This window comes from Callorhinchus milii, unplaced genomic scaffold, assembly GCF_018977255.1.
Source record: "Callorhinchus milii isolate IMCB2004 unplaced genomic scaffold, IMCB_Cmil_1.0 Scaffold2, whole genome shotgun sequence".
In the NCBI taxonomy this organism is placed as follows: domain Eukaryota; kingdom Metazoa; phylum Chordata; class Chondrichthyes; order Chimaeriformes; family Callorhinchidae; genus Callorhinchus; species Callorhinchus milii.
Genome location: NW_024704743.1, coordinates 27,348,144 through 27,420,232, shown reverse-complemented (window position 1 = coordinate 27,420,232; position 72,089 = coordinate 27,348,144). Strand labels below are relative to the sequence as shown.

General features: G+C 39.6%; 2 long non-coding RNA genes across 2 annotated transcripts; one reads left to right on the top strand and one right to left on the bottom strand.

Moving 5' to 3' along the window:
* The first annotated feature begins 40,547 nt into the window (after positions 1–40,547).
* On the top strand, positions 40,548–57,705 carry LOC103176222. The gene is made up of 3 exons (XR_487575.2): positions 40,548–40,594; positions 57,476–57,519; positions 57,619–57,705. It is a non-coding gene; the product is annotated as an uncharacterized LOC103176222 (long non-coding RNA).
* Positions 48,119–54,956, bottom strand: LOC103176221. Its single transcript, XR_487574.2, has 3 exons — positions 54,829–54,956; positions 51,948–52,128; positions 48,119–48,371 (listed from the first exon to the last, which is right to left on the bottom strand). It is a non-coding gene; the product is annotated as an uncharacterized LOC103176221 (long non-coding RNA).
* Positions 57,706–72,089: the final 14,384 nt, after the last annotated feature.

The window sequence follows — 72,089 nt, the reverse complement described above, 5'->3', positions numbered from 1 at the left end:
AACATCCTCACCTAAAATGCCAAATGCAAGGCGATGCTGGATGTCCTCGAATCCAAAGTCGAGGGGATCTACTCAGCTACCTCTGCCCCTGCATCTGCTACACCCTCCCCATCTCCACCTCCCACCTCGGCTTCTACCCATCCCTCCCTCCACACCTTTGAACCAGTCTCTCTCGTCTCCCATCACCACCATAACCCACCTGAAACTGATCACCTGTTCACTTGACCTACCCCTCTCCTTTACTCCCAGCTCCACTTCCTTGTCCCCCTACTCACGGAGATCATAAACCTTTCCATGTCCTCTGGTACTGTTCCCACTCCATTAAAAACTGCTGTCATCATTCCTATCCTTAAAAAAAAACCTCCCTGGACCTTCTCTACTCCCAAACTACCACCCCATCTCCAACCTCCCTTTCCTCTCCAATGTCCTGGAAAGAGTTGTTGCTTCTCAGCTTCGCTCCTTCCTCTCTCGCCATTCCCTTCTCAAACCCCTCCAATCGGGTTTCTCTACCACCCACAGCACAGAAACAGCCCTGGTCAAAGTGACAAATGACATTCTGTCCATCTGCGACCAAGGCTCCCTCTGCCTCCTCGTCCTCCTTGACACTTTTGACACTGTCGACAACTCTATCCTCATCCACCGCCTCTCCTCTCACCTCAACCTATATGGCTTTGTCCTACTCTGCTTTAGATTGTACCTCTCTCACCGCCTCCACTTCATCTCCACAAACGGCTTCTCCTCTAGCCCCAGAACATCTCATGTGGTGTTCCGCAGGGCTCTGTCCTTGGTTCCCTCCTCTTCAATATCTATATGAACCCTCTTGGTGACATCATCTGAAGACATGGGGTCAACTTCCAAATGTATGCGGATGACACCCAACTCTACCTCATTGCCTCCACCCTTGACTCCAAGACCACTGAGTCCTGACAGAATGTCTGTCGGACACCAAGTCCTGGAATGAAAGTTAACTTTCTTCAGTTGAACATCAACAAGACCAAGACTCTCCTGATTGGCTCCTGTCAGCGACTCCTCACCTCAGGCGCTGACAGCATCACCATCCATGGTTGAACACTCCACTTTGCTAAGCCAGTCCGGAACATTGGGATCTTGTTTGACCCTCAACTATCTTTTCTACCCCACAACTGCACCATGACCCGTTCTGCTTTTCCCCACTTCCACAGCATTGCCCGGCTCTGCCACTGTCTCACATCGCAGGTCCACCGAAACTCATTGCTCGTTGGGCTCCGAAACTCCTCCCCCCATAGGTTGCAGATCATCCAGAACTCTGCAGCCTGTGTCCTCTCCCGCACTAAACTCCGCGACCTTATCATCCCCATCCTCACCCAACTCCACTGGCTTCCCATCACACAGAGGATACAGTTCAAGATCCTGGTCGTCACCTTCAAAGCCCTCCATGGTCTTGCTCCCCCCTACCTCTGTGACCTCCTAACTCCCTACCATCCTGCTCGCTCTGTCCGCTCAGTGGGCTCCGGCTGCTTCACATACCCCGTTTTGCTTGCCCCACTATTGGCAGGCGGGCCTTCTGCCACTCTTCCCCCACCCTCTGAAACTCCATCCCGCAGTCCCTCTGCCTCAGCACCTCCCTTGCGTCCTTCAAGATCCATCTCAAGACCCTCCTTTTTGACTGTGCTTTCTATCTCTCTGCTTCCCCCCCGCCCTCCATTCTCCCAGCTCGGGTCCATAACTCTGCCTGTTCAATGCCTTGGGATGTCCTCCAGACGTGAAAACCCCTATACAAGTGTAATTTTGTTGTTTCTGTTTATTGTTAACCAATTCCATTGCTAACCCGAGCTTTCAACATTATGCTCCGAACCTATGGAATTTTCTGCCTCTATCCCTTCATCCCGTCTCCTCTGTTTCTATCTTAAAATTCTAGCTAAAAACCTACCTCTTCGACCACACTTTTAGTCACCTCCCTCTCCCCCTTCTTTTTGTTGAGTATCCAACCCCACCACTATGAAGTGCTCCAAGACCCTATCATAAGTGAAGCCTACAATATAAATTCAAGATGTCGTTGATATGTCTTTGGACTGCATTAACCACTTGAGCAAAATATATCCTAAGAATAGCAATATTGTATCTGAAAATTGATCTATTTCCTCTAAGTGATTTGCTTTTGGATGGGCTGCCTACTTTGTATTTAGAAGGTACTGATTTCTGCATGGCCTTTGAAAGCAATCTCAGCCCTAAATAGTTCAGTCCTATTTGAGTTAAACCTTTCCAATCTTTTTATCTGGATTTGATAGGATTTGATAGGTAGAATAACTGGTGCAAGGGGATTGTTTGAAAATGTGTTACTGACTTCCATTCTGTGCAATTTCTTAACAAGGAATCTGAGTGGGGAACTCCTTTTGGGAACTAAAAGTACATTACACAAATTTAGTGTCAACAGGAATTCTGCTCCAAAAGTAGATTGTATCATAGTGGATTTCCTCGGAGTCAGCCTGACATACTTCATCTTCCTTATTAAGGAATCTTAATTTAAATATTCGCATATTAAACCCTAATATCAGCAAAACAACACAGCTGGAAACCAAACATTCGATTTCCAAATCATCATGGCAGCTTTCAGTTATACTTGGGGGTTTCAGCACTTTAATTCCTTGTTACAGAAGGCGAGCAGCAATAAGATGGTAACCAGAAAATAAGCAAGCAATTTAACATTGAAACTCCTGAACTCCAGCAATTGCTTGAATATTTAATTTAAAACCATTCTCCAAGACTTGCCACATGAATTTCGGTTACGTGCTTCACTGTTGCGTGGCGTAATATTAATTAATGCTTGCATTTGCTATAGTGCCTTATCACGTCTTCAAGACGTCTCAATTGGCAATTAACAAGAGGAACTTTTCCAAACATGCAAAATATATAGTGTTTAAGAAAAAACGATAAATAATTTCAACTTCATGTAAATGGCTTCTTTATTATTCAAACGAATAATGAAACATTTATGGGGGAAGGCCTGTTATAGGGCTTTTGTTAAATTTAGCTCATGTTTAAAATTCCATTAACAGGAGCGAATAAGAGTTCATTAAGGTTTGGAAATGATTTGTCCGTTATCACTATTGAACACTTTGTTGAAAACATTACTTATTTAAACATTTATGACTGCTTCTTCCGCAAAGCCAGTTGACCTTTTTTAATTGCTTGTTCAAGCTCCTTTTTGAGGGAAATCCAGAAAAGGAGTTGCTTGAAAATTGAATCTGGACTGATGACTCTATTTGAGATGTGTAGTTAAATAAATGACAAACTGCGGATTAAATAAATCTTACCACTGACTTATTACAGGCACTGTACTGTACGTGAGTATGGATCGCAAATGTACTTCAAACTGAATTTACATAGACATTCTTCACTATTGGATTACATTGCCTTGGGACTGATGTGAAAGGCGCTATACAAATTGTAATTTGTTGTTCTTATTGTCAGCAAGTAATGCTATTAGGGGGAAAATACAATTTGTGCTTTTGCTCCTCAGTTCTTAATATTCTGTAACTTACAAACCGTTTCTGTTGTTGTCTGCTCACAGCGAGAACAGAAATGCAGACACAGTGCTAATATTCCACATTGTAACATAATTTTTTGGTTAAATAGTCCAGGCATGACTTCCATGTGCAATTAGAAGACAGTACAAGGAATTTTACATTATGAACTGCATGTAACTATAACCCCAGTAAACAGCCTTTGGTTACAAGGTACCCTGCTGTTTGTGGGGCAGCAGATTACCTGGTGAAGCAGGTGACTTTTTGCCACTTTTTGTAGGAATCTGTGTGATAAAGTCTTGATACAGACAATGTTGTAAGGTGCGTCATTGTGGAGAAGGAAAAGCACATTTCTAGTAGATGTGGTAACTTGTAGACATAGTCCCCAGTGCAATAGATTGTCTTACCTTGGTAAGTCACATTCAACTACATAATCTAATTACTAAATAATAATAATATTCATTGAATTCGATACGTTAAGAGAATGCTTCAAATGCTTTACAGGAATTACTGTAAAGTGCACTCACTGTACATTTTGTAGGTGAACATGGCAGCCAATTTTGCACAATTTCCCACAAACAGCCATGAAGTGAATAACCAATATTTTATCCAACAACAAACAACAACAAATAGGCCAGGATATGAGGAAAAACTCCCTTCTCTTTTTGAGTTGTGCGATCTTTAATATCTCCCTAAACAGGCAGATGGGACCTCGGTTTAACGTCTCATCTGAATGGTAGCACCTCCAACAATGCAACAAACCCCCAATATTGCCCTGGGATGTCAGCCTAGCTTATGGGCTCAAAGACCCGATGTGGTGTTTGAACCAACAACCCTCTGAATCAGAGGCAAGGTGGCTACCAACTGAAACAGGCAGACAACCAAATGTTAGTCGATTGTCGGTTCACTAGGGATAATAAACCCTTAAAAAAAATGTGGTCAATCATCCACGACTGTTTGTGAGTTTGTGAGACACTGCTGTGCGCAAGTGACTGCCGTGTTTCTCCCACAGAATAATCAATCAATTCACTTCACATATATTCTGTGTTGAAGATGTGGTAAGGTGCTTTATCAAATGCAAGGATTATTATTATTATTATTTTAAATATTGCCAGCACGCAAAAAAAATTCAAAGATACTATAAAATTAATGTTCAGTCAACACAGTTAACCTCAGATATCTTGAGTAATATTCTTTGTTTTAAGCGGTAGCTTGTTTTTTTCAGTTCAAGTTTGGAGTAGCTGGTCCTTTGATGAAAGCACTCTCGCCTCTGAATCAGAAGATTGCGAGTTCAAGTCCCACGTTGAGACTTTGAATCACATAGTCTAAGAATGACACTTTAAATCAATGCTGGGGGTGTGTTGTATTGTTGGAGGTGCCGTCCTTTGGTTGAGACATTAAACCGAGGTCCCACCTGCCTGTTCAAGTGGATGTTAAAAATCCCATGGCACTATTTGAAAGGAGAAGGCAATTTCTCCCTGTGGTCATTCACTTCATGGCTGTTCATGGGACATTGCTGTGCGCAAACTGGTTGCTATGTTTCTCCCACATAGTACACAGTCAATCCATTTTACAGCATATGAAATGTTTGGAGACGTTTTGATGAAGGGATAAGCCGTTATATCAAATGCAAAGATTATTATTATAACATACAATTACAGAGATTGTGCAGCAATGAAACAGGACCTTTGATCCAACTAATCTGCACCAGTGATTATACTCCACATGAGGCTCCACTGCTAATCCCCTCTCTCATACTTCTCTATTCCTTTTTCCTCATATATGCATCATCTTAAATGCATTGCTGCTTGGAGCTTCAACCACAGCTTCTGGCAGTGAATTTCATATTCCCACCACTTACTGTGTAAAGATATTCCTTCTAAACTCCCTTTTTGATCTTTTATAAGATTGTGGAACCTCTAAGCTCCTTCAACTTTCTCTTCCACCAACAATATACAGCAGTTTAACCCAAACTCGACTTAAATAACTATGTATTGATATATCTGATATTCTCTTCACACTCCACCGCAGTCCCGACAAAACAATGACCTGTGGGATGGTTCCAGCCCAAGGGGCCATCAGGGAGCGGCCCCACAAACATTCACACAAGTCGAGGTAAGTCCGTGTTCAATAGGTCGTGTGTTTTCAGGTTTTTCTTGATTGAATCTTTCTTGATCTATGGCAAAAATCAAGAAAGATTCAATAAAGAAAATGTATTTTGTTGGCTGACCAAAAAGATTGACCACTACTGCTAAATGGTGTTGACGTGATAGACGATGGGCTGTATTTTAAACTCATGTTGACTCTTATGTACTTATGTTTCTTAATAAAAAAAATTACTTCTATTGGGTCCACAGAAATAGAAGGGTCCCTGGACTGAACAGTGTTCCTTTCGAACGTGTGAGCTCAACATGTTAAAAAAGTACATGTTGCCTGAATATCAATAGATTATTTGGAGTTAATTATTGATGAACTAATTCTCTTTGATCTCATTTCATGGATTGTTTTTAACATTCAAATTCTGAGTCCATTTTTATGCAGACAGCAGCTGTCAGTGCAATGCGCACACAGCCTACCAGCACATTTTGTGCTCTTGATGAATATTGACATTCACAGTGAGAAATTGAAAACTGTAACATCATTACCTTAAATTCATTGAGATATTGTGCACAGCTGATTGCTGTGAAATTCAATGGCTGGTGTACATTATGTAAAACTTATTCGGCAACTGAATGTCATTTTGTTTTACTTTATTTGCCGTTGCAACAGTATGGAAAGAGTGGAAGTAAAGTCACATTCAGTGCACAAATATTCTTTCCATCACTTGGATTCTCCTGTAAAGGATCTTCAACTTCTTTATTATGGTGCTCAATAATTCATTGTTTAATGCGCCAAATACAGCAATGTCAGTTCCACAAAATATACATTCAATTCTGTGAAGCATTTTGAGACATCTTGAAGACGTGATAAGGTACTTTATTAAATGCAAGGATTGATAATTTGAAAGTCAACCATGAAATATAAACCTGATACTTTTTTCCTTACTTGTAATTTTAATTACTCATATTTGCTTTAGAATCTAACTCACTGCATACACAGGCACCTAATGTGTGCAAGGTACATATAAAATACCTTACAGCAGTAAAACCTTTTGTCCCTCAATCATGAGTTATTGTTTAATGTGACGTGGAACAAAACATAATTGGATAGTTTATGTTTTAATATAAAACATTTTTAATTACTATAGTTTTCTGAAGCAACTTTTTGCACAATATTTGACAAAACTACTTATTATTTACATTGTGAAATCACTACAGTTGTGCATCCCAATATGATAGATGAGATGTTTATAATAATAATGAACCTTTTGCATTTGATATAGGTCCGTATCAAGTCTTCGAGATGTCTCAGAGGGATTCACAGAATATAATGTAAAGTCAATTGACTGTATATTTTGTGGGTAAAACATGGCAGTTAATCATGTCTCACATCAGTCATCGATGAAGTGACCAAATTGTTTTTTTTGAGATATTATTACTGCCAGAAAGCGATCTGCTAATCGACTAATAACCGGGTTTCTATGTATTGCTAAGTAAACAGTGTCGTGTGGAGTAAGGAAACTTGCCCAACATTTCACCCTGGCCGGGAATCAAATCCAGACAAGTGCTCTAACCACTAAGCTACAGTATATGTATAGTATCCTCAATAATCCTTGCATTTGATATAGTGCTTTATCACTTCACAAAATATACTGTGAAGTGAATTGACTGTATATTTTGTGGGTGAAACACAGCAGCCAATTGCGCACAGCAGTGTCCCACAAACAGGCATTGAAGTGACCAATTTATTATTTTTTTTACCCACGGTAAAGCGATCCGCCAATCGACTAACAACTGGATTTCTACTTACTGCTTGGTAAAGAAAGGCATGTGGAGTACAGAAACTTGTCCAACATTTCGCCCTGCCAGGAATCGAACCCAGTTCTCTCGCTTGTAGGTGAATGCTCTAACCACTGAGCTACAGGGCTCTATGTATATATGTATATATAATTTCTTGTTAAGTGATCTATTGAACTACATTAACTACTAATACAAAGGCTAGAAATTTCACAAGGGACCAGATTTATTCCATTTATGTTGCATTTCAGAGAGTCCAGAATTTGGCAAATACTTAAATGCAGCCACGATTTTGAAGCTGGTATTCTGACGATTTAAGAACTACAGAAATTTAAAGTTAAGGCTGAATTTCACAGTTTGCCAAATTCTGGATACTCTGAAATGTTGCACAATTTAAATAAATTCAGCAGCAACAAAAATTACATTTGTAATTTTCACGTCAGTAGGATTCACTCTACAGTATATTCTGCGAAGTGCTTTGAGGCACCTCAACAACATAACATAATAATAATATATAATAATATAATAATTGTAATAACATAATAATAATAATAATCCTTGCATTTGATATAGCGCTTTTCCCGTTGGGAGGACGTCCCAAAGCGCTTCACAGAACATACTGTAAAGTGAATTGACTGTATATTTGTGGGTGAACGCGGCAGCCAATTGCGCACAGCAATGTCCCACAAACAGTCGTAGATTGAAAATGACCAATTTATTATTGTTTTTTTTTTTGTAGGGATTATTATTAGGCGTGTGGAGTAAGGAAACTTGCCCAAGGTTTCGCCCTCTGCCTGGAATTGAACTCAGGTCTCTCACTTGCAAAGCGAATGCTCTAACCACTGAGCTACAGGACTCCATAATAAGCCACTATATCAAATGCAAGTATTATCATTATTATTAAATCTAGAGCCAGGTGAAATTTCTCCACAACAGTCTATTCTTAATTTACCTATGTTGATATGCTACATGACCGATCCAATTGCTTCATTGCATTGTTTTATCTGCCTTTTTGGTCATTTCTTTGCTTAAAAGGGTGGACAGGTTTTAGAAGTAATAGTGCTGCAATCAATTACTATGGGTATTTGCAAGCAGTCAAAGTTTTATTTAGACTATAAATATTTATTTATTTCCCCTGGTAATATATCCAGGTCATTGATAAAATTTGCCCCAAATAGGACAGATGAGACTGGCAAGTTGCCATTCATGGCTATCATGACTTTGATCCAGTGTCCTACTGCTCTGGTCCAGAGTGTTGGCACTTCATTCAAAGGCACTTTGTTCTAATGCTACGACCCTTTACTATGCTGTCTGTAAATTCTTCTCTGGTGACCTCTTCACTCCATAATGGTCATGCATGATCTCAGAAGTTCTGCATTACCTTGACTTTGCCTTTGCTGCTGCACCTAACAGACATTCACCTCCTCTGCAGAAAGTCTCAAATTACAACTCCTGCAAACTTCTTTACTCTATTTTTTCTGCACTTTCACCTCAAGGTGCTTTGCCTTCTTTTTCTTCATACTCTAAAGTTGGTTGCAAGGTTTGTCATAACCTTTCAATAACCTGCCGAAATAACTGTTTTTCTGGCTCTGTTGGTACATCTCATCTCTGAGTCAGAAGGTTGTGGGTGAATACCCCATGCCATGACTTGGAAATTGTATTGTCTAAGATGACACTCCAACGCCTAGAAACACACGATCACTACACTTTACAGTGAATCCTGTGAAGCGCTTTGGGACATCCTCCTGACATAACAGGTACTGTGCAAAATGCAAGAATTATTATTGTTATTATTATCCGTTTGGGTGCCTTGACCATGAGAAGTTGTGGACCATTCAACCACAAGGTGATTTACCCAAAAGACCAAGCTGATTCTCTCATTGCTAAAGCAGAGTCCTCAAATTATTTTAAAAGGAGGAGAGTAGGATTATGTAGTTCATGTGGAGATAAAACACTAGCACTGACTATCACAATCAGAGATGTTTTGCTGTGAGATCTGCCACTGTTATCTACCTTGAGAGGATCAATATCTAGAATTTATTTTGTTGCCCAGTGACCTATGAAATAAGAATCTCTTGTGCAATCTAAAACTATTTAATTATTATCCAGTATGCATCCTTTCCAGAGGTGATGGTGACTTTTTCAGTAATGGATCAGCAGAAAAATCCCACTATCATATTACTACGAGCTCCTGTATCAGTGGATGCAACGTAGAACAAACAAGTTACCATCAGTGCAGTACACAGCTCTTATGTGTAACCCTTCTCCACATGCTGCTAATCAATTATCCAGCACATTGAACTTCTGGTACATTAAGTCAATAATCCGGTGTTCAGCTAGCTAAATATTTAAGAACTTTACTTTGTTCCTTGTGAGTTATTATTTTAATCACCGTAAATTATGGAGGTAAAAAAATCACACCAAGAACCATCGTGTCCCCTCTATTTCTCTTTCTCAAAGTTCTCTACTGCAGATTCTCAGGCATTTTATACATGGGTCCTGACAACCTAAGCAACAACTCACCAAAGTGCTCATTTTTTAGTTGTGATCCAGGCCAGTATCAATAAGTTATGGGTGTTATGATTATGTTTTTGACAGAAATCCATACAAGGTTACTTTCCAGTAGGCGTCAATTGATAGTGATCTAAATCAAGAACCTATCTCACTAGTGCATGGCTGTTGTAGAGGTAGTGGCTCCTTCTTTCCTTCAACAACAACAACAACAAGATTACATTTGTATAGCGCCTTTCACGTCAGGAGAACGTCCCAAGGTGCTGTACAGAGTTCAGTATTTCTGACCCAGCAGAGTGGCCCCGCCAATGGTGTGGCGGGTGGGTCGGGGGACTTGGAGCAGGCTGGAGCCGGCTGAGCGGAGGGAACGGGCAGGTTGGTAGGGGGTTAGGATTTTAAACATTCAAACATAATTATGTCTAATGTCCCAAACCCCTTTCAGGCTAGCCTTCTCTCTCTCTGAATCTCAATCTGTTTCTCTCTCTAACTTTCGCCCTCTCTATATTCTATATCTTCTTCTGTCCTTAATCCTACACTGTACAAAATTATCAACATTTACTGTTGTGCTAGCAGCATGTATGCAAGGTTACTAAGAACGTAATTTAGTTGCACAGTGTGAATAAACCAGTAACCTAATAATTTTGCATATGTGCACAACTGGATGCCTGATTCTTTTGGCTATCATGATGAAGGGGTATGGGATTACAAACATGATAGCCAATAAACCAGAGTGGGGAGGTTTACCTCCTGTACGGCAGATATTATAATGTATTAATGCTACCTGGTTCTGTTCTGAAATCTCCCTTTGCAAATCTTAACCTGTGTTCCCTTGTTCTACTGTCTTGGTACATCCAAAAGTATATTCTTAAAATCTAAAGACCACAATAAGATCCCCTCTGAGTCATCTCCTTTCAAGACTGAAGCTTGTCTAATCATTGCTCAAAGTTATTGCTCCAAAATTGAGTATCATTCTCGTTGCTCTTTCTCTGCACTGCTTCCAGTTCCTCCCCTGATTTCAAAGAGTAAGATTCACACATTTGAAATGCATTGCATTAATATTTAACGTACTTGTATTCCGTTGTCATGCATTGTGAAAATGCTTGGTATATGTTATAATATTCGATCCACTCCATCAATTACATTGATATTTATTACACTTATATGTATACCTAGTGTGTTAATGTGCCAATTAGAGTGGAATTGACTTGCTATTTATCCATTTTTGTGGATAATTGTATTTGTTTACCAGTATTTACCTAAGTAAATGTGATCTCTGGAACTCTAGATAGTTAAAGTAATGGTAATTGCAATTGAATTTGCTATTCCTGAACTAACTTAATTGAGACTTGACCTAGATTACTGTTTTTGTTTGCAGTAAACTTTTCCATGCCTTTCTCCAAGACAAGTCGCTTTCATCAGGTTATCAACAAATCCTAGGCAAATTGACACAAATGCATCTATGTAGTGATACAAGTAGATTCTAAAATATTAAAGTCCATTTGCAGCTGCACAAACTATGTGGGTCATATTTGTTGCTGCATTTTATTTGGGGCTCATGGTTTGCTTTCCAAATAACAATCACTCCAAGTAAATTTTTTTTTAAGGATTAAGCCAAATTAGCTCAAAGTTTTTTTTAAATAAAAGCTAACATTTTGGACCACTGGCATGGGTTTGATACTGTGGTGACCAACTATGACATCGCCTTGAAGGACATTGCACATTGTGGTGCAAAAGCTTTAAATAAACTTGTTCTGAGTCTCTTCTGAGACTGGATCAAAGGTGGGTCTTAAAGGTTCTGTTTACTGGGCTAGATTGTCTAAGGCTATGCTATCACATGGACAGGTTGGGGATGTTGCAGAGTGGTGATGTGGTATTATATTCATTAAAAACTGTGTTTTGCAATTTTTTAGGCTAGTAGTAATATTACGGTAATAAAGTTATCCTAGCATTTGAATGGCCTTATCACTGTAACATTGTGCCGTCACAGTGGGCAAGCTAAAAATGGAGAGAAGCAGATAGTCCACAAAGAGACCGATCTACATCAATGTGTCATCACTCTAAGAGATAAATGCATGAGTAGAACCCTCAGTCTGGTTTGGATGCTCTTAAGCATGGTGATGTGTCCGCATGTGTCACCCACCTGGCTGACCCAAAAAAGGTTGATGGTTAAAATACAGAAATGACTAGAGAGACAGGAAATTCGGTGATGGATTTGGAAGAGAGGTGTTAATGAATAAAAAAAATTGACTCGGATTCTGAGAAGAATAAACTTGGTCGAGTGACAATATGAACACGCAATCAAATGTGCAATTCCAAAAGAATAATAAGTAAAAGCAAATTAGATCAGAGGAAAGCAATATTCATACTTGAAAGAAATCTTACGGAAATTGGGCCAGATGGATCAATGCTCTACTCCTGCCTGAAATGTAGAGAATGAGTAAGAGTGGAATTGGAAAACCGAAAGGAATTTTGGAAAGAAAAGTGTGTTTGTATCCCCTTTACGCCCACAACAAGCAGAACAGTAGGTGAACATCAAATACAAATTAACCTTCAAATACACAGTCACTACACTTTACAGTAAAATCCTATGATGTACTTTGAGACATTTTGACTGCATGAAAAGATTATACCAAAGGCAAGGTTTATTATTATTATTTGTAGTAGAATCAGGTTACATGAAATAAAGTAACAAATAATAAGGATGGAAAAATAAATGTGTGGAAGTAACAATAATGATAATCCTGGCATTTGATATAGCACCTCATTATGTTGTTGAGACTTCTGAAAGCGTTTCACAAGATATACTGTAAAGTGAATTTGATTGTGTATTTTGTGGTAAATATTTCACTCTTGCATTCAATGAAGTAAAATAAATACAAATTGAACTGAGTGGCAATATTTGATTAATATACATATGCAGAGATCGCGTTCATGCAAAATCGTGCATATACTACAAAAAAAATCTGCCTGTACACGAATATCAGCACACCGTGCGTACCGACAAATTGTCGTACCGTCATCAGATAAGTGAGAAAACTGACTGGTGAGGCAGTCGGGTAAATGTAGCAAGATAAATTGATCAACAGATCTTGGGGACTGGACCAAAATAAGACGTGCCAGTTGATTGGTCCATGTTGAATCACTGTGTGCACATGATAATTTAGAATGTACCTGTTTCTTAGGTATTCATTCATACACGATGCACATTTTTAAAAACCTCAACGCGATTGCTGATATGCTGAAATGCTCAAAACAATTACCATGGTTTTCCAAATTTGTCCCAAGGTATCCATAGATGAGCAAGCTTTGGTTGTAACATACAGTCACCACACTATATCTTGCAAACCACTTTGCGATGTCCTCTGGACATGAAAGGCACTATATCAAATGCAAGGGTTATTACTCGTATTGTACAGGAGTTTGAAATGTAGCATTACGATAGAATTGGAAGAAGATGGTGGTTATAAAGTGGAGCAAAGTGCTGCAAATAAAAAATGATTTGTTATCCTCTCAAATGAAGCGAAACAAAGCACAGTTTTCCATGATAAGGTGCTATATCAACAAGGTGATATCGTACCAACACTGACTATTTGGGCCGAATGCCTGTTTCCGTGCTGTACAATCTATGTGAATCCACGAAAGTGTCTGATTCCACTCAAATGAGTCTGTGGGCTGTGTGTAGCATTCTCCATCTGTATCATCACTGAAACAGAACTTCTGGTGTCACTTTGGGGGAGTCCTGCTCAAAGTAATTGGTTGTCCTGATTTATATTTCCTCCAAAATCAAAGTAATTGGTTGCTTATCTGGGAACATGGAAAGAGCAAGCAGATCATTGAACTTCAAAGTCTGGTGAGGTATAGTGTGTGTAGGAGGACATTGAATTTCTAGATAACAGAAATCTGTTAAATTCTAGATAACGGAAACCATGCAGAGGATCCAGCTGATCCGAAACTTCATCGCCCGCATACTCATCTGCACTAAAGTGCTCAACCCCATCGTACTAATTCTAGCCAGGCTACACTGGATCCCTATCACCGAAAAGATCTATCTCAAGATCCTCACACCCGCTTTCAAATCCCTTCATACCCTGACACCTCCCTATCTCTCCAACCTGCTTGCCTCCCCACCAACCCGCAACCCGCTGCCTCCACTGAACTGGCTCTGGCCTTCTGCGTGTCCCTCAAGCATTCCGTTCCACCATTGGATGCCACGCTTTCAGCCACTACATGCCAAAACTCTGGTACACTCTTCCTCTACCCCTCTATACTAACATTTGGTATAGCATCTTTCATATCAGGAGGATGTGTCAGGATATATTGTAATATAATATAACAGTGTATTTTGTAGATGAAACACAGCAGTAAGTTTGCACATAATAAAGTCCCACAAACAGTCACAAAGTAAACGACCAATTTTATTTGGGGGTTTGCTGGTCAGTGTACTGAGAGAAACTCCGATCTCTTTTTGAATTGGCAGGAAGGATCTCAGTTTATCATCTCATACAAAGGATAGCACCTACAACAGTGCAGCAGTACCCCAGCATTGCACTGGAGTCTCAGCCAAGACTATCAGTTCAAAGTCCTAACTTAAGGCTTGAACCTACAACCTTCTGACTCTGAGGCAAGAATTCTATCAGTTGAGTCAGGTTGACATACATACTTAACTAAATGGGGAGTTATGCTGTCAGTACAAAATATTAAAAACAGCCATTGTGATTAAATTGAACAATATTTGAAGGTGAGCAAGAATGCCTTGGCAGATAATAATCTCAGGATTGTTACCGATGAGGAGGAGATAATAAAGGTTGGAACTAACGGTAATGGTGAAAACAGGACTAAACAAAAAAGCAGAAATTAATTCCATGAATTGTCAAAAATATCAAAGAAAGCCTCAGGCAACGAAAGCCAACAAGCCAGATGAAGAAGTAAATGAAACTGATGATTAAAAGTAGACTTAAATACGTAGATGGCATAAGATTTCAAAACAAAATAAAGGAATTAGAAGCACTGGTGGCAACCATTAATTATATTGTAGGAATCCTAGAGACCGATGCTGAAAGGGAATATACTGTACATGGGTATAAGGAATCACTGTAAGTGAAATAAACCTATATAAGAACTCAAAACATAGAATGAAACACAGCTACTTGGCCAATTAAGTCAGTCTCTTCTTTCATCAGACTATACACATTCACCCTCATTAGCTACTGCTCTATCCATTGATTCACCCGATTCATCAATACTTACTGCTCCTTGGGGATAAGGTCCAAAGTATTTGTCCATCCAAATTTTCGGATCTTGTTTTGTGAAACTACTGTGCATCCAGAGAGCTGCCACCAGGGTCATGAAAGTTGTAAGTGAAGCATACCTTGTAGGACTGCCTGAGTGTATGAATCCATGTGCTGCTTTCGTCAACCATGTCATAATCTTCCCAACAGACAACCAGAGTGTCATATCACCAGGGGAATCCATTCCATTCTCCGATGCATCTTATCTTCTTTATGCTAGGAATAAATGATTGTTGGATTTTTCCGTGGGGAAATCACACAGTACCTGAACATATGGTTATATTTAACCCATGAGATTGCTGCAACATTAGAAATGGAATGAATGATCCATTTTCATTTGAATATGTATTTATGCTACAAGTAGGAGAAAAGTGTTAACAATAGATATGTTTCATACTTCATTTGTGTTTGATCTTGAAGTTTGGAAAATTGCAAGCCATTTATATTTTGTTTTGATAGCATAATATACGTGGTGTACGCTCTGTAAAAAATATTATAAGAGTATTTTTATTCTTTGTTTAGTGCATTGGTAAAATGTTCTTGGAAAAATGTTTTTCTTGTCTGCCTTTTTTTTCCTTTTGCTGTTGAAGTACACAGGGAAACAAGCAAGTGCATAAGCAAACTAGAACTCTATAATTCCTGCTTGTTCCTGCAGAATATTCAGGGCCTTTTGACAGATTGCATGGTACAGGCTTAGTAAGACAATACCTCAGAATACATCCAAATGCATCATGTGAGGTGTAACATTCACAATGCTATGCAGAGTTAATCAGTTATCTGTGGCTCCAGTGCAGAGATAAAGGAATTCTCTTCAGGGCAAATCACATTGCAAGAAGAAATACATCTGACAGATTCTGCAAACATGAGTGCCCATTCTACCAGGAGCCCATAAACAACCGATGGTGGATCATTTCATAGCTCAGCAAGGATGCAAACCTACAATGCTTCTGTTTCAATTCCAACAAGAACAGCACGTAAGTCAGCTTGGTGGGGGGGTGGGGGGTTAAGCCAGGTGTCTAACACGCTTCAAAGTAACAGAGTTCCATACATGCATACCACCGACACATAGACATTTTCCTGTAGCAGGAATGAAATGTGCAGGGACAGGGACAAACCATGCTTACCTAACTGGTCCCGTCTGCTTCTTTAGGTGGATGTTAAAGATCCTATGGTACGAGTTGACAACTAAAATGAGAAGGTGCTATACAAATGTAATTTTTGTGGTACTACTCAAAAAGTGAATTTTGTTGCAAACTGCTGCTGTTTTGACACCAATAATGCAGGTGCATCAGCATTGTCTGCTACATATTCATAAAACCGGATAAAAGTACTCACCGATAACATTTAGCGATGACGAATGCTGATGCAATTTGATATGAGTTTTTTTCTTTTTAAATCAAACATTTTGGTATAGTCCTGATTTCACTGAAAAGAAGAGGGACAGGTCTCTGTAAAAGGTTATGGCTTCTAAATTTAAAAAAATCAGCTGAATTTAGCTGAAAATTGATTTAGAATGGAAAATGGATTCTAATATTCCTCTCATTTTTTTTGCAGGGATCGTTACGGAAAGCACTCTGCGTGGAGGACACTGTATAAGTGCAAGTTGTTGTTGTTGTTGTTGTTGTTGAAAGGCTTTGTCTGATGAACAGGCACCCTTCATCACCCCCTGTTTTCTTGAAATTCCTGCCTCAATCCCTCTGCTTTACCCCTATTTATCTCTGAATCCCACCGAGATTTAAAGATGGATAAAGAAGAACAAGATAGAGATATTAAAACCTACCTTTTCAACTGTGCCTATGCATCTTCCCCCTCCCACTTCTCCGTTCCTCACGTCAAATCCCGCTACTGTACAGTGATGCAAGACAATACCAAAATAAAGAGTACTATATAAATGCAAGTTGCTGTTATTGTCCTCTGCGTTATGTGCCGTTTAACATGAGTCATAATAACTTAGAGGAAAGTACCTTCATCAACATTACAAAATGCGCTGATAACATCACACTGGTAGTGAGCAGTGTAAGAGAAATTGATGGTATGCAAAGGATTTCAGACAAATGGAACAGATGAGCTGAGGAATGATTGATGGCTTTTAATGTGGTTGATTGTGAAGCAATGCACGCTGGAAAAGAACACATGGCACATGATGAATGAATGTCCTTCTCAAAGTTGGAGAAAGAAAAGGAATTGGGTTTAATTACTGACCAGTCACTGCAGTCGTGTAAATCTGTTATCAAACGTGCAAATCAAGCATGAGGATGGATCTCGGGACCATTATAAAGCAAAATGAAGAGTGTTCTTTTCTTCTACATATCACTTATTGGGAACCCTGTGATGAAAAATACAACATATCAGAACAGATCGATGTGATTATTCACAGAATAGAGAGGGCAGAGAGAAATTAACTTTTGTTTTTTAAGGATACTTTTTTAGCTTCAATTCCTCAGATTGTCTGCATCAAATCTGTTCAAAAAGTATTTTAGTGTTTTGGGATGTGCCCCTGTTGTTGTATTGAATTTTTCACCCCAATGGGTGTATGTTTCGGCCCTTTCCCTCAAGAGGATCTATTGATTTGGGGAGAGTTCAGAGAAGAGCAACAAGGATGATTGCTGGATGGAGATTCTATGATGTGAGCAGGCTCGCAGAATTGGCTGAGTTCTCGAAAGGAAGACTGAGTGAAGACATGACTCAGGTATTTAACATGATGAGAGGCGTTGCTAGAATAACACATGCCTGATGATGATTCCCCTTTCAATACCAAGTACCACTTCAACCAGAAGCAGACATACACATATTCGAGCAGTGCTGTGATTTTGAAGGAACCAGAAGCAGACTGTCTGATTATTTGAGTGGCTTTATCTCTGCCTCTGACAGACAACGTCTACGCTGAAGAGTAAAACTGCTGGAGCTTTGCTTATTTCTCTTAAGGCTACATATTACAGCAGGTCGAATTCCATACGTTGCATTTTCACTTGACTTATTTTGCTTAAGAGACAATTCTATAATTGTGATATCAGCAAATAAGTTGTAATTAGGCACATTTAGCACAACTCAATAGAAGCTTTTAAAGATCAGCTTCTCTGTGCCAGAATAAAGGCTGCTGTGAAGCCGGAACTGAACTCTGACATTTTCTTTATCTTTTTGCTAAATTAGAGAAAATGAAGAGCAAAGAAATAGATGCTATTTTTCTGCCACAAACACTTTCTTCAGCCCCTGGGTCAAGCAAATGATATTTACACTCCTATTCAGGACTGGCAAACAATTGTAAATTCAAATCCATTTATGAAACAAGTTCATTAATATTGCTTTAATCATAGATATTTTGTTCATTGTAGTGACTGATCACTGCTATTGTAAACAACAATACAAAGCCTTAAATCCCACCCAATTGTAGTCTGTAAGACCAATTCTGTTTTAAAATAGGAGATCATTCCGGATTTTGGAAAAATTCTTAATTTTACATTGAATTTAGAAGCTGTTTTTCCTGCAATTTTTGGAACGAAACTGGTTTTCAATTTAAGACTATGTGTAAGAACTCTCCACAGTTCTGGATGATCTTAAATTTTAAGGCAAGCAATTTTACAGACAAAGATTAAATGGAATTTTGAGCTAGCAACATCTAATGAAAGTACAAGAGGATGGATAGAATCATAAAAAAATTACTACAGAGAAGAAAGTATTTTGCTGCATCTTGTTCGGGTGTTAACTCCCTCACTGCAACTAACATCAAAAACATTTTGGTATTTATATAGCGTTTGTCACAGAGGATAATGTCTTGGAGCACAATACCGTTGTTAGACGCTGACCAATGAGGATGGGAGAGGGGAAGGTGATCATAGGTCCAGTTGAAGGATTAGGTCTTAAAGTGGGTTTTAAAGACAGATCGTGGAGTCCTGTAGCTCAATGGTTAGAGCACTCGCTTTGCAAGTGAGAGACCTGAGTTCAATTCCAGGCAGAGCGAAACCTTGGGCAAGTTTCCTTACTCCACACGCCTAATAATAATCCCTCCAAAAACCCAAAACAATAATTAAATTGGTCATTTTCAATCTACGACTGTTTGTGGGACATTGCTGTGCGCAATTGGCTGCCGTGTTCGCCCACAAATATACAGTCAATTCACTTTACAGTGTGTTCTGTGAAGCGCTTTGGGACGTCCTCCCGACGTGAAAAGCGCTATATCAAATGCAAGGATTATTATTATTATTATTATTATAAGGAAGGGGCAATGTGGAGGGATTGAGGCAGGGAGTTCTAGAGGTTAGAGGTATAATGGCTAAAGGCACAACCACCAATGGTTTTACCAAGGGGTCCAGGGAGCAATTACTTCACGTTCCTCGTCATATTCATCCCACCATGGATAGAACTCCATCGGAGTACCTCCAACTGATGCCTTCCATGTCCTCTTTCAAGGCAAACCTCTAAATGCACCCGTTTGATTGTGCTTTCAATCATCTTTCCCGTCTCCACTCTCCTCAACTCCCACCCCTAGCTCAGATAAATTGTCAAGCGCTTTGAAATATTTCCCAATGTGAAAGGTGCTATATTAATGTAATTTGTATTGTACTGCATTTAAGAATTTTATGGAATTCTGCAAGACCTTATATTTTAAGACAATTGTCTTAAAGCATGAGAAATATTGGGACACTGAAGGCTTATAAAGAGATTCTGAGAGTAATTTTATCCTCGAATAATCGTTCATTGTGTTTTCTATAAATATTTATAGTGAAATTCTGATAACTCGTCACTCCGAGGGGAATAACTCACATAACTTTTTATCACAATTGACTAGTTATCAAAAGTACAGTATTTCGAAAGTTCAAATAGGCGCAGGACAGAAGTATTTAAAGTTAAGGGGAGTTTCATTCAAAATGCTCACATAAGTCTTTAAATATTTACAGTAACTCATACACAAATGCAAGGAACTGAATGGTATACCTTAACAGCATGGATACATATGATAACATGATAATAAGATAATAACACAAGCAAAAATAACCGCAGCCACCAAACTGAGGTAACAGGAAAGGAAACAATTTTAATAATAATCCTTGCATTTTGATATTGTTTGATATTATTTTGATATCACGTTGTTGAGATGACTCAAAGCACTTCACAGAATATACTGTAAAGTGAATTGACTGTATTTTGTGAATGAAAGGCAGCAGCCTCTTGCGCATAGCAGTGTCTCACAGTCATGGATTGAGTGACCAAATTGTTTTTTTCTTGAAGGGTTTATTACCCTGGAAAAGCGATCCGCCAATCGACTGACAGCCAGGTTCCTACTTACCACTAGGTAAACAGAGGCATGTAGAGTAAGGAAACTTGCCTAAGATTTTTCCATGTCCAGGAATTGAACTTGGGTCTCCATTATATACATGGGGAGGGGATACATGGGGATTATATACTAGCTGAAAATGGGACATCATGCTTGAAGAATTGATCATTCTCTTCATGGTTGTTTATGGAACAAATTGACTATCACGTTTGATCACATATACTGAGTCACTGAACTCTACAGTGAATCCTATGAAGAGCTTTGAGACGTTTCAACAAGGTTATAAAGTCCTATATCAAATACAATGATGATTTTTATTATCTACTTTGATATTCTGTTTGAGAAGAATCATATTTCGCCCACAAATATATGGTCAATTCACTTTGCAGCATATGAAGTGCTTTGAGATGTCGAGAAGACGTGAAAAGCGCGATACCAAATGCAAGGATAAGGGTTTATTATTGTTGGTTCAATTGTAACAAACCGCATTCTAGGTTTTTGATCCCTAAAATGCTTCAGAAGTTTTTGTTCATAGAGAGCTGATCAGAGTTGTTTTTTTTAATTACAGCGTATATAAATTTTAACTGATTTAGGAAATTAAAGGTAACAGTTTAAGCAAGATTAAGATAATAATTTAGTGACAGTAATTGCAGTGCACAAGAGTTATTTAAAATGTTGTTATTTTTGAGATCTGTTTGAGCATCAAGGGGAAAATTTGACCAGGGTCCAGATTCATTCTATTCATGTAACATTTTTATGTAGCCATAATACTTGAATAAATTAATAATAATACTTTCATTTTTATTGACATAGTACCCTATCACATCTTCGAGACATCTCAAAACACTTCACAGGATATACTGTAAAGCAAATTCAGTGTATATTTTGTGGGTGAAATGCGACAGCCAAATGCTCACAACAGTTTCTCATAAACAGTCGTGGCTTGAGTGACCAATTTATTATTATTATTATTATTATTATTATTTTTAAGGAATTATTACCCCCAGAAAAGCAATTGGCCAATCGACTATCAATCGGTTCCTAATTACTGCTAGGTAAACAGAGGCATGTGGAGTAAGGAAATTTGCCTAAGGTTTCGCCCTGCCAGGAATTGAACCCAGGTCTCTTGCTTGTGAGGCAAGTTCTCTAACCGCTTAAGCTACAGGACTCTACATAAGGCTGAATTCAAGAATTTGCCAAATTCTGGATGTTCATAAATGTTAGCTAAATAGAGTAAATCTAGACCCAGATAGAATTTCTACCCACAGAGTTAGTAAAATGGTTTAATATTAAAGGCACCTCATGTAGAAATGAACAAAATTGATTTGCCAAAATTCCTGCCTTGGGATACAAAACAACAGTTTTTGCCAATACCAACCATATTACTAGCATACTGTCACTTGGGTCAGGCACTGCTTCTATGTCTCGGTAACAGTTTAATGAAAAATAAAGTACTGACTCCAGGTCCAACTTGGCGCAACTAATACTGAGATTACAGCAAGACACAAATGAAATTACAATTTGCCCATTATGATGAAATAAAATGAAACAGTAGCATATTACAAAAGAAGATATAAGGCAGAACTGGAGCATGTTATTGTAAATGTTACACTCTAACTTCAAAGGGATTTTTAAATTGTTGCCATGAAATGATGCTGCAATATGTTTACAGCTCTTTTTTTTGTAACGTACATTAAATAAGCTTGCTTTGATTTTTAATGGATGAAGACACTTGTACAGTGTGAACTAAATATCATTGCCTCCTGGGTAGGAAGTCATTCCTGATTCGTGTTCATGATGAGTAGCCAGGAACCATTGCTAGAAAGTGAGCATGTGCGGACTTCAGATGAGGACAGAATTGGATTTAACAGTGATATTTAATGATGATTGAATAATCTGCCAACATTCACTGCCTTGGCTCAGATGTGAAAAACAGCCTTTGGTGAGATTCTGTAGTGTAGTCTGGCTCTTGGAACTGAAGACAAGCACATATAGGGGTAAACGTGTGGTATTTCTTAATCCATTCGTTGTGCTAATGTACACATGGAATAGGTTAAGAAATGTCACAAATTGTCCTGAATTCTGATTTCAATCGTCATCTACGAGCAATCTTCTAAAATGTCAATGAATAAAATAAAAGTCCATGGCAATTATGTCAAACTAATATAACTGCACAATTGCTCATGAGAATTGATGGAAACTCTCTCTAGCCATTTAAGAGAATGTTTGGTGATAATTTAGGTCAATTTGTGTTGATAGGGTTAATTTGTCAGTTGCTATAGAACTGATATAGTAAGCAGAAAATCTGCAAGCACATGCATTAATTTGTAATTGATTCTGGACTCAAAACCCATTTAGATGGTTAATAGAGTAAATCATGTGTCTTAAAAAGAAAAGGAAAAAGCATTAATACCTGTAGGAATCGTGTAAGCATTCTTTTAAATTGCTATTCACCCATTGTTTTGCTGTCACTGATAATGCTTATTTCATTTTCTTCCACTTCATTCATTGCATGAAAGTCATTCCATCAATAACCGGGTCCACTCTGCCATTTCACCTATTTAATAGGGATTTCAAACTGCTAGAAACTTACTGGATACCTTTTGGTGAAAAAGGTATCCAGTAAGTTACTAGCAGTTTGAAACTCCTAAACTTATTTTCTTCAGTGAATTCAATGTGATGGATGAAGCAGAGAGATCCAGACGTTATTTCAGTAACAATGAAGCTCTTCAACAAAACCCAGTAACAGCACGTGTTAAAAGATGACTTAAAATGATCTGTGCACTTACCCAAGCTTCTAAAATGGCTCAGTTTTGTGCATGACCACACTGTCTAATGTTAATGTTTCTATTTACATTAATTGATCATCTACCATATAGTAGAGTATAATTTTCATCTATATCATTTCATGTTGGGAGGATGTCTCAAAGTGCTTAACAATGCTGAATGGGCACATGAGTTTGATGTGGGATTCGAGCTGGGTGTGGACATGAAAGATGATCAAGGTGCAGTCAGATTGAGGTTTCGAGATGAGCCTTGAATGAGGGGAGGGTGGGAGTGAGTCAGAGGGATTCTGGGATGGATTTCCAGAGAGTGAGGGCAGAATGATTAAAAGCCCACCTTCCGATGGTGGGGCAAATAGTCTGGGGGACATGAAACAGACAGCCAGCTGAGGGAGGATCATGCTTTCCTGCTACAATGTATAGATTTGCCAGAAGGACTGACATAGACAGTGGAGCGATATTGGCTGTGGAAACTACAAATAAGAAAATGATATCACAAGAAAATATTACCTTCAGACTATTACTAACAAACTATTGCTATTATTGTTATTCCTAACTATTATGACTGTTTAAAAAAAAGTTTGCAACTGGAATCATCTCCAGCGATTGCCAAGAATAACTTGTAGAGGCTTTAAACAATATGTTAAGAGTCACTGTTGACTTATTTTGAGAACTTCTTGTTGATAAAATGGTTGCCAAATGCACTGACAGCACCAAGCTAAGTAACCAGATGATGAACATTAAGGAAATGTATAGCATTCAAAGGGATGTGGAGTAATTAGGTGAGCAAGACGAGGAAAAGCAGATGGAGTTTAGTCTAGAGATATGTAAAGTTATGCACATTGAACAAAAAAACAGAATGTGTACATGATAAAGGGATGTGCACTGAGAAGATGGAGAAGAAAATGATAGTGAAATTTTTAATGCGTCTCTGAAAATATCTTTGTCAATGTAAAGTAGTATCAACTCGGCTAAACATGCTGCAGGAATCATCCAATTGTGATTCAAAACCATTTGAAACAGTGCACATCGATAGAACAGTTTTCACATAAAATAAATCTCAAAGTCCTTTGCAAAAAGGTAAGAGTTAAAATTTCAGCGAATATTGTTATATGGCGAACCTAGCGAAGCTAGTTTGGATCAGAAACATCCACAAACAACGTTGAAGTGAGTAGCCAATTAATTTGATTTTTTTAAAGTGAATTTTCGATTCGATAACACGGTTGATCTTAAATCATCATTTGCCTCTTTATGAATGTAAGGTCCAAAATTCCAACTAGTGTTAGACTGAAAGACAATTTTGGCTTTAAAGTGAGGATTGCACAGAATTGTGGAAAATTCTTAAACCCGGGCTAAATTTGGAAGCCAGTTTTCCTGAGGTCTTAAAAATAATTTGTCTTTCAATTAATAATAACAACAACAACCCTTTCATATGGTATAGCACCTTTCACATCAGTGGGTGTCTCAAAGCACAGCACAAGATCTTCTGTGAAGTGGAGTGACTGTGTATTGGTAGGCAAACACGCCAGCCCAATTGTGCACAGCAATATCCCACAAACAGCCAGTAAATGAATTGTTATTTTTTATTTGGGAGATCGGAGAAACTCAATTCTTTTTTCGAGTAGTGCCAAGGTATCTTTAACGTCCACTTAACATGCAGACGGGACCTCGATTTAGCATGTCATCCAAAGGACAGCACCTCCGACAATGTACTGCACTGGAATCTCAGTTTAGTTAATGTGAGTTCAATTTCTGATGTGGGACTTGAATCTACAAACTTTTGACTGAGACCTGAGAATACTTCAATTTGAGCCAAACTAACAGAAATGAAAATTGAATTAAAGAATTTTCCAAGATTCTGTATATTCTTAAATTTTAAGATAAATAGTCTTGAAGTTCCGTGAAAGGGAAATTTCAGATCTGGAGTCTGTACCTCAGCATTATTTTCTTCAAAAATATTGTAGGAAATAAAGAATCCAAGCAGGTTATCTGATTCAGATTATGAGAACAAAAATAAAAGATAAAGTGTGCAATTAAATAAATCTCAAGCAAGAACTGAGATTGGAAGAATGTTTCCTTTCAGAGTGATGGGCTGGAAACACACAACTAGTACTAGTAATATAACTACTATAACTACTTAGCAATAGTAATAATCCTTGCATTTGATTTAGCGCCTTATCACGTCATTGAGATGTCTCCAAGCACTTCACAGGATACACTGTAAAGTGAATTGACCGTGTGTTTGTGGGCAAAATGTGCCAGCCAATTGCGCACAGCAGTGTCCCACAAATAGTTGTCATGGTGAGTTAATGAATTCTTTAAAACAACAAGGCTTCAGATATCCTCCTTAATTGAAAACACTAATGCAAGGATTATTATTACTATTTATATAGTGCCCTTCATATAGGCTAGCTTCAGAAAGTGCTGTAGTGTCCAGAGGAGACAGTGTTCGACCAGATCAGTAAGGGAGAAGTATGCTGGATACTAATTAATAAATAAGGACCAATTGACGAGAACCAATAAAACAGGATCAGGAGATAGAAAACCAGGAAGTACTGAGTGGAGGGTTTTTGGTGAGACTGATTTTGTAACTATAATAACTAATAATAATCGTTGCATTTGATATAGCGCTTCTCACGTCTTCCAGATATCTCAAAGCGCTTCACAGAATATGCTGTAAAGTGAATTGACTGTATATTTGTGGGCGAAACACGGCAGCCAATTGCGCACAGCAGTGTCCCACAAACAGTCGTGGATTGAAAATGACCGATTTATTATCGTTTTGCTTTTTGGAAGGATTATTATTAGGCGTGTGGAGTAAGGAAACTTGCCCAAGGTTTCGCCCTGCCTGGTGAGCTGAAATAAAAGAGTGTTCTACACATTATTAGTTGAAATATAACAAAGTAGGAGAGGAGAGAGAAGGAGACAAGACCACAGTCCAAGAGGTATGTTTTAGGTAGGATTGAAAGACAGATAAATAATAATAAATACATTATTTATTAAATAATTAAATAATTAAATAAATAAATTTATTAAAGTAAATAAATGGATGAGGTGTAGAGGGAGAGTGTTCTGGAAACAGATAGTTGGTGTGTATTTGGCCAGGGATGGTATTGAGGATAAACCCACTAGAGGGTTTAAGTCTACAGCAAGTTGTGATATGTTCCTGTTGTTCACTAATCACACATATCTGACAGTTTCTTAATTAAGGACAGGTTTTAATTAGTTACTTAGCTGTTGCAGCTCGACCCCTCTGCTTAGTCCTGACCAGCACCTTTCCATTATGCTCAAATCTATTTTTGAGACAGATTTTCTTTCCTGTGTAAGTAGAGGAAGCTGTCTTCCTCTTTTGCATTGACAAAGACTAATTTTGTCTTTAAAATGTACTTGGGAAAAAAAGGACTATACCATTGTCCTGGGATTTTGCCGGGCAGCACGGTGTGGAGGAGGTGTCAGGTCCAAGCACAATGGTAAAGTCCCATTTAACACCAGGAAAACGTTATGAAGTGCTGCAAACTTTATCCCAGAGATGATTGAACTTTGTGCAGAAAATAATCACCCATGAATTTGTGGGACCATGGCATTGTCATGGATGAATAATGTGGGACGTGCAGGGTGTAGAGAAATTCTGGAGGTTGTTCTGCTCAACTTCGTTTTAAGGGGGTAGGAAGAAAATTACATGACACTTCCTTTGTAGGTGATATGGATTGGTTCTGTGACAGAACAAATTGTATGTGTCCTGTGAAATAAATGGGATTAATGGGCCAAATAGCGCTTTTTGTTCCATACTCACTCATGTTCTTATGCTTTAAAACAAGTTCTTTCTTCTTTAAAAATTGCTACTCATGGGCATTCATAAGCTAGCAGACTGATATGAGGATGGCATTCTACTGTTCGTTCAACAGCTGCAACACATATATACCCCCAACATTGCCTGTGTTATTGTTATTTACAGGTATGCAATACATATGACAGCAAAGTTAAAAGTAGGCTTGCATTGTAGAATTTTGCGATGATGAAAAATTAACAAACCAAATTTTGAGGGTAGAGGATGCAGTATGTGATGCGAAAAGTGTTACAAGGACAGAAAAAGGGACCTTATTGAGACCTTTCAAAACCTATGGGATTAAATGTCTCCTCACTTCAGGAGAATGGTTTCTGCTTCCAGGCCATTAAGGCAGCAACTTTATGTTTAATGTGACCAATGAATCTTTTGTTCGGCTCCAAGCCACTAGCATTGATTTCTATTTGAGTCCTGTAGGTCAGTAATTAGAGCACTTGCTTCGGAAATGAGAAACCTGGGTTCTATTCTTGGCAGAGCAAAATGTTGGGCAAGTTTCCTTACTCTATACGCCTCTGTTTATCTAGCAGTAAGTAGGAACCTCGTTGTCAGTTTATTGGTGGATTTTCCAAGGGTAATAATTCCTTCAAAAAACTAATGATAATAAATTGGTCACTTCAATCCATGACTGTTTGTGGGACATTGCTGTGTGCAATTGCCTGCCACGTTTTGCCCACAAAATATACAGTCAATTCATTTTACTGTGTATTCTGTGAAGCGCTTTGAGACGTCTCAAAGACGTGATAAGGCCCTGTATCAAATGTAAGTATTATTATTTTAACTTAATCTTTTGTTAGGCTACTAGGTGAAGCAAGATTGTGATTTTGTTTATGTTTCAATTTTGAATTTAAAACGAATAGAAAGGCAGGGATTCAAATCTTTATCCAATAAACAAATATATACAAATCTTGATTTCTAATGATAAACCCTTCTCTTGGGTGATGCATTTTGTTATTTCTCTTTGCTTCACATAGAGAGATCTCACATGCATCTGTGCCTTCTTTATCAATCTGTCATGAAGCAATGGAATTGATTCTGTAGACTCTTCACTGCCGTTTCTAGCTTTGAGAGCACAATATAACAATGATTTCAGTCAAATTAAATTGAGGTAAAAATAGTTTGGGATAAATGCTGCATGTTGAGAATGAGGAAGATCCTTAGAAAAAGGCATTTTGTGTTGTGGTAATTACCGCTAGTGGTATTTATCACATCACAAGTTGCTTTCCCCCACCTTTCTATGAGTCAAAGAACGTTGAGATTTATTTAGCTCTTTAACTTAGAGGATAATTTCTCACTACAATCATTGTCCTTTACCATGCTAACATGCTGATTTATTTGAGCTCACTCCATCATGTAAAGTGAAACTGTTAAAACTATCAGAAGATGCAAATTTAAATACCACTGCGAGAAGTATGAAAAAGGAAATAAATGTTTGATGTAACTCAGCGCATACAGATTACCAAAACTGAAACATGACTCTGCCCACGTAGGGCTATGGTCTTCATTGAAGGAAGTTAACATACAATGTGATGCTATTGTCTGGAAATAGCCCAACTGCCCTAAGTCATTACAAGATCTCATTTCAGCCGAAGACATTTAGCACTGAAAAAATCAATGAGTTAGCCCAAATGTCTGCAATACTCTGATTGAGTTATTTTGCTGGAAAACACCCTGAGTAAAGCTGGCAGATCTTTAATGATTCAGGCTGCAGGGAACCAAATCAGTCTCACTACACTAGTATTTGTCATTCCCATGGAGATTGTATTATATTCTGTGGACATGCCCCCACTGTGAAGGACTGTTTGGAATTCAGCTTGTATATGAAGTGGAACACTGAGCAATTCAGAGTGCAGAATGCCTGCTGATTTTAAGCATCCTATAGTAATCGGAGGCATAAGTAACTAAAACCTCCCTGAACTTGTCTAAAGGCTTCCAGTTGTTCATAATGAAAAGACCTAAAGACTAATGTCACTTTTCAAGACAAATGACTTGATAATATAATAATTCTTGCATTTGGTGTAGAACTTATCACATCAGGAGGATGTTTAAATAATTTCACAATAGTTTACTGTGAATTGTAGTGACTGTGTATTTGTACGTGAAAGTGGCAGCCAATTTTCATACAATAATTCACAAACCACTATGAAGTGACTGATCAATCTTATGTGCAGGATTGTTGAGCAGGACATCAGGAGAAACTCCTTTCTTTTTTTGAATAATGGGTTGAGATCTTATAATAATAATAATAATCCTTACATTTGATATAGCGCTTTTCACGTCTTCTCGACATCTCAAAGGGTTTCACCGAATAGACTGTAAAGTGAATTGACTGTATATTTGTGGACGAAACAATTTCGATTTCCCCCTGAACAAGCAGACAGGACCTCAGTTTGACATCTCATCCAACAATGTAACACACTCCCAGCACTGCAATGGAGTGTAAGCCTGGACTGTGAGTTCAAAGTCCCAATATTAGGCTTGAACCCACAAGCTTCTGATCAGAGGCATATGATAAGTATCACAAACAGCATCAACATCAACTTACATTTACATCATACCCTTCAAATAGGATAACATCTCAGAGTTCTTCACAATGATGGGTTGGATGCTTAACAAGCGATAAAGTGGAGGAGGGCAGAAAGCAAAGATGTCTATAGGTGTGGTTGAAACTTTGTAATTTGGATTCAAAGACAGAACCGGATGCGAGATGGAAGGATAAAGAGAGGTAGTTCTGGAGATGAAGGACGTCATAAATGAAGGCTCAGAATGACAAAATAATCTAGAGGATTGTTAGCCAAGACAGTTAGTTAACATATTCAGTAAGGTTTACATTACCACATGTCAGTGATTCGCAACAAATTTGTGAATAGCAGTTACATAAAGTTAATTTATGTTCAATCACACCACCGTTAATAATTGGATGAACTGATTAGCTAAATAAAAAGTGCTTCAATACTTGCAAGTTTTGCCCAGATACATTTGTCCACTCTAATGCTAAATCAGGAAACTAGAAGGCAAATTTGTTATTAAAATTTTCTGATTGCAAATAGCTGACTTTATTTGTATTACTGCTGACTTTTTTGTTTTCCTGGAGGAAAACAGAGCAATATGCTCTTTTCAGTTATCTAACTAAACAGCAATATATGTCAGAGATGCAATGACTTTGTTTTAATTTGTGTCCATTTCTTTCCTCCTCTGAAACCAGTCGGGCATGATCACTGCCTTTGATGTCTTGGGACCAAACAGTCACCTAAAAAAGCATGGATTTAGTGTACCTCGTACACATCTTCACCTCATAATATTCATCTGAGCTTAATAAATCCTGCCCAAATATACATAAAGTGCATCTGAAAGAAAATAATCTTTTCAAATATCTTCGCATTTTAAACAGTCTTTAGATTCGTCTTAATTTTTGTTTAACTGAGAGTAAATACATTGGCCCATCTCTTTTTAAAGATAACCACAGAATGAAAATGATAAATTATTGGAACCCACAGAAAGAACTCAGTGTTGACTCTTGAAAATCCATCTTGTTTTTAAGGTTATTCTGAGATTGATCATTGTTTTGAGGTTGGATAAATTAAACCTCTGTAAGCAGTAAAGAATAGTATGGAGAATGGACAAGCGTCATTGTCATTAAAGATCCCATAGCACTGCTCAAAAAAGAGAAGGGTGTTTTTGCTGATATCCTGGGCAATAATCCCCCAAATACAATTGTTTGTTCACTTTGTGGTCGAGGCCCTCCTTCTTCACTCCCGTCAATGCCTCCGTACCTCGGGTGCTGACAGTATCATTCATCTTGGATGCACTCGGTGTCCTGTTCGACCCTCAACTGTGCTTCATCCTCCACATCCATGCCATATCTATCGGGCGCAAATGTAGAATAAAAATGCAACTTATTGTTGTCAGGGATTTACAGATAAAGAGGGAGTGAGATAGAAGGATTCAGGCAGCGGGTTCCAGAGGTTACAAGTGTCTGAAGGCATGGCCATCTATAGAGGGGTGGAGGGGTTGGGATGTGCAGCAGCCCTGTGCAAACTGAGAGAAGTGAGCAGGCAGAGGAGTGGGGTGTGAGTAGGTCATACCCCAAAACTACGCTCCAAAACTCTGGAACACTCTTCCTCTATATCTCTGCCTTCCTTCCCCATCTTCAGATTGCACCTGAAGACCATCCTCTTCAACCATGCCTACAGTCGCTTCTCCCTTACCCCAGGATCTGTGTACTGCTCTGCTACTGTCAAGAGCTCCGGGACGCTACTCTGCATGAGGAGTGCTATATAAATTCAAGTTATTATTGTCACAAAGATAAGGAAATACTAAGACTTGAAGGAATTTATATGCGAGGATGAGGAACTTGAAAATTGTTCTTTGAGACAGTGGAGTCTGCTGAGGTTTGGAGTGATGGCTGTGTAGAGTTTACTAGAAGTGAAGATGCAGTTGATGGAGTTTAGGATGAGCTGGACCTTTTGGATGGTGGAACTAGGGAGAAAATTGAGAAGTGTATCTGAGAAATCACTGCAAATAACAGCATGGACTCATTGGGCTGAATGGCCCCTCTCCAAGTTGTAATGTTATAATAATAATAATAATCCTTGCATTTGATATAGCGCTTTTCAGGTCGGGAGGACGTCCCAAAGCGCTTCACAGAACACACTGTAAAGTGAATTGACTGCATATTTGTGGGCGAACGCGGCAGCCAATTGCGCACAGCAATGTCCCACAAACTGTCGTAGATTGAAAATGACCAATTTATTATTGTTTTTGGTTTTTTTGGAGGGATTATTATTAGGCGTGTGGAGTAAGGAAACTTGCACAAGGTTTCGCCCTGCCTGGAATTGAACTCAGGTCTCTCACTTGCAAAGCGAATGCTCTAACCACTGAGCTACAGGACTCCACATATGTTTTATGTATTTCTAGGTAATTATATCATCTGGATTCACATATGCAATGTAAAGTAATTACATTTGCAGATCACATCATATTGAAGGAACTGTGGAATCGGAAGAGGTGGTAAAGGTCTAATAATAATACTATTAATAATACTACAACTAATAAAAAATATAAATAATAATAAATAATCCTTGCATTTGATATAATAATACTAATCCTTGCATTTGATATTATAATAATAATCCTTACATTTGAAATAATAATAATAGTCCTTGCATTTGATGAAGCACTTTGTCACGTCTTCGCGATGTCTCAAATCGCTTCACAGAATATACTTACAAAGAAAGCCTATAGGGTACGCATATGGACTGATGAGTGACAAATGAAGTTCAATACAGATAAAAGCAAGTTACTGTTTGAAAGGAGGTAAAGATAGAAAACACATACTGCATGGAAGGGATAGAACTTGCCAAGGGGGAAGCTGAAAGAAATATAGGGGTATTATTTGACTCATCACTCACCATATCAAAACATTGAGAGGCAGCAATAAACAAGGCAAACAGGGTGTTGGGCGATTTAGGTGTCAGCGTGGCAGAGTTGGTAGCTTTCTTTGCTCTGAGTCCCTGTTCGTCCGCCTTCCTATTCTTCCCTCCCCAAGCTGCAGATCATTGAGAAGTCTGCAGCGTGTGTCCTCTCCCGCACCAATCTCCATGACCCTATTAGCACCCCCCACCATCATTGTTACCCTATTCCGTTGGCTTCCCATCCGCCAGAGATTAGAGTTCAAAATCTTCGTGCTCACTTTTAAAGCCCTCCATAGCCTTGCTCCTCCCTACCTCTGTGACCTTTTAATTCCATATCGACCTGTCCTCTCCCTCTGCTCAGCAAGCCTGCTCCATCATCAGTGGTTGGGCTTTCTGCCTCTCTTTCTCCATCCTTTGCATCTCCATCCCACAATCTCTCCCTGCCCTCCACTCCTGCTGATCCCAAAACCCAGCTCGGGTCCAAATCTCTAACTCTCCAAGGCCTTGGGGCGTCCTTCCGACATGAAAGGCACCATACAAATGTAATTTGAACTCTTTGACTTTGAAATGGGAGAGGCCTGGATTACTGGAGATACAGATACCTTTGGATTTAATTGTGATTATTATACCTACAAACACACATACATATAACACATCCACTCAGTTAGTCCATTGCTGATGAATGGTCCTGAATACCATATTTTTTCATGACAATACCCTCTAGATGTTGTTACAGAAGTGCTCAGTTCAGAAGTGATGTATGGGTGAGTTCTCATATGTGTGCAGAACATTTGCAAAGATAACTATGCTTGACTAAATCCATTTGTTTTCAAAATTATTTTAACTTCAGAAGTAATAAGCTGTCAAAATTATCCCAGGGCATCATTTATTATTAATACTGTCGCACAATCTCTCTTTACTTAGAAAAATGCACAATTAACATTATCATCTATAATACCACAAATAAACAATGACATGCTTTTGAACTGCTTCTGATATTTTTTCTGATGTTAAATATTTGCATAGTTAAACAGATATATAAAGTGGAGACCCATTGGAATTCATAGTTTACTTTGACACTCCAATGCATTGCTGGGAGGGTGCTGCAATGTTGGAGGTGCTATCTTTCAGAAGGATGAGACGTTAAACCGAGACCCTGTCTGCCTGTTCAGGTGAATGTCAAAAAGATCCCATGGTACTATTTGGAAAGAGAAGGCAGCTTCTTGTGGTGACCTGGCCAACAATCCCCCAAATAAAATTGTTAACTCACTTCAGGGCTATTTGAGGGACATTGCTATGTGCAACTTGCTTGCCACATTCACCCACAAGACACACTGCACTTTACAGTATATTCTATGAAATGCTTTGGGACATGCTTCCTGCAGGAAAAGCACTATATCAAGTGTAAGTATTATTATTATAATTGTAATGTTGTACTACAATGCAGGTTCATTGAATCCCACCACTAATTTATTAAAAATATCAAACAACATTACATTTATAGAGCGCCTTTCACGTCAGGAGGATGTCCCAAGGCGCTGGACGGTCAGTGGTCAGGACCCGAGCATGAGGGAGGGGTGGGATAGGAATGAGGGAAGGCAGAAAGGTGGGAGGGCGACCAAAGGCAAGATTGAAGCGGAGAGTCTTGAGACCGGCCTTGAAGGAGGCAAGGGAGGAAGCGAGGCGAAGGAAATGTGGGATGGAGTTCCAGAGTGTGGGGGCAGAGAAGCTGAAAGCCCGGCCACCGATGGTAAAGCAGGTCGGGCGGGAGACATGGAGCAGACCAGAGCCCGCTGAGCGGAGGGAGCGGGCAGCCTCGTAGGGAGTCAGCAGATCATAGAGGTAGGAGGTGGCAAGGCCATGGAGGGTCTTGAAAGTGAGGACGAGGATCCTGAATTCAATCCTCTGAGGGATGGGGAGCCAGTGGAGTTGGGCGAGGGTGGGAGTGATGGGGTCACAGAGCCTGGTGCGCGACAATACACGACCTGCAGAGTTTTGGATGATCTGCAGCTTGTGAGGGAAGAGTTGGGAAGGCCGATGAAGCGCAAGTTTCCATAATTGAGTCTTGAGGTGACGAATGCGTGTTTGTGGGTTTCGGCAGCCTGAGGGGTGGGGGCAGTGGCGGAGTCTGGCAATCTTACGGAGGTGGTGGTAGGCAGTGCAAGTCATGACGTGGATGTGGCGGCGAAAGGACAGTTCAGGGTCAAATAAGACACCCAGATTCCTGACCGGCTTAGTGAGGTTGAGTGTGCAGCCATGGAGGCTGATGCTGCCAGCGCCTGAGGTGCGGAGGCGCTGGCGCGAGCCAATCAGGAAGGCCTCGGTCTTACTGACGTTGAGTTGGAGAAAGTTGTCCCTCGTCCAGGATTTGATGTCAGACAGGCAGTCTGTCAGGAAAGACAGTAGTCCTGGAGTTCAGGGTGGAGGCAGAGAGGTAGAGTTGGGTGTCTTCCGTAAAATGTGGAAATTAACCCCATGTCTGCGGATGATGTCACCAAGGGGGAGCATGTAGAGGGTGAAGAGGAATGGTCCAACGACAGAGCCCTGAGGAACACCACACGAGACAGTGCGAGGGCTGGAGAAGCTGTTTGCTGCGACAAAGTGGAGACAGTGTGAAAGGTAGGACCTGAACCAGTCAAGGACAGAGCCTTGAAGGTTGAGGTTGGACGAGAGGCGGTGGAGGAGGATTGAGTGGTCCACAGTGTCAAAAGCAGCGGAGAGGTCGAGGAGGACGAGGAGGCAGAGGGAGCCGTGGTTACACATGGTCAGGATGTCATTTGTGACCTTGACCAAAGCAGTTTCCGTGCAGTGGGCAGCACGGAAACCCGATTGGAGGGAGTGGAAAGAGCGAATCTAGGAGGCAACGGCTCTCTCAAGGACCTTGGACAGAAATGGGAGATCGGAGATGGGCCGGGAGCTAGATCATAAACTCTCTGGCCCACTCCGTTACCCCTTCATCCCGTGCTAGCAAAATGTTGAAACGCTTGTCAGCATAGAGAAAGCCAAAATGGTTGTCTAGCATTCAACAGGTCACTGCAGATGTCAGTTCCTGCAACCTGCACGGGACTGATTGATACTTCCTTTGCATTGATACATCATTACCTGTGCGGTTTGCATGAGAGGTGTCAATACACATCTTGTGCAAAGCACACTTGCACAGTATGCAGCAAATGGTATTAGCGGCTGTGCGTGTGTGGCTGTGCGTGTATGTGGCTGTGTGCGCGTGTGGGTGTGTGTGCGCGTATGGGTGTGTGTGTGTATATGGCTGTGTATGTATGTGTGTGGTTGTGTGCATGTGTGTGGCTGTGTGTGTGTGTGGCTGCGTGTGTGTGGTGCTGTGTGTGTGTGGTGCTGTGTGTGTGTGTGGCTGTGTGTGGATGTGTACGTATGTGGCCATGTGTGTGTGTGTGGGGGGGTGTTGTGTGTCTGTGGCTATGTGTATGTGTGGCTGTCTGTGTGTGTGTGGCTGTGGCTCTGTCTGTGTCTGTGTGGCTGTTTGTGTGTGTGTGTGGCTGTGGCTCTGTGTATGGTTGTGGCTCTGTGTGTTTGTTTGTGTGGCTTTGTGTTTGTGTGTGTGGCTGTTTGCATGTGGCAGTGGCTCTGTGTTTGTGTGGCTGTGTGTGTGGCTGTGTGTGTGTGTGTGCCACAGTGGCTGTGTGTGGCTGTGTGTATGTGTGGCTGTATGTGTGGGGCTGTGTGTGTGTGGCTGTATGTGTGTGTGTATGTGTGTGTGTGGCAGTGGCTCTGTGTGGCAGTGGCTCTGTGTGTGTGTGTGGCAGTGGCTCAATGTGTGTGTGGCTCTGTGTGTGTGTGTGTGTGGCTCTGTGTGTGTGTGTGTGTGTGGCTGTGTGTGTGTGTGTGACTGTGTGTGTGTATGTGTGGCTGTGTGTGTGGGTGGCTGTGTGTGGCAGTGCTTCTGTATGTGTGTGGCTGTGGCTGTGTGTGTGTGTGTAGCTGTGGTGTGTGTGGCTTGTGTGGCTGTGGCTCTCTCTGTGTGTGTGTGGCTGTGTGTGTCTGGCTGTGTGTGTGTGTGTAGCTGTGGTTTGTGTGGCTGTGGCTCTCTGTGTGTGTGTGTGGCTGTGTGTGTGTGTGTGTGTGTGTGTGTGTGGCTGTAGCTGTGTTTTTTTTGTCTGTCGCCATGTGTGTGTGTGTGGCTGTGGCTCTGTGTGTGTGTTTGTGTGTGGCTTTGTGTGTGTGTGTGTGTGGCAGTGGCTCTATGTGGCTGTGTGTGTGTGGCTGTCTGTGTGTGTGGCTGTGTTTGTGTGTGTGTTGCAGTGGCTCTATGTGGCTGTGTGTGTGTGGCTGTCTGTGTGTGTGGCTGTGTTCGTGTGTATGTGGCAGTGGCTCTGTGTGTGTGGCTGTGTGCGTGTGTGTGGCTCTGTGTGTGTGTGTGTGTGTGTGGCTCTGTGTGCGTGAGGCTGTGTGTGCGTGGCTTTGCGTGTGTGTGGCTCTGTGTGTATGTGTAGGGCTGTGTGTGTCTGGCTGTGTGTTTGGCTGTGTGTGCATGTGATTGTGTGTGTGTGTGTGTGGCTGTGTATGTGTGTGTGCAGCTGTGGCTACGTGTGGCTCTGTGTGTGTGGCTCTGTGTGTGTGTGTGTGTGGCTGTGGCTCTGTGTATGGTTGTGGCTCTGTGTGTTTGTGTGGCTTTGTGTTTGTGTGTGTGGCTGTTTGCATGTGGCAGTGGCTCTGTGTTTGTGTGGCTGTGTGTGGCTGTGTGTGTGGGGCTGTGTGTGTGTGGCTGTATGTGTGTGTGTATGTGTGTGTGTGGCAGTGGCTCTGTTTGTGTGTGTGTGTGGCAGTGGCTCAATGTGTGTGTGGCTCTGTGTGTGTGTGTGTGTGGCTGTGTGTGTGACTGTGTGTGTATGTGTGGCTGTGTGTGTGGGTGGCTGTGTGTGGCAGTGCTTCTGTATGTGTGTGGCTGTGGCTGTGTGTGTGTGTGTAGCTGTGGTGTGTGTGGCTTGTGTGGCTGTGGCTCTCTCTGTGTGTGTGTGGCTGTGTGTGTGTGTGTGTGTGTGTGTGTGGCTGTAGCTGTGTTTTTTTTGTCTGTCGCCATGTGTGTGTGTGTGTGTGGCTGTGGCTCTGTGTGTGTGTTTGTGTGTGGCTTTGTGTGTGTGTGTGTGTGGCAGTGGCTCTATGTGGCTGTGTGTGTGTGGCTGTCTGTGTGTGTGGCTGTGTTTGTGTGTGTGTTGCAGTGGCTCTATGTGGCTGTTTGTGTGTGGCTGTCTGTGTGTGTGGCTGTGTTCGTGTGTATGTGGCAGTGGCTCTGTGTGTGTGGCTGTGTGCGTGTGTGTGGCTCTGTGTGTGTGTGTGTGTGCTCTGTGTGAGTGAGGCTGTGTGTGTGTGGCTGTGTGTGTGTGGCTGTCTGTGTGTGTGGCTGTGTTTGTGTGTATGTGGCAGTGGCTCTGTGTGTGTGGCTGTGTGCGTGTGTGTGGCTCTGTGTGCGTGAGGCTGTGTGTGCGTGGCTTTGCGTGTGTGTGGCTCTGTGTGTATGTGTAGGGCTGTGTGTGTCTGGCTGTGTGTTTGGCTGTGTGTGCATGTGATTGTGTGTGTGTGTGTGTGGCTGTGTATGTGTGTGTGCAGCTGTGGCTACGTGTGGCTCTGTGTGTGTGTGTGTGTGTGTTTGTGGCTCTGTGTGTGGCTGTGTGTGGCTCTTTGTATGGCTGCGTGTGTGTGGCTCTGTGCGGCTCTGTGGCTGTTTGTGTCTGTGTGGCTGTGTGTGTGTGTGTGTGGGCCTTGGCCATGTCGCAGTTTGTGTGTCGCACTGTGTGTGTCGCAATGTGGGTGAGTGTGTGTGTGTGGCTGTGCGTGTGTGTGGCTGTGTGTGTGTGTGTGACTGTTTGTGTGTGTGTCTGTGTATGTGGCCCTGTGGCGATGTGGCAGTGTGTATGTGGCAGTGCGTGTGTCTGGCAGTGCGTGTATGTGTGTGAGAGGCAGGCAGTGTGTGTTGCTGTGTGTGTGGCTGTTTGTGTGTGTGTGTGGCAGTGTGTGTCTGTGTGTGTGGCAGTGTGTGTGCGTGTGTGTCTACGTGTGGCTGTATGTGTGTGGCACGCAGTATGAGATGTGGAAAGTGGCCATTTATTCCGAAATTAATTAACAAAGAATAATTGTTGATATCTGAAGGAAATCAGACAAAATAAAAATCGATTCTCACCAACTTTAAGAACATAGTCGATGTTCAATGTTGATCCTCGTGCAGTGTGGATTGATTGATACCCAATGTGCAGGTATATTTGCAAATTTCCCACATTTTGGGATGTGCATTTCGATTAAAATTTTGTTTTGTGTTGGTCAGCTGGGTGTCTGAAACCCATGCCATGCTGAAACCCATTACCATGTGAAAAATTATTGAAACCAAATTACTGTGAGTTCCACAGTGGTGTGCACACTCAATTCCCGGAGCAATGCTCTCTGCCCACCTATTCCTGGAGATTTCAGTTATGGAGGCAAGTTGGCAAGAGAAGTAGAAGATTGTATTGCCATCAGTTAGCTTCTTTTTAAAACTTGTGCAGTGACACATTTTGTCATTAACATGCAGTATTCAATGGGTGTCGTGTTTGCTTTTGTGAAGACGAGTGTTAAGTTCTGACTTAGTTAATAAAAAATAATAATAATCCTTGCATTTGATGTAGTGCATTATCACATCATTGAGATGTCTCAAAGCTCTTCACAGGATACACTGTAAAGTGAATTCACTGTATATTTTGTTGGAGAAACACGGTAGCCAGTTACACACAGCAGTATTTATTTCAGTTTGCTGTATGTAGGTCAGTTATTTTCATAGCTATCTAAGTCTCCAGTGAAGTATTAGATTATTGACCTGTCTGAAAGTGTCTTTCATGTTGATGGCAGAAGAGCAACATTGCTTTTACAACTTGATTACTACAAACAGGGTGTATTATAAGATAGGTACTTTGCAATTGGATGATTAGGGATATATACCATACTTAGGGAATGAAGATTCAAAAATGAGGTCACAAAATGAAATCCAAACAACCAAAGTATTTTTCTGAAGGTCAGTGCAGTCCTTCATGTAATGTGTAAGTGAGTAATTTATTCTGCTGTAACTTGAGACACCAGGGAAGATCAATACCCAGAGTCTCTTACAGAGGATCTTATTATAATAATGTTCCATCAGAATTGGTTAGTCTTTTCTGGGCAAGCTTTATCATTAAGGTGGTCACTTGGACCATTTCTTCTGTCAGCCCATGCTAAGCACATTGTAGAATTTGCTTGGACCATATAGTCCTAGCAATCCTGTTGTAATAAATCACAAGATCACAAGGTGAAGAAGATTCTTTGGCCCACTTTGTTTTGGTCATTCGGGTACTTGACGTATGCAGAAATCCATCTCCATGCTTAAAAGTATCCAAACCAGACTGAGAGATCTGCAGGTATGTCACCTACACATGGAGATTTCCCTGGAGGGATGCACTCTCTCCCTGGAATGATACATCCCGCTTCCCTAATTCCAGAGAGTATTAGGCGTGGGTGAGCTAGAGTCAAGACTTCTGATTTTAATGTTCAAACCAGTTTGCTGTATTTGCTATAACACTTAGAGACAGGGAGACTTGGGGCTATTGTCAGCAAATAATATGGCCAGGTATTTGCTGCTGGTTGGAGTTTTGGACATATTTGAAAACCTTGTTTTGTAGAATCCCATAGGTTGTGTTGGGGCACTGCTGGGGTTTAACCAGCTAAAACCCCATAGCTTGCCTAGCTTGAGAGCGCTGTCTAGTAGGTTTTCCAAACTGCAGCTAGGACCACCCTAACTGTTAAGACTTTGGGTTGCGGGATTAACAGGAGTTGAGTGGGAAGAATTGTGTTTGCCCTATTGCATTTTATCTTTCCAGAATATTCTCCCTTCTGTCCTCCCATTACAGTAACAAGCTGCTTCTCCAATGTGTCCAATATTCTGGCCTCAACCATCCTTCTTGGTAAGCTATTCAGTTGTTAAATACCCTCTGGGTAAAGAAATACTTTCTGCTTTCTGTTCACAAATTGTTCTTTGTAACCCTCACCTGTTTCTTTTTCTACAGCCTTGGCATATAGATGTTAGGCAGCAAGGCAGCTGTTGAAAAAAAAGAATGTGAGTTTTTTAATAATAATACTTGTATTTCATATAGCATTTAATTTATTATCATATCTTTGAAACAACTCAAAGTAATTCACAAAATATACTGTCAAGTGAATTGACTGTATATATTGTGGAAGAATCACGGCAGCCAATTGTGCACAGCCGTGTCTTTACTTCCTACTCACATTTATGCCTTAATCACCTGACTCATACTAGTTTAGGCTTCTATGAATAGTGAGAGTACTCCAGAACATCGGTCAAGTTGCTGTTCTTCATGTGAGTGCTTGCGCAATGAATGTCACGAGCGTTTGCCTGGGCAATGAATGTCACGAGCGTTTGCCTGGGCAATGAATGTCACTAGCGTTTGAGACCTGAAAGACATTAATAAAATTAATCCTATCTTTGCACAATGTCCGACTACAAACAAACATCTCTAGCAGAGCCACCAGGAGCAAGAACCTTAGCTGAGTTCCTCCTCCTTAACATTAGCCACAAAAGCCTATTCAGGGAACCTGGTCTGAACCCAGTAAAGTGAACAGCTGTGATGTGACACAAGACCTCTTTTTTTCTTCCCCAGTTAGTTGCTTTGCAGAGACACACAACGGACAACCATCTATATAACAAGGAGTTCCCCTTGAGCTCCCTTCTTGAGTTGCTCCTGGCTGTCTTGTATCTATTTTATTGATTTGTAAAGATTGAAGGGAATTTGTGTTTCTTGATAACAGATTCAATATGATAATTATTATCAATCAAATCAAATTTCCTACTAAATATCTCAGACTTCCCCCAGTGTATGCTGGCAACCAGAGTCTGGGATTGATGCCCCAAGTGCAGTGGGAATGAGATTTGTTTTGTTATAAGGGGAAGGCAAATTCCACCCTTATTGACTATTAAGGTGACCGCTTTATACTTTGATTCCAATATCAGTAGGCAGCAACATTCCAGCTGCTTTGATGTATGTTACGATTGTAAATATGTGGAGAAAGGCATGGATGACTGGGATCATTTGTTTCATGAGGAAATATATCACCATAAGTGCTTGCTATAGAAATACAGCAATTAATTACTTATCTTATGCGAAAGTCACAATTGCTTACAAATGCTAATATTAGTATTATCCCCTCATACGTGTTTAATGCTGGAACCTTGCATTTTCATTTTGACTCAACAAAAGATACCCTCAGAATACTTGTCTGAGGGCATTTCGCCTACAAAATATACATTCGATTCACTTTCCATTATAGCCTGTGAAGTGCGTTGAGATGCCTCAATGACATGATAAGGCACTACATCAAATACAAGGATTATTATTATTATTTATTATCGTCCCCCATTATTGCAGGTTAGGTATTAATTCACAAACCTTCAATTCTAGATGGCTATTAATAATAATTGGATTTGCTACAGCACATAATCACGTCGTCGCGACCAAGGCCACTAAATTTACTGACAAATAAAGAATAAGATGTCCTTGCCTAGCAGGATTGGGCAAAGTATTAACTGGAAGATTGCCCTTGGTGTTTTCTAATCCTGATCCAATGGTGTTTCATTAAAGTGGCTTTTCTTTGTGAGTGAGTCTAGCTGGTGATTGTTGTCAAATGATTCAACAACAACAACTTGCACTTATGTAGCACCCTCCACCAGGGGTAGGAGCTCAGTGTGCTTAGAGAACCACAGTGTGATAATCAAACGATGCTAAGCTGATCCTCGCCCAGTATCAGCCAATAATCAAGCGTTGGAACAGTACAGACGACTTGAAAAACAGGAAAGTTAAAATGATTCTGCAAGGAATATTTTAGCACGCTCCTGCCAAATCATCAGCAAACGGAATCACATCGTGAATCTCCCCAATCCATTTGGTCTCCGTGACATGTCATGCAGTGCATTTACAAAATGGGATAAAGATTTTTTTTGTGAAGAGCAAGGATATTGTTCCAGACAAAAAAGGCTGTTATCTATAATTGCTCACCTGTCAAATGTTTCCAACTAATCCTGAAATAGAAATACATTGCTCTTAGCATTTTTGTGTTTAAGTGGGTTAACCTTTAAAATGCAACACGTCCATTCTAATACGGTAGAGCAAAATTTACTCGATGGCTGATATTTAGGTGTGACATTGCTAAAATCCTTGACAATATAATTTGCAGTACTGAATCAAAATCACCTAGCAGCTTCTCACCTTTCCAGGTGAAGCTTTTATTCTAAGGCATATATCACTCCACTGAGAGTGAGTGATGAACAGTCAAAAGTCTGGGACGAAAGTATGCAAAATTATCCTATGTTGGATTTCCCATTTCAAAAGGACATGCTGCTTTTTTGATTCCATCATCCTTTTACAAACTCCCCAAATTCCACTTGAATTCAGAATCTCCAGTGACCCAACTCAATTTGCACCTGGGTCTAGATGTACCTTTATCTTAGACAAAACTCTTAAATGCCATTTTAATTTGGAAGCTATTTTTCTCGAATTGTTTCAAGAACAGCAGGTAAATAACTTCAAAGTTAAAACGGAAATTTCAACTTGCCAAATTGTAGATGTTCTGAAATGCTGAATGACTAAAGTAAATCCTGACCCAGGTGGAAACTACCCTCATTCCTAAATCCTACACAGCAAAATAACATGACCCCTGCTCTGTGGCTATTCCCTCCATCTTGTGGATGGTTCTTGCCCTTGTGAACTTTGAGCTAAACTATGAGCAATGATTAGACAAACTAGGCCTCTTCAATCTTAGGAGGAGGTGACTCAGAGAGGACCTCATAGAGGTAAGCACAATTTCAAATGGGGATACAGAAGTAAAATCACATGAATACATTAAGATGCATCAAGACAGTAGAACAAGAGGATATAGGTTTAGAGTTGTAAAGGGCAATTGATGGAGGTATAGTGCAGTAGTTGTTCTGGAAGTTTGAGATCAGATGAGCCAAATTGGAGTTGAGGTACAGATCAGTCATAATCTTATAGAATGGCAAAACAGGTTCGAAGGGCTGAATGGCCTACCCCTGTTTCTTTGACGGGCCTTCTTTGTCCAAAGTGATCTTGTGAAAAAGGTTATTTTTCCTTTGTTATTTTAACATTTGCGTGGGATCTGTCAGAACCATTTATGAGCCAGAACGCATAAATTTAGTTTAGAAGTGAATTTACACAGAAAAATGTGAACATGGAAACAGGTCACTTGACTCAACCAATCCATTCTGATGTTTGGATGATTGAAAAAATAAATATTAAAGGGGTTCAGGTGTGAATAGGCAAATGGATTTATGAATAATAATAATCCTTGCATTTCATATAGCACCCCATCACATTTTTGAGAGTCTCAAAGCACTTCACAGAATATACTGTAAAGTGAATTGACTGTATTTTATGGCTGAAACACGGCAACCAATTGCGCAGAGCAGTGTCCCACAAACAGTCGTGGATTGAGTGGCAATTTTTTTTTTTTGGAAGGAATTATTACCCCTGGAAAAGCAATCCGCCAGTCGACTAACAACTGGGTCACTGCTTACTGCTTGCCCAACATTTTGCCCTGCCGGAATTTAAATTAGATGGTTCATGTGAAGAGGAAACAGCAGTGCAGCATTCATGGGCCAAGTGGTCTGTTTCTGTGCTGTAACATTCTCTGACGCTTTCCTGGATTGACAGAATGAGGTCTTCTTTCTCTGCCAGCTATAAGGGTACTAAATAAAATTAGACTGATCAAGGTTAACAAAGTTCCCAGTAGGTTTGACTCTACTGTATAAAACTGACCATTTTTATTGCATTGGTTATCTGATTCATACATGCTACACAAACATATTAGTGAATCTATAAAATGATCCCCCACGTGCAGTGAGGAATGTTCCTTTGCCTACAAATTCACAGTCACTACACATTTCAGTAAAATCCTGTGAAGCGCTTTGAGACATCTTGACAATGTGATGAGGCAAAATTACAAATGCGAGGAATATTCTTATCATAGGGTAAGATTATTTGGGCAGAATAAGGAAGCTTGATGATTCTGAACATGATCTATTGCATACCTGAATTACTTGAGTGAGCTTGAAGCCGACAGTGGGGAAGGTGGGGGATGAAATTATGCTGCTAAAGTTATCTATTGTACCAGCATGCATTTGGAATATGGAAATCCCATTCTAAGTGCACACAGTGAGTAACAACAACAACTTGCATTTATACAGTGGCCTTCATGTAGGGTAGGGTTCCAGACCACTTGACAATGGTAGAGTCTGACCCTGAGTCAGGGGAAGAGGGAGTGTGGAGGTGACCGTAATCACGGTCAAAAAGGAAAGTCTTTAGGCGGGACTTGAAAGTGGGGAGGGAGAGAGCAAGGCGGAAGGATTGAGGAAGAGAATTCCAGAGCTTCAGGTAGGCAACGACTGAAAGCACGGCCGCTGATGGTGGTAACCTTTACAAATTAGTAAAATTTCACTGCGTGATGTCTCGTTATCAATCAATTTATCTTGCATAGGCATAATGCATCACCATTTATTAAAAGAAATTGGCTTTTGTCCAATTTGTCTATTGTGCTTGAGGTAAGTGATGACTCTTTGGGGTTGAGCTGTTTCCAAGGTGAAGTCAACCCCACTAGAATATCAGAATCGAGTCAATTCTCTCCAGCAATGTTAGGAGTCTGGCCCCCGAGCCAGGTGGGTTTGCAGTACTCCAAAGCACTGTTAATGACAGATCAGCTGGCCTAGTCATCAACAACACTAGGAGGAGCAGGTCTGTCTGGGGCCAGGATTTCTCCCACTCGGCTCCTGTTAATCTTGTCCTTAATGGGTAGGGTGGTCCCAACTGGACAAGCAGAAGAAAGAGAAATTTCTACCTAGAAGTATAATAATAATCCTTGCTTTTTTAAATATGTCAGTGGTGAAAGCAAATTAGCAAATCAATAACATCTGTGTAAAATGCACTTTTTTGGGGATGTGTCAATAGAAATTTATTTCTGCAATGAATGTGTTTCTTTCAGTAGGAACACTGCAGTAATCAATGTCCATTCACACTTCTCAACAAGGTTAACAACAGCTGATGGGCAAGGAATGCTCTAATAGTGATGTTCAGGAGTGTGTTTGTTGGGATGAGGTAGAGTAATTGCCTCACAACAACTTGTGCTCCTGAATGTCAGTGATGCACTGTCAGAGCAAGAAGTTTTGACATTTTAGAAATATTAAATTACAACATAACCAAACAGTAGTGACACAATTCATAGCAAGTAGGTAACAGAAACCCTTGTTAGCGCACAGCAGTGTCCCACGAACAGCCATGAAGTGAATTAATCTATGTGCTGACCAATATTCTTTGGAGGACTATTGGTCAGCATACAGGGAGAAACTCCCTTCACTTTTTGAATAGTGCCATAGGATCTTTCCCCATCTTCATGTTGCGCCTGAAGACCTTCCTATCTGACCGTACCTGCGGTCACCTTCCCTCTCCCACCAGCTCAGCATCGTGCTCTGCTCCTGTTAAGCACTCTGGGAAGCTAACCTGCATGAGCGGCACTATATAAATGCAAGTTGTTGTTATTTGTTGTAGTAAAATCCACCTGAACAGACTTTGTTTAATATCTCATCCGATAAACAGCACCCCCAGCACTGCACTGGAGTGTCTGCCTAGATGCTGTGTTCAAAGTCCTGATGTGGAGCTTGAACCCACAACTTTCTGACCCAGATGCAAAAATCCTACCAACTGAACCAGCCTGACATTTAAAAGGGAAATCTAACAGGGATAATTGTTATGTGCCAGTAAGGTGAGATCTCTTTGATGATACAGACTTATAATAGTGCATTCAACATTCTAGTATATGGAACATTTTACAATAACAGGAATTCAGAAGCAACTTGACTTGGACTGTTGTCAGAGGCATAACTGACCACAATCTTTTTTTGTGCAGTAGTCATTGAGAATACATTGCTAATAATGATAAAGAGGAAGCAGATTGCAAATGAAAGGAAACCACATCACAAACTATGTGAAGTTGTTCAACTGAAGAAACATAAATACAGAAATTTCAGCACAGAGGAGGCTATATGGCCTATTATTGCACTACCATTTTCTTTTAAGTAGCCTATTTCCAACTATTCATGTTTCTAATTATTTTCCAATAACCTTTAATGGTTTTATAACGCAGGCGCTTATCTAGTTCCCTTTTGAATTATGCTGTTTTTTGGTTCAATACAAGCTTCCTCTATACAGCAACAACTTGTATTTATATAGCAGCCCTCACGCAGCATAGCATCCCAGAGCCCTTGACAGTGGTGGAGGCTGACACCGAGCCGGGGGAGTGGAGAGCGTGCAGTTGACCATAGGCACGGACGAAGAGGAAGGCCTTCAGGCGCGATCTGAAGATGGGGAAGGAAGGGGCAAGGCAGAGGGATAGAGGAAGAGTGTTCCAGAGTTTCGGGGCACAATGTCTGAAAACACGGCCACCAATGGTGGAACAGAGGGCACGAGGCACATGCAGAACGGAGGCCAGTCGAGCAGAGGCAGTGGGCTGGGAGTAAGCAGGTCTGAGAGGTATGGAGGTGCCAGGGCATGAAGAGATTTAAAAACTAATGTAGGATCTTGAAATTGAATAACCACAGCCATAGAGGTTTCTGTTTCACTAATCACAAAAAATCCTTGCTGGAGAATTCATTGTCTTGCATCTTCATTCTATACTAATCCTTCAGGGATGCTGTAGCTGGCAGACGCTATATCATGGTTTACCAGTGCAGAGGATGTTAATGATATTTCTCTCCTGTTGATTTAATCTTCATAAATTTTACATCCAAAGCAAGTATTATATTCCTAATGCAGCGCGCTGAGAGAAATCAAGGACATTATCTTCCCTTGTACCCGGAATGCACCTTAATCTCAAAGCTCTCTGATAAAGTACTTGCAGCTGCATCAGATGATTATTACAATCCTTGCATTTTGGTTCCTTGGAGGTACAACTGATAAATCAGAGGCAGCTGTTTGAGCTGCTGACTTCTCAGGTACGAGGATTGGTTAAAGCTGCCTGATTCTTTTGACTTTGTGTTTCTCGGTGTGCAATGGGGTGCTTTGAAGTTAAACTCTATTGCTGAATACTTTTATTGTCAATTTGAGATAAACTTCACAAATTTACAGCTTATTAACCAAACAGTAATTTGTTTTTTGCATTGGCATCAGCAGTACCACCAGTGAATACATGGTACTAGAGAGATGATCAGGCCTTTACATACAAAATTAAGGAATTTTACAAAATTCAATTTGAAGGATAGTTAGGGATCTTTAATATCAGGGTTTTACACAATAAACTCTCAGATATTTTAGTAATGAGGCATTTTCTTCCCCAAAATGCCAATTATCCAATTCATCAATTTATTTTAGAGGAAACTCAATGCATAGTCTAAGGGGTATTTAAATTCATGACACTGCGGTGAAGTATGAGCTGACAGGAATTTCCTTTTAAGTAGTAAAATTTAATGAAAGATTAGCAAGGTTATAAATAATCAAAATTATATATTTCATCAAATCAAATAAATTCATACAACGGGTTAGTAATCAAGTTCATTCTTACGACGGTTAGTAATCAAATTAATTCTTACGACAGATTAGTAAGCAAACTAACAGGTTAGTAAAGTTCACTGCAGTGGGTTAATCGGCTCAATATAGTGGCTTTGATGGAGCAATCGACGTTGCATCGATCCATGTTGATTGTAGTTTATCTCTTTCCTCGAGATCATTGTGAATAGCTGCTCCGTTCCCAAAACTCAGCTCTTCTCTTTAAGCTCAGCTCTTCCCCTTTGTTGAGAATTATCCTTACAATAATACCTTGCAAAGACATACACATCAATCTTGTAAACATATCTGGAATTTAGCTTTATTAAAAACATATTTTGAGTCAGACAGAATAACCCCTTCTCTGATATCCTATAGCTCAGTAGTTAGACCACTCGCCTCACAAGCGAGAGAACTGGCTTTGATTCCCAGCAGGGCAAAACTTTGGGTAAGCTTCCTTACTCCACATCCCTGATAATAATACTTAACAATAAAAAAATTATCAAATTGGTCACTTGAATCCACGACTGTTTGTGGGACATTGCTGTGCGAAATTGGCAGCCGTGTTTCGCTCACAAATATACAGTCAATTCACTTTACAGTTTATTCTGTGAAGCGCTTTGAGACGTCTAGAAGACATGAAAAAGCATTCTATCAAATGCAGGAATTATTATTATATCCATAGTTGTCAACATCTTTTCACCTTTATCAAAATTCCAACAACTTGTTTCAAACATCTTTGTCTGCCCACAATTATGCTGAAGAAAGCTTTGTTCCATAAATATCATTTCCCTCGTTTTCCATTGTCCTTGGCCTTCATGCATCAGTGTACATAGTCAGCTATCAAATCAAGCAACTTAGAATTCTGGAATTGCTTACAATATGAGGGAGAAGGAAATAGATGGATGAAGAGGAGTGGATGCTCATGTAGCGTACAAACACCAGCATGGATGAGTTGAGTTGAATGGTCTGTTTCTGTACTGCGCACTCCATGTCATTTTATGAAGCTGTTTATTCGGTTACTTTGGCTTCTGGAATGCAGAATCAATACAGCTGATTGACGCAGCGATTGATCATTCACAGATGAACCCTGTGATAGTAGTAGTGTACAGGCAGCCTCTGAACAGCACTGTAGGTACATAACACACTTCAGGACGTATTAGTTAGAGCACCCACCTCGCAAGCGAGAGAATGCAAGTTTGTTTCCTGGACTGGGCGAAACCTTAGACAAGTTTCCTTATTCCAGATGCCTCTGTTTCCCGGGTGTTAGTCGATTGGCGGATCACTTTCTCAGGGTAATAATCCCTTATTAATAACTCACGACTGTTTGTGGGACACTGCTGTGCGCAATTTGCTGCCGCATTTCACCCACAAAATATACAGTCAATTCACTTTACAGTATATTCTGTGAAGCTCTTTGAGACATCTCAATGACAAGATACACTTCTATAACAATATGAGTTTATTGGCTGAAGGGATACGTGGAATGATTGATGAGTTTCTAGACACCAACGAATTTGCAATTGACCAGCTACACTTTCGACTGTAATTGACAGAAGCTCAGTGGAGAGACCGGGGAGTAGGGCAGTGACTAGAAATCAGAACACAGAACTCGAGGCTCATTCTCCATTTAATGCCCAGGTTAGTTACAGTATAGGTTAGACCCAGCATAAAGCTCCCTCTACCCTATCCCATAAAACCTGTCCCAGGTCAGCTACAATATGGGTTAGAAACGGATTAAAGCTAGGAAGATTAAAGCTACATTATCCGCAAAATACACAGTCAGTGCACTTTGCAATATATTCTGTGAAGCGCTTTGAGACGTCTCAATCACATGATAATGCGCTATATCAAATTCAAGGATTATTTATTGTTATAACAAATGCAAGAATTATTATTGTATGATTATTATTACTGCTGGTGCCCAAGTATGATATTTAGCACCAGAATCACACATCTGTTGCCAATGATGTGAGAGTGAAGGAGATGCTTGGAGTTAAACTGTGAAAATCTTTGTCATGTTTACTGAGTACCTTTAGGGTGACCAGGAACATAAATCAATGCAAAATGTTTTACCCAGGCTTTTGCACCAAACTTTTCACCTCAACTTTCTCCTTTTTTTTAAACAAAAAAGTAGATTGCAAATGCCCTCCAAAATACCTATCTTTTTATTTTATAGATAACATAACTTTAATGATCCCAATGCCCATGTTCAGTAGCTTTGACAGTAAGAGTTTAGAACAACTTGCACTTGCATGTCGCTTTTTGCGTGGAATGATAGCCTTGAAATGTTTCCCGAAGGTGACTGGCTTTACTGAGCAGGGAAGAAAGAAGAGAAATTTGAGGATGTTGATCAAACGCACCATCAAAGAGATATTTTTGAGAGGGTTTCAAGGTAAAGCAGCTACAAGGGAAAGGCCTCCTCACCCCAAGGGATTGTGAAACAAAAACAGAAGTTGCTGGGAAATCAGCAGAACTAATGAAGGGTTGTGGACCTGAAACCTTGACTCACTTTCCTTTCTCCATAGATGCTACCTGACCTGCTGAGAGTTCCCAGCGACTTCTGTTTTTGTTTCAGATTTCCAGCATCTGCAGTATTTTGCATTTTGTTTAAACCAAGGGATTGTAAGTTTGAATTCCACCTTTGGCTGTTCTTTGAACTCACCATCAACCAGGCAGTTGTTGCTTGTCAACTGTTCACTCTGTTGCTGGATAAAGTGCAATATTTGGGGCATGAATATGAGCAGTTGAAAGCACTGGATTTCTCAGGTGTAACCTCCTAGCAACAACAGGAAGCCGCAGGCAAAATATTAGGAAGAAATAATACAAGTACAATAATATGGCTCTCCTGAAATGTATACATTAGATAGCAGCAGCATTCTGATTCATCAAATGGCTTAACTCAAGCTGAGTTAGACAAATATCCCATTAAAGTGACACTCAAATGTTATAATCCTCTGCCATGAACCACAATGGTGACCAACGGCACCTGACTGGTTTCAGCCAAAACCACTGTGAAAAGTGATGATTGCGTTCAAGGTTTAAGGCTGGGGCAAGGCAAAGATACTACTACGTAGTGGTCCAGAGAACAGGGCAACATGCCTAAAGCTTGCTCACTAATGATGGGTGGGGGATGTGGAGCATTTCATAATTATTGACCTGGTTTGACCAGTACTTTTTTTGGGGGGATGAGGTAATTACCACTGGTGATAATTATACAGAGTACTGTTTAACACATCACATATCACATTTTTCATACATATAGGGGTTGAAATTCCATTATGCAGTAGATACAGTAATTAGAATGCATTGAGTCGATCAGACAAATGGGCACACAAATGAGTAGTCAACATTTGAGAGGTAGAAAGAGAAAACACACAGCATAGCATATTGATGTAGATATATTGGAGTAAGGTAACTTACTGAAGGTTTTGCCCTGCCCGGGAATGTAACCCAGGTCCTCTCACTTGCAAGGCAAGTGCTTTCACCACTAATCTACAGGACTCCAATCAACTGCCCACAGAAATTTGTCATGTGAATTTACTTAACCTGTCAATTCACTCCTCAAATTACTAACAACCAACTGCACTTTTCCTATACAGAGCACAGAATATCAAGCCACAGTCACCCCAAAACATAATATGTAGGGGCATTGGAGCATAACCTGAATGAAGTACCTGGAATTCAATTTCAGGATAGCATTCACATTCGGTGTTTTAATTTCGGCCACAAAATATACAATCAATTCACTTTACAGTGAAGCAATTTGAGACGTCTCGAAGATGTGATAAGGCACTATATCAAATGCAAGGATTATTATTCTTATAGGTAGCGAGTTGCTGCTCTTACCAAGGCTGTCTAACACACCACTAAACAGAAATGAGGTGTCCACCAAGCTGACCACAGGGGAGGAAAATATCACAAGTGATGCTTCAAGATGTACTTCAGCTTTGCATTTTCAGCTGCTAGTATAACAGCATTGACATCCATCCACTCACGTGGATTCAAGGGTTTGCGCACAAGGAGATTACTATGGAGGTAAAACAAATTGAAGAATTACATATAAATGAATGCAGGTCAGATCTCTTAAGGGAATGAATGCTTTTTTGAATGACCTTGGTTTAAAAAAAATCCAAACCAACAACAACATGTTTATTGTATACTTTCCCAGATGTTTATTGGAGTCATTAGCATCTGTTTAAAAGAATCAGGCTGTGGTTTGTTCACAGTCAGTCAGTGATTGCAAGGCGTTCATCCTGTTTAGGTGATTCCTACCTATTTCTCCCTTTAAATTTCTCCCTGCTTACTGATTCCGATGTAATTGGAACCAAGTAGACCCCTGTGTATGAAAACAAGAACAGTGCTCGATTTAATGGCACTTCAATAAGCTGTCATTACCCTCCCAAACTGTTGGCTGTGGATGCTACATGAAGTCTGAGGAAAGTCCCAGATTATAGTGTGCCTTTTTCTCAGATTTCAGTCAGATATGAACTGCTTTATTATAAGGAAAAAGCAAAGTGCAATTTTTTTCAAAGTGGCTAACTTTTTTCTGTTTAACATGTAAGAAAATTGTACAAAGATTGAATTTTGTTCTTTCTTTGGAATTCACCAATATAGCAGTCACTATATTTCATAGCAATTCCCTGTGAAGCACGTTGACAAATGCAAGCATCATTATTATTGCAGTGTTAACCTCGTCTGTGAGCTCAAGATCTAATGTGGACTTTGAAAACACGTAAAATACCCAGAAACAAGAATGCTACAAATTGCTCAAGCCAAGCTGAGTCTAAGGTTCACCAGAGCTGGCAAGGTTTAAACATAATTATTCACTGCTATTTGTGAGCTATTCCTTGTGCAGATTAAGCATATTTTTTGTCTATGTAAGAGTAATCACTACAGTCTGGCTCTCTCGGCTTTCAAGGTTCTCCTAAACTGTCTTTTTAACCACTTTACCCATACACATTCAAACTCCATTTCTTGACCTATGCCCTTCCTCTTCGGATGTTGCTTTATGTCAGGGTGGTCCAACAGGCGGCCCACGGGCCGCACCAGGCCTGACGGATGATTTTATCTGGCGTGAGACCATTTCCAACTTCCTTTTCTCCCCCCCCCGACGAACTGTCCTTTCACAGCAGCGCAGGGAGCCGGGAGGATGCAGCACGGAGAGTGGAGATAATGCCAGCCGTTGTTGCAGTCTGTTAGCAAGCCCCTTCTGAGCTGAGGGAAGGGCACCCTGACAAGCAAGTGGGCTCCCACCCCAAGCTCAAGTGCCTCACTCTCAGTGTTGAGTACTTTGAGATGACCTTCTAATGTGAAAAAGGCGCTATGTAAATGTTGCTTGTGCTTCTAGAAGGGAAACACAAAAATATTGCAAACGCAGCCCACGAACCTTTCTCAAATAGGGCATCCAGCCCTCGGTAGCCAAAAGGTTGTACCATCCTGCTTTATGCGATTGATGCTGTATGCATTCAAGTTATTATTGCTGTACTCTTCAAGCAATTCAGTGTGTGAAGCCTTTTAACCCATTTCGTTATTATTATTTCAATGTGAAAAGGTGCTGTAGAAAATTCAAGTACCGTATTATTGAATTGCTCCTATTGATTTTCAAGCAAGACTGTTTTAATGATTTGATTTATTATTTATTTAACAATCGAGAGTTCAACAACCGACCTTGATTATCCAAAAATATCCCCTTACCTTATTAGCCTTGCATAGGTTTTAAATTGCTACCTTGAGCACTGACCATGCAGTTTCAGATTTACTTGACAGACATAACTGAATGTCATCAGATATCAGCTTTCTGGATCGTTGGCTATTTTTAACAACAGTAATACTGGTAATGCAGCATGGATACGGTTATACATGTTAGTTCTGTTCTGGTTCACACATACCCTTTTTGAATAAATTGCTACAAATTTTCTTTATTTTAGCTTTTGGGGCAAGCAGCTGAACAGAATGATAAATGCCTTTTCTCACTCAAGGAATCTTCAGAAACAATTTTGAATTTACTGTCTAGATTGATGCTCCAGTGCAGTGCCATAGATAGCACCTGAATTGCTGGAGGCATCATCTGCGCCTGTTCTGGTGGGCATTAAATATCCCATGGCACTATTCGTAAAGAGAAAGGAGTTTCGCCCAATGTTCTGACCAACAATAATACCCCAGACAAAAAATGATGGTGCACTTTACAACTGTTTGTGGGACATTGCTGTGTACAAATTGTCAGTTTAATTTGCTTACAAAATACATACTCACTTCATAATATCCTATGAAACGCTTTGAGACATTTTAACAATGTGGTAAGGAACTACATACTCAAATTCAGGGATAATTTTGTTATTAATAATTTAAACTTTTGTAAATTTTATTTTAAGAAGGTGACATGACTTTTCAGTCAGGGCAAAGATGGAAAAGATGGAAGTTATTAAATTGACACGATCAAGTTTTCTACTGCAGCCTTTTTGATTTGAGTGTAGCATTTCTTAATGTGTCAGAGGTTATGTGTTTCCCTGTGTGGATTACCTTTAAAACAATAGGATTTCTTTCCTTTTTTTTGTATTGTCGCTATATTACAGGCACTAGTTTGAAATGGTGCCTACAGTCGCTAATGTGAACTAACAGCCTGGAGCTATACTGATTGCTCTGCATCATTCTCACTGCATCATTCAGTAGAACCAAAGAGAAGCTAAGCACATGCTTAATATGTGCCATTAAATCCGAGCCCACTTACCAGTTAATGTTTAACAATATTAAAGAGCCACAAGTCCCACCAGTTCTTTCTCTCTTTTTCTTGTCAAATAAAGATCAGAATTTGTTCTTGGCTTAATCCCACTTGTTACTGGACAGAGACTATCCAACCGGGTCAAAGAGGAAACCTGTCTCAGTCGTTCAAACACTTGGTTCAGCAGTAGCACTCTGGGTCATAAAGTTACGGGTTCAAGCTTCACATCAGCACTTGAACTCACATAGTCTAAGCTGACACTTATGTGTTAGGAGTGTCTTGTATTGTCTCAGGTGCCTTCAAGGCTGAGACTGATAGATTTTTTAAAAATAGAGGCATTAGGGGATGTGGGGATAGGGCAGGTAATTAGAGTTAGGTCTGAAGATCAGCCATGATCTTATCGAATGGCGGGGCAGGCTCGAGGGGCCGAATGGCCTACTCCTGCTCCTAATTCTAATGTTCTTATGTTCTTATCCTTTGAATGAGAGATTAAGCTGTCTGCCAGCTCAGATGGACACTAAAAATGGTTCTTTTTGAAAAGAGAAAGGAGTTCTGTGAGGGTATCCTTGTCAATGATGCCCCCAAGTAAAAATGGTCACTGGTTGTTTCCGGGACATTGCTCTGCGCAATTGGGCGGCCGCATTTGCCAACAAATAAACAGTCACTACACTTCATAGTAAATTCTGTGAAATGTTTTGGGATGTCCTCCTGATGTGATGGGCACAAAACCAAATGCAAAGATTATTATTAATAATCACAGATCCCATTGATCAAACAATTATATGCTAACTCAGAGAGCCATAATTTTTTTAACCACAAAATATACAGTCAATTCATTTTACAGTATATGCTGTGAAGCACTTTAAGATGTCTCGAAGACGTAATGAAGCGCTTTAACAAATGCAAGGATTATTATTTATTTTTCTGTAATTTTTTGAAGAATAAGGTATATAAAGTAATTATGAGGGTTCTGTCATAGTAGGCTCCTGGTCAAAGAATGGTTTGTAAGTCCAAGCAATTCTGTATTGAGCTGAATTATTGACATCTTTGTGTGCAGTTAGAGTTTTTTGAACACTTAGAGCAGACAGACCCCCAACTTCCAACACCACCCCAACACACACACAACCTCTCACTCAACTACTGCAAGAAGAATGGTCCCTTACATGCCTCTCCCACATGATAACCTGCATGCTCACAAATCACACTCTCCCAGGCTCTCATGTCCTGTGTTGCATCACATCTCACTCAGTCAAAAAATACTTTACAGTTTCAGAATTTGCATATGAACTGTGAATGCAAATAACCAACATCCAGCATTTTAATCTGAGATGAAATCGTTAATTGTTGAAGGGGGTGGGTAAAAAATACTTTCAGTAAAACCTATTTTATTCTTCACTGATTCTATAAATGAATCAGTAGGGTATGGGAAAAGAACAAATCATTAAAGTATAGTGGGGGTGCCAGCACCAACATTGGGTTGATGGGCTGAAATGTCTCCTTTCATGCTATAATTTCTCTGTTCTGGTGCTACTGTTGATACATTTATTAACCTTGGCATTGTGATCTTATAATAGGGAAATGCTATTATGGGCTCACACCTCCAAGGTTAGGAAAGTAACCAGCAATCAGAGAATTGCCTCCAGAGTTTCTAATTATATGGATTTGAAATTTGAAGAGACAACCCAATTTAAAAGACTTGAGTTGAAATCAGAGTTGAACTTTCGATCATTCAGGGTTGAAGCTGAAACTTCAGATAACAATCCCTGATGTTGACATTATTTATTCATACAACCCTGCAAGCAAAAATATAGCATGGCAAGTGATCTAAACAAGTAAATGGAGTGCTTTGACTAGAGGTATATAAAAATACAAAAAAACGCCACCCATTCATAATAATTACATAGATTAATATGAGTTTCACCAGTGGGGTTAAGTTCCATTTAACTTGAAAATGTAAAGGGAATATTGAATTTTATGATCTCTTGAATCTGCAAGCACAATTGAGAAAGCAGAATTTATTTTTAAAATCCAATAACACATGTTTTAAGGTCAATGCATCATTAATTAAAGGCTGAAAGAGTTTGTCCTTAGAGAAAACTTTTAATTATCATAGTTGAACATATTCAGCATCCCAAACTGTTTCACCATTGTTATTGCTGAAAAAAAGTATTTTAAATCAACTTGACACTATCAAAAAGGATAGAAATCTGATATTTCAGAGACCTTAGTAAACATGTGTAGTGGAGTGATACTTACACTCATCAGGTGGAAGCAAAATAAAACTAATTTTAGGGACATTTTTTACACTTTTCAACACTAACTAAGGTGGTAACTTTTGTGGCATTTCATAATGCATTCGCTGTGATAATTATGTGCGACAATGCAATTTTCATTCCAAGGTTTCAAACAATGTGAACAGGGATTCAATCTTCCATCCTCTGATTCATAAGGATGATCTGTATGAAGAGTGCTAAGAAATTTACAAAACATCAATAACTTGGCAACCTCCTAATTTAGCAGTTGGTTACCATGTCAATAATTGGATTTCCTATGCAACACTGATTTTTGAGTTATGTAAATTTAGTAGTTAAAATCAATTTGAGTAATATGCAATATAAACGTTCACCCCTCGATTTTCATTTTTCACTCTTAACAGTCGAAGAAGCAGATTCCGTGGATGGAAGAACCAAGGTCAAACATGTGAGTAGAATAACATTAATACACTAAGGGCAAAAGTACAGAAGGCAAAACTTCCTTTAATTCTGCATTGTTTGATACTAATTTATCATTATTACACAGAGAAATCACAAGGATGGCTAGCACAGGAATTGAAAAAAATCATATCGGTGAGGTACAGAGCAACATAAGAAAGAATGGAATGAGAAAAAGCATCTAGCCCATGAAACTTCACTTTGTGAGTAGACCATGCTTATCATGTGTTCCATTGCAACACTTAAAGTTTCTAACAATAACAATAATGATATTCCTTGCATTTGATATAGCACCTTTTCACGTCATTGAGACGTTTCAAAGTGCTTCAGAGAATATACTATAAAGTGAGTTGACTGTATATTTTGTGAGTTAAATGCAGCAGCCAATTCTTCACAGCAGTGTCCCACAAACAGTCGTGGATTGAGTGACCAATTTTTAAAAAATTGAGATTACTACCCCCAATGTAATTTGTTGGTGTAGGAGTAACTATTTCATCAAAGGATAGTGAGATTGTAGAACTTGTTGGTTGAATCGCACAGTGAATCAGACAGTGTAGAGGCATTCATGTGAGGGAGACAGGGATAGAAGAGTATCGGAAGGAATAAGGAATGGGTGATGCCTCCTTGGAAGATAAACACTGATATAGACTGGTTAGGCCAAGTAGCCCGATTCTACCCTGTTCATTTTTTGTAAATCTTTGTGAATTCAAGATTATCCATTCCCCAAACACCATTATTCAAATCAAAAACTGGTCGCTAAGAACAATCAGCAGGTCAGGCAGCATCTGTGGAGAATCATAGAATTATACAGTACAGAATAAGACCATTCGGCCCATCGTGTCTGTGCTGACTCTTTGAAAAGAGCTATCCAAATCAATTCCATTCTCCTACTCTCTCCCCATAGCCCTGCAAACTTGTCCTCCCCAAATAATTATCTAAATTATGAGAAAGGAGAGTGAGTCAACGTGCCGGGTCCATAACCCTTCATCAGAACTGGAGCATGTTGGGGAGGAGTGGTTTTAAGGGTTAACAGAGAGTGGGGAGGCAGAGCAAGGAAGACAAAGGAGAAAATGGGGTAGAGGACAGAGGTTGAAGTTGAGGTGTTATAGTCTGAAATCATTGAAATCAATATTGAGACTGGAGGGCTATTCAATACTTTGCACAAACAACAGCCCCCTTTCCTCTAGCCCAGCAATACAAAAGCAATAATTTCCCGCAGAGGCTTGCTTTTCACCGTCTACATTTAAACATATAATTGATGAGCTACTTATGAAATTTCTTTTGAACAACTTAACCAGCAGCTATTGGTTTTTTGAGGATTTTGTTCCACATATCCACTATCTTGGTTCACAGAAACACATTTTCTATTTGCTGGTTCTGAAGTGAGGAATCTTTCTCTGCAGAATGGGGTGGGGAAGAGGGAATTGAAAATTCACCAATTTGCCTACATTTAGAGAATACAGATGTCTATTGCCAGAATCCAAGATATAGATGCATTAAAGTGTGCATTCTGCTGGATTTGAACCAGCTAAAACAGTGCAGTTTACCACATAAATCCATGGGTTTGAGCTTCTACTGGATGGATAACTGGAGCAGATTGGTGAGCAACACAACGTACATTACCACCATCCTGCAGATCACAGGCAGGATACACACTATAGTGTATCAAACGTTAACTCCAGTTGAAGGTGCAAAGTTTCAGAAATTCCTGAGCATCCACATACCAGCCAGGGTGTCCCCTCAGATATTATGATTAATTTTGACATCTCGTTAGCATTTTGTACTCGATTCTTTAGAAAAATATTTGTGAGAGGTGAAGTGTTGCAGAGAATGCCTTGGTTGACATATTGAATATGACACTTGATGGTAATAATAAAAATAATAATAATCCTTCCATTTGATCTAGCACCTTATCATTTCACCAAAATGTCACAAAGGCTTCACAGGATATGTCGGTTTTAGCTATGTGTTTGCGGGCAAAACACAGCAGATAGTTTGAGCACCGCAGTGTCCCATAAACAGCCATGGAGTGAGTAACTCATTTTATTTGGGGGATTTCTTAGCCAGGAAGCCGGGAGAAACTCCCTTCTCTTTTCAAATAGTGCCTTGGGATCTTTAAGGTCCACCTGAAGAGGCAGACGGGACCTCAGGTCAAACTTTCATGTGAAGAACAGCACCTCTTTCAATACAAAATACTGCATCGGAGTGTCATCTTAGACTATGTGATTCCAAGTCCCGATATAGTGCTTGAACAGCCACAGCCCTCTGATTCAGAGGTGAGATTGCTACCAAATACTTGAGGAACTTAGATTGATAGCTAGTTTTACAGTAATTCACTCTGGAAAATTCATTGATTTTACTATTTACAATTTGCAGATTAATTCAGTTCTGACACTGCTAAACTCATTATATCCTCTAAGTAAGTTCCTCTGATGTCATCAGCTCTTTCTATTTAAACAAAAGTACACGTAAAGGCAACAGTCTGGTGGTTCAGTTCAGAGATAACAATGCTCCGTAATGAAAAAAATTCCCCAAATCAGCCTCAAGCATGTTCAGGTTAAATGATTATGTGTGCATTTGATACAATAATAATCTTTGCATTTCGTATAGTGCCTGATTACATCTTCGACATGTCTCAAAGCACTTCACAGAATATACTATAAAGAGAATTGACTGTATATTTGTGGGCCAAACTTGGGAGCCAATTCGCACAGCGGTACAACAAAACAAACAACTTGGATTTATATAGCCCCTCCACGCCGGACGGCGTCTCAGAGCACTTCACAATAATGGATCCCGGGGCCGAGCCAAGGGGAGGCGGAGGAAGGTGACCAAAGGCGTGGTCAAAAAGAAAGGTCTTTAGCCGAGACCTGAAAATAGGAAGAGAGGGGACGAGGTGAAGGGAGTGAGGAAGGGAGTTCCAGAGCCTCAGGGTGTAGTGGCTGAAGGCATGGCCGCCGATGGTGGAGCGGAGGATTCAGGGGATGAGGAGCCCAGACCTGGTGGAGTGAAGGCAACGGGTACTGTTGTGAGGAGAGAGGAGGTCAGAGAGGTAGGGGTTGCAGAGGAGTGGAGGGATTTGAAGACAAGAGTGAGGATCTTGAAATCAATCCTCTCTGGGACAGGCAGCCAGTGCAGTCTGGCAAGGACTGGGGTAATTGGGGGCCGGAGTTTGGTGCGTGTAAGAATGCGAGTGGCAGAATTCTGGATGACCTTGACTTTATGGATGGTAGTGGATGGGAGATTGGCAAGGAGGGCATTTGAATAGTCCACCGAGAGGTGACAAAGGCGTGGACCAGGGTTTCAGCGGCGTTTGAGGAGAGGTATTGGTGGAGATGGGCGATACGTCGGAGGTGGAAGAAGGCGGTGCTGGTGAGGGACTGGATGTGGGGGAGGAAGGATAATCGGGGGTCGAACCTGACGTCTAGATTGCTTACGGGTCGGAGAGTTTTAGGGTGAGGTCAGATAGGCGGAGGAGGTGAAAACCGTGTGATTTAAGACATTGACAAGTGCCAAGGAATATGGCTTCCGTCTTGTCAACATTTAGCTGAAGGAAATTTGCGTTCATTAAGCTCCTGATATCTGACAGGCAGGCTGACAGAACATCAGGGGACTGGGAGTCACAAAGTGATGTGTAAAAATAGAGTTGGATGTCGTCCGTGTACACGTGGAAGTGCTACCCCATGTCTGCGTATGACATCGCCAAGAGGGAGCATGTAGTTCAGAAAGAGGAGGGGCCAAGGATGGATCCTTGAGGTACCCCACAGATGAGAGCGGGAGGAAAAGCCATTTGTGGAGCTGTACTGCTGAAGATTCGTGAAGTAGGACTCGAACCAGGCAAGTGTGGTCCCTCTGAGGTGGATGACGGAGGAAAGGAGTTGGAGGAGGATGGTATGATCAACTGTGTCAAAAACTGTGGAGAGGTCCAGGAGGACAAGGAGGCAGATGGCGCTCTGGTCACAGATAAAGTATCCCACAAACAGTCGTAGATTGAGTGACCAAATTATTTTTAACATTTATTGTGGAGGAATTATTACCCCCAGAAAAGTGATCTGTCAATCAACTAACAACCGAATTCCTACTTACTGCTTGGTAAACAGGCATGTTATAGCACCTTTAATATGAAAATATTTCAAAGTGCTTCACAAAGTTTTTTTTCTAAAGTATAGTGACTTTATATTTGTAGGTGAATGAAACAATTAATTTGCGCACAACAATATTCTACAAACCGGGGGATCAGTGGCCTGGGATTAAGGTGAAACTCCCTTCTCTTGAAGATCTTTGAGATGTCTCGATGACGTGACAACATCTAAATTAAATGCAAGAAGTATTATTATTATTTTTTCAAATAGTGCCATGGGAACTTTAATATCCATCTGAATTGGCAGATGGGATCTCGTTTTAACTTTTCATTCAATGGATGTTTTGTACTCGCTCTATCCTGTACAGAAAAGGCAAGTGATTAAGAGCAGTGCAATCTGATGTTCTCTAAGCCTCCCATAACACTAATTGTAATTTCCATATAACTTCATTGCTCATGATTTATTAATGTGCCTAGTATAAAAGCATCTGTCCCTTATTAACAGTTTTCCGTTTTTGTAGTTAAGTTCTATAAAGATCTCTACTATTACTTACTAAAATAGCTATTTGTAAAGAAATGCTGCTTTGTAGTTTTGGGTATTTCTGGTCTAAGTTCATTGAACACAGGACATTGGGTCCAGAAAGAGATCAAGCCATGGAACTACCGTGTAGGCGCAGTAAAATCCCCTTGATCCGAGTGGTGTTTTCTCCAGGAATTTCCATGTCCTTTACATAGGCTTGTGAAATGTTGGTGGCAGGAATTTTCATAGAGAAAAACGTCGGAAGGTGCTTTACTGGTGGCCATCCTGTGGTTACATTCTAGAGCATTTTTTTCACCCCAATCTCTGCCCGTGGTATTGTAAACATGTCCTTTGCCTGGTGAAACCACATTATTATGAAGTGCATCCAGGGAAATTTATAGATGAATAAAGTGCACACAGAAGCGAAATGACAGATTATGTTAAATTCTGCAACATGTCTAAAATTGATAGCTTCTTTATTAAAAAATGAAAGAGAGTGTCCTTAATGAAACAATTAGTTAATTTGCTGATTGCTTTAAAAAGATAATTCATCAGAGGTAATGTTTGAATAGTAAATAATAATAATAATCCTTGCATTTGATATAGCACTTTATCGTGTCTTTGAGACGTTTTAAAGTACTTTACAGAATATAGAACATAGCATAAGATATAAGAGCAGGAGTAGGCCATTTGGCCCCTCAAGCCTGCCCCGCCATATACTGTAAAATGGAATGACTATATATTTTGTGGGTGAAACACAGCAGCCAGTTGTCCAGAGCAGTGACCCACAAACAGTTGTGGATTGAGTGACCAAATTATTATTATTATTGTTATTGTTATTGTTATTTTTGCCCAAATATTGAACCCAAATGTCAAACTACCAAGCAATGAAGTTTACCGACTGAGAAATAGGAATGAGGGAAAGACGTTTAGTTTGGATTTTATACGCATTAATCATAAAAAATTTACAATACAAAAGGAAGCCATTCACCCCATTGTGTCTCTATTAGCTATTCATATACCTATGGTGGAGCTGTCTATTTTGATCTCATTCCCATCACTCTTTTAATGTCATCTTCAATATTATTTTTTCCTTTATGCGCTGACAGCATCAAACTGCTTGGATGTACACTCCCCTTGCAGAGCCAGTGCTTTGCAAATTATTCCTCTTAAATACCTATAAAATTCCCTTTTGAAAGTTGTTATTGAATGTGTTTCCATCACGCTTTCTTTACAATATTCTATTGTAATTTATTTTAAATGCTGCTGTGTACTCGGTCTGTAAAATGCCATTCCATATTCTACCAACCCATGGTTGTAAACACTATATTTTTAACCTCCCCCTCTTTGTTTTTGTTAAAACTTAACAAACCTGGGCCTAGGCCATTATATGTGGACAGCTTTTTACACCATCATTGATAGTAGTGAAGGCAACGCTATGGGATGAATTTGCATTTGTTAATTTTTAATTCGTCACATTATGCTTAACAGTAGATTGAGGAAAGATGCTCTTTGGCTTTCCAAGTATAAATGTGAAATTGTTATTGTTTCCCCTTCCAATCTCCTGATATGGATTATCTTGTGTGTTTCACTTACTCTTCCACCAGGAGGGAGTTGGGCATTGTTATAAAACCCAGGAATATTTTAACCTCTGCTCTGAAAATGTGCCTCTTGTTATTATTGGGTGAAAAAAGTGGCATTATTATTTTATTATTTTGCATTTCTTGTTGATGGTCATTATTTTAAAAATTAAAATGGAAAGAGAAGCACAGAAATGAAAAAAAATAATCAGGGAGTAATAAACAGAAAATTAAAAATGGAATGGTGTGCAACACATTTCTGTAGCTGAATGCACATAGCAGAGTCACCTGTTTTGCAGATTTCTAAACTTTGAAGCCATGTGGTTCACAGGGTTTATTATGAGTTTTTGTTGAATGGCAAGAATTAAAGTTCCTTTGGATGCTGATCTTAGGCAAAACAAAATCATGTTGAATAACAGCCATAAGCTTGACTGCCGCAGTTTTGACATGTGAATAATACCATATCTGAAGCAGCTAGAATACCCAATGTTGAGACCCTGAGATGAAGCAAAAGGAAGCACCAGTAATGAGAAACAAGAGAAGGGTGAAATTGTGAGCAGAAAAGCAAACATTGACCAACAGTAACCGAGACCAGAGATAATTAAAATGTAAATGACTGTAGGTATGCTAGAATGCTCATTATGTAAATTTAGCATTGTAAACTCCTTGTTTTATTCTAAATGATTGTTTTTACTTAAGAAAACATTGGGTTTGATATTGTTCATATTGTAAAAAATTAGACCAGAGACGGTGTTTCTCAAGTGCTGCAGCAGTTGGAGCATTACTACAATCCCTGGTGCGAGGTGGTGGTGGGAGAATTAGTCCCACTTCTGTTTGCTCCCCACTGTTAAACACATCTAATTTGCACATTAGCAGCAGAACTATGTAAACAGTTTTGACCCCTGAAAGTATTGGCTATAACACCGACTATAACACAAGACTTCTCTCTCCTTCCTGGATACTGATTTAGATCTATCAGTGCTGGACGCAGACACAGGGATCTAAATCACAGGACTCGCATAGGATTTGTAAATTTTGAACCCTGACAACAACTGGATGTGTGTCAGCCAACTCACATCTCTTTTCCTAGGCATTTCAGGGCTGAGTTTCCATTGGATGGTGGGACAGAGACCTGGTTATGTCAGGTTTCAATAGATTATGAATAGTTTATGAATTCTTCGCAAATCTTGTTGAGGCTTCCACACTTTAGACCCCACTGTATCTCCTGCATGTCCACAAAGGTGATGCATGTTCATTTATGCAGGACAGCACATTGTATGTACACATGTACACAACCGGCAAAACATTTACAACTCACAAAGAGGGAAAAATAATTATAATCCTTGTATTTGATGTAGCATCTTATCAGGCATTCCAGATGTCTCAAAGTGGTTCACAGGACATACTGTAATGTAAATTGACTATATTTTGTGGGCAAAACGCAGCAGCCAATTGCACACAACAGTATCCCATAAACAGTGTGGTTTGGGTGACCAAATTATTATTATTTTTAAAAAATGATTTTTTTTTGGAGGGTTATTACTCCCGGAAAAGCGATTTGCTAATCGACTAACAACCGAGTTCTTACTTACTGCTAGGCAAACAGAGGCGTGAGGAGTAAGGAAACTTGCCTAATGTTTCTCCCTGCCGGCGAATCGAACTTGCTTGCGAGTTCTATTAGGCGTGTGCTCTAACCTACAGGACTCCACTCCACAAAACATGGTAATCCACATTAAACACATAGACTATTTGCACTATATAAATCAATTGCTTTTATTTGAATGTATCTTGCAGTGTTCAATTCTTTAACTATGCTTAAATTAAAGGGACAGTTTTATAATGCACGACCAAACAAGTTATAATAATAATCCTTGCATTTGATATAGCACTTTTCACGTTGGGAGGATGTTCCAAAGCGCTTCACAGAACACACTGTAAAGTGAATTGACTGTATATTTGTGGGCGAACGCGGCAGCCAATTGCGCACAGCAATGTCCCACAAACAGTCGTAGATTGAAAATGACCAATTTATTATTGTTTTGTTTTGGAGGGATTATTATTAGGCGTGTGGAGTAAGGAAACTTGCCCAAGGTTTCGCCCTGACCTGCCTGGAATTGAACTCAGGTCTCTCACTTGCAAAGTGAGTGCTCTAACCACTGAGCTACAGGACTCCATTGGACAGGGTGTAACTAACCATTCTATAATTGTAAATCCATGATATTGGGTAAATACCAGAAAGGATAATACTAATAATTATAATAAGAAAAGTGATATCCATTCATATGTAACGTGGCAGTTGGTTTGGCTGACTCATCACTGAAAACCACTTAGAAACTATCTTGATGGAGTGATTTAAACTGTAATAACATAATCATAATAATTCTTGCATTTGTTTTAGTGCCTTTCACAACAGGAGGTCGTCTCCAAATGGTTCCCAAAATTCACAGTGAAGTGGAGGGACTGTATATTTTTAGGTGAACATGGCAGCCTATTTGAGTACAGCAATGTCCCACAATCAGCCATGGAATGCATGATTAATTTTATTTGGTGGATTAGTTAAAACTATACAAATGAATGTAAACTTAAATTCAGCAAAGGGAATTTGCCCAGGCAGTCAAACTCAACTAGTTTTCAGAAATAGTGGAATAGAGTTAGGTAGTAGAGAGATTTGTCATGAAATAATTCAATAGCAATGATGTTTTACTTGGGGACAGTTTAGATGGACTGTAATATTATATTTTTCTTATGTAACTATGTCAATTTTAAAATAACAGTGCTATTCATACCCTGCTTGGATTCTCTACCCTGCCTCTGTAAACATTTGAGACACAATTCTACATTAAGATGGTGTTTTATAAGTAAAATTTGTTGGTTTAGTTTGTTTTTCCTTCACTGTTTTGCTATTGGTTTTTATAGTTTATGAGACAAAAACAGCTTGCCATGTTTATCCACTTCAACATTAAACTTTACAGAGGACTTTAATTTCAGATTTTAATTTTAGTTTCAATTAAATATTAATAATTCCTTGGTTAAATTAACATTATATATTAATGTGCTATGTAAACATCTTAAATAAGAAATATACATATTATTAGTAATTCTATGTTAATCAGATTAAGATAAAAGACTTCACAGTAAGAAGCAATGTCCCCTCTGTTATTACTTAATCCAGAATTGAATAATTCAATAAAATATTTCTCATCCCCCTGCATCTCACACTAATGAGAAGGCATTTCAAGGATCAAGACTTTGTTTTGTCTGATAGGAGCTTCAAACTTCTTGAGAATGTTGGCTGATGAGTGAATAACTTTCTGGTGGGAAATATATAGTATGTGATAATAACCTTTTAACATTAAAAAGTGAGATTCAACGTAATCCTTTACTTGGTGCTTTTAACCACCACCCAAATATTGCGGCTTTAATGTTGGCAAAAAGGCAATATTGAATAACATTTACGAGGGAGAATTGAATCACAGAATCAGCTTAGTTTGGCTCAGTTGACAGCACTCTTATCTCTGGGTCAGACGGCTGTGGGTTTAAGTCTCATGTTGAAACCTTGAGACTCCTGCTTTGTCAGAAGTGTCATGCTTTGGGTGAGATGGCAATCTGAGGTCCCATTTGCCTATTCAATTGGATATGTCCTGGCCAACAATTTTTCAACTTTCTTCAATAGGTTGTTCACTTTGTGGTTGTTGTGGGACATTACTGTGTGAACATTGTATGCTGTGTTTGCCTACAAAGGCACAGTCGTTGAACATAACAGCAAATGCGGTAAAGCATTTTCAGATGTTATAGGTTATATAGTGAATGCAAGGATTACTTCATGCAATCATTCAATTGTAAGTTATTAATTGATTAATTAATAATTAATATTGGGACATCCTCCTGACGTGAAAGGTGCTGTATAAATGTTGTTGTGTTAGAAAACTATTCAATCCATTTGTTCGCATTCTTCCAAACTATCCACTCTACTAGCTTCCCATTATATCATCAAGCTGCATCTTAAATAACTCCAGCATCCTGACCTCTGACAGCCTTCCTTATAACCAGATGCAGCTGTTAATTACCCTCTGTGCGAAGAAATACTTCCCGGTGCCTGTCTTAAACTTACTCTTCACAACATTGAATCTGTGCCTTCTTGTCTTGTTTCCCAGGTGAATCTGAAAATATTGATATAGCTTTACTTTTTCAGTCCCATTGAACATCTTTCTTTTCAAAGATGTTGAATCTTTGCTGATCATTGCTCATCCCTAAAATTAAACAACTTTTTGGCAGTGGTTTATGTTGATCAGCATTTATGTATGAGCCTAGTAGTTGATTGTGAAGTATCACTGAGCCTAGAAATGAGTAAACATCATTTTGGCTTCCTACACCTAAATATTCAATTGCTGGAATTGATAGCAACTCCCTTCTAGCAATATTAACCAGGCTTTAATTACAATTCACTGCCAATCCATATGGTGTAATAGAAGCTACAGAAGTCTGGCAACAACAATAAAAACAAACTACAAACAACACATTTGTATAGCAACGTTTATGGCGGGTGGATATCCCAATGTGCTAGACAGTCAGCGATTTGGACCTTTGGGGATTTGACATTCATATTATCCCACATAAATTAAGTCACTTTAGGCTTCTATTAGCTTATGTCCTTTTTGTAAATAACTTTCAAGTTTTGGATAATCATTTGTGAACCACATGGTCCACTGATGGGTACATTTTATGGGATTGAAACAAAGATTGCTGTATAGTGCAGGTCAGTCCTGTGCAGTGTGGGAGCAGTATGTGTGGATACTTCAAGGATATTGGAGCTAGAGGTATTGGTTGCCTCAAGCTCAACAAGAGCATAATAATCTGATGTCATTGGTTAACCTATAGCAAAAATAATATTTCTTTTACAATGGTATTGCAGAGTGGACTTGAATGTGATTGCTGTGGACTTTATTATGGCTGCAGGGGAGGGGATTCTTATTTGAGTATCATTTTACAAAATGAGCTCCCATAACTTTGAGCCAAGCAATGAACAGTGGAAAGTAACCATCACAGAAGTGTGCATCAGTTGGCCTGAGGTTTCCTTGAATTCTGTGCTCTGTATAAAACGATTGAGAGTTCATTAGTGGAGAATGCAGTATTAAAAATTATTACCTTTATTATTATGTATCACATCTTGTCAATTGATGAGACTGCCTCCAAGAAACATGGTTACCTATTTAGTGTGAATTTATTTTCCCCATAACAGCACTTAATTCTTTGTAAAGCCTGAGTCGTTTGAAAGCTCAGTTTATAATGTTGGAAGAGAAGCAATAAAGTGGTTTGGAGCAGGAATATCATGTCTTGTTCCTAATCACAATGGCTGGAGATGAGGCAAGATCTGCATAAGTGTAATGGCAGTTATTACAAACACTCTGATAACATATGTGTTTTTTTAATGTTACTGCAGATCCAGTCCTGTGACTAGTTCTTTAAAAATATTTTTAAAAAAGTGCTTTTAAAGTTGTGCCCCCAAAAATTCAATACCTGCATTTAGATTGTGAGAGATATGAATCAATGTGCTGCTCAAAAACACTTCCTCATGATGCTCTGGAAGGGCAAGCTGCAGCTCAATTCACTCTCCAATTGTCAAACCCTATTGTACAGCATTATGAACTGTTCTTTTTTAATGCAGTATAAAACAAACATAAGCCTTGATCCTGCTTACACCATCTGGGAATCCGGTCGTATGCTTTTGGAGCTCCGAGATGCTGAAGGGCATTATATAAATCCAAGTTGTTGTTGTATTACTTTTAGCACCTTCCTCATACTCCAGCGTAGGGTACAAGAAAAAGATTAGCTGGTCTGATAAAAGGATCAATCTTTCACTTCTGTTATATCAGCAGTCATTTACCTTCTGAACCCTCCATCCCTTGTTCCTCCCAAACTTGCAAGTCCACGATCAGCACCTTGGTACTTCCTCCTGACATGAAGGGCGCTATACAAATTGTTGTTGATGTTCTTCCTCACAGCATGATGTCTGTTTTGAAATCATCCACAGAAACACATTCCTTGCAGGTACTCAAATCTGTAGAACTCCCTCAGTCTTTCCTTCTACCTACGCTCAAAGTTACTTTGAATATTAAGCCTAGTATCGCCCAAGCACCCCAAGTTGATTTGTGGGTTTGACGATATTCACATTACCATGTTTTGTTTATGATCCCCAGTTGAAGTTAAATTTTCAGATTTTGCTGGCTTGGGATTTGCTCTTTGTTTTATAGAAATACAAATATATTTAAAAGAAATATGAAAGCGCAAGGGGGGAAAACACCAGAGAATATGACTAAACCAATAGCTCTTTTATTAGACCAGCACAGCACAATTGACCACATAGTCTCCTTCTGTGCTGTGAATTTCTATGGTTCCATGACTTGTTATCTATTCATTTTAAGGAGAATTCCTTTGTGAATCACAAAATATAATATTTGCAAATTGCAAGTTACAGTTAGTAACCTCAGACAAATTTGGGAATATTACAACCCAATACTGATTTAGTTCTAAATGATTCTGTTTCATGTTTATCACGTTCTTTGGATATGTTAGTTTCTGTCTCTTCAAAACAAATATTTTATGTATTTACATAATGTAGCACCATTTACATGAAATAATGACTCAAAGAGCTTACCAAAGGGAGCAGTGGTCATTGAGCTTTTAGTGCCTATGGGTGATTGCATCTCCCTTTCTCCCTTGCACGGCACTATTCAGCAATTTGAGAAGTTATCCTGCGAGAAGGACACTATATTAATCCAAGCTGTTGTTGTTGCTTTGGGAAAAGTTTAGAGGGGACCAAAGGCACAGTCAAAATTACAAGTCTTCAGCAGATATTTTGAAAGAAGGGAGAGAGATATGTATTTCGAAGACAGGACAGAGTTGTGGTGCCTAAATAATATGCCCATCAGAAATAGTTTGCAATGAAGACTTGAAGTCCGGAGGCACAACTGAAAAGTGGGTTCATAAAGAGTCTCATGTCAAGATAGGATGATGATATTTTAGGCACTGCAGGAAGTTGAATCTATACTCAGTCAACCTACTGTACGTTGACAATCAGGTTTACAGCAGGCCGTGTTTGTCAAGTGGAGCTCCTCTATTATACCACCCAGCTGTCCTGCTTGCTGGTAGATAAAAATAGTGAATATGTTGGGTCGAGATTGCCAAATTCATTTCAATTACGACCCTTACAGTTTACATAGAGAGAGGAGTTTTTCATTTTCAGAGGAGCTGAATTTGCAGGCATATTCCATGTGTTATTGTGCTAACCCACATTTTAACTGATTTAATAATAATCAGGTAAATTACAATGCATCATATCAGACATATTCAGCGTTTGTAACATGTGTTGTCTAAAATTGAAACATGCACTAAACCATTTAAATCAGAAAATAATCAATTCCATTAACAATTAGGTTTTTGTCTGTTAAATGGTTTTGGCCTTCATAGTTTATTGGATTTTCATCTGTTATTTGATCATACTTCAGTTCATTGAATATACATCAACTGTACATAATGTTAGTATTCATTCTGCTTCTGTTCCTTGCTTTTCCAGCAGCAGCACTTTCACTGCTGAGTGGAGTGATGATACATGTTCATGTGATTGAAAACCCCAAACAAAACCATTACATCAAATAGATACAAAACACCAAATTCACTGTTGCGAAGGTAAAGGAAAGTGCATTGCCATGACCTTCAAAAAGAGTCTTAACTTTAATATCATTTGTGGCAAAGCATAAAAACATGACAAATGTATTTTCATTGGTGTAGCAAAAATAAAATGTTCTAACAATTGAGTTCTTCTACATAAAAGATGTGATTATTAGGGATTTGGTTTAGCATGGTGATGTTTTTCCCCATGTGTCAGACATCTGACTGACCAATAAAAAAAACAATTTGCATGTTCCCAAATTATTTATTGGCATTTCAGCTTTAAATTTTCTTTTTGTTTCCAAATACATATTTTCCTCCAACAAATCATACTTTTATTATTTTGTTAACATATCACTTGAATCCATCAGCATCTAAATTATTTTGCGTTATGTCTTGTCATTCATTCCGTGGATTGGAATTCAGGGGGGGGGGTTTCTTCATAGGTAAGATTTCTTCATAGTGTAAGTCTCAAAAGCTGCTGAGGAAAGTTTAGTGCTTATAAGCAAACATACAACAAGTGTATTGCAGCTGGAAAACTTTGTGTGCACCTTGGCAGAAAAGCTGATAGCTAATCCATTCAGTGTTTTTAAATAAGTACTCAAATAAAATTATCAAACCCTTATCTGAAAATTTAAAAGTGACTGAATCGTTGTGAAAGTATGTCATCAACAAACAGGTACTCTGTTTCCAAAATAAATGCTTTCAAG